Here is a 63,243-nt window from a genome sequence, read left to right on the forward strand (position 1 = left end):
TCCACTTACTTTTTTGAATAAATTTCTAACAGTTAACAAATTTTGGATAGCAAAATAGGCCATCACTTCTCCCATCCGAATTTCACTTATTTTTTCGAATTGCCTGAAATCGATTTTTCCGCAAAATCCCAGACCAGACGGAATTTTCCCGAAAGATAAGACGATGTCCTAAAAATGAATCGTGACATGCTCAAATGTTCGACTCTCGAAACCGAATTCAATTTCATGGTTAAAATCGACCAGATGCAATTTTAGTCCAATCCAACCTACCAGGTAACTTTTAGGAATTTTACTGTGGTTATACCCCTTAACGGTTTCGCCCAATAGATTGGTTAACTCGTGAGTGATTAGCTCAGAGAAAAAGGACCAAAGGCGCGCTGATGAAAAGCCCATTTAGTTTTATCAGGATGGGTCGAAAATTCAGGATGTCACAATTTAGGGGGGTGACCTCACTGAGATTTATATCTCACCCTGTCATGGGCTCAATTCTTTTGAAGGCCGTAGAGTGGAGGATCTGGAGCCAAGCTAAGGTGATATGAGATGTAGGTCAGATAGGACAGGTTCTTTTTGAGTCGGTCTTTTGAAATCTTTTGGTTATAGACTTTTGTAATTGACTCGGTATGTTTATAAAAGCATGTTTTGTTTGTGAATCGTTGTCTTGCTTTTCTATCCCGAGATGGTTACTGTCAGGGGATTTGTTATTCGCTTATGCATGTGCAATAAAATGAAAGGGTTGGCGACTCGTCCTGGGAAGTCCCAAGTTTTAATCGACCACCGAGAGATGGGCACGCGCTTGAGGATCAAGGCATGACATAGTCAATGCCACTTTAGGTGAGAATGCAGTTGACCCTCCTGATGATGTTGTGAAGGACCCAGCGCCCTCGGAGCTGTGGAGACTAAAGGATCGGTGAATGGGTCTGGCTAGCTGGTTGTAGGACAGCTTTGTTTTGAGGACCGATCTTTCGTAAACTCTTGTTTATAAACTAGTCTTATATATAAACCAAGGTGTTTATAAAAGTGTTTTGGTTGTGAATTTTATCCTGTGTTGGTTCTTGTCAGCGGTAATTGTTTCACTTCCACATGTGTCACGACCAAGAGGTTTCTGGAGCTAAAGGGCTGTGCCTTCTCGAGAAGGACCTCCTGCGCTCGCTTGGATTCCCAACAAGACTCCTTTGGGAACTTTTCAAGGGCGGGCGATACGGTCATTATGACAAGTTCTAGAAGTCTCTAGCCATTAATGTCGATAGTTGGTAGCTGTCATTAGTGTTGGTAGGTTTGGCAGTGCGATCTCGTCCGCCGGAGAGAAAGATGATCTACGAATGTAATTTGAGGGCCTCTAGTATAAGAAAGGGTGCCCTTCCCCTCATTTGTATCCATCCAATCCTTTCAGTAATATCAAAGCTCCTTTCTTTCCAAAGCTCCTCTCTCTGGAAACTTCCTCTCTCTACGATCCTGGTAAAGTGAGCGAGTGTGCAATCGATCGAGCAAGGCTTGGCTTAGGCAATCCAAAAGTGCTGAGTCACCACATGGTCACGATCCCAATCAATCGGCCCGTGACAAGTGGTATTGAAGCAAAGGAGAGATCTGTTTCAAGAGATTGAGGAGCACTAACTGTTCGAGAGAATGTCGAGCCAAGAAGCTGCTATGGATGGAGAGGCCGTCCAAGTCAAGGAGACTCGTAGCCGAAAAAAGAAACGAGAAGCCTCAATGGACGCCGTAGCTACATTGGATAAGAAGCTAGTGAAGGTCCGGAGTGCCATGGTTGAGTTCATGGAAGGACTTGACGATGTGAGAAACCGCATCATGGAGGTTGAGGTCTCGCTCAGTGAAGACTTCACGACCGGCATCAACCAAGCGACGGCCCCGTTGCATGACAAGGACGAAGCCCTTGAAGCATCGATCGATGTGTTGAAGGAGCGCGTCCAGGTGATTGAGGAAGAAAGCCATGAAGGTGGAGATCCAAGAGCTCAAGACTGAGCTCGCCCTATGCAAGCTGAGCATCGCCCATGGATCGATGCCTACACAAGCGGTGCCCAAGCCTGAGGTGCCAAAACCCAAAGAGTTCAAAGGCGACCTATCCGCCAAGGAGGTGGACAACTTCATGTGGAGCATGGAGTAATACTTTGGCGCCATCAACATCCAAGACGAGTCGATCAAGTTAAGAACCGCTTTGATGTTCCTTTCCAATACCGCAATGCTTTGGTGGCGCAATGGGTGCGACAAGACAAAGCGCGACACCGATCCCATGGACACATGGGATGACTTCATGAGGGAGTTTCGAGATTATTTCTTCCCCGAGTTTGCTCAACAAGAAGCTCGTAGCAAGCTCCATCGCCTCGAACAAATGGGGCATGATCTGAGAGTACATGAAGGAGTTCACGAAACTCAAACTCCAAATCCGCAACCTTGGCGAGGAGGAGGCTCTCGGAGCGTTCATGGATGGATTGAAGCCGTGGGCACAACTTGAGCTAAAACAATGGAACATGAGTAGTCTTGCGAGAGCGCTAAGCGTGGCTAAGTCCCTCGTTGACCTCACCAAAGCCGAACCAAAGAATCGAGCAAGAGATTAGAGGTCGGATCGATCCGAGGACGAAGGAAGAAGCACTCCCCGAGGCACGCATGAACAAGGCGGCCGAGTCAAGACAAGGGGGGAAGGAACTTCCAAGCCGTCCTTCCAAAGGGGTCGACCACAAACGGACTACACGACGAGTAAGTTCGATCAACCCCCACCTTCTCCTTGCTTCATTTGCAAAGGTCCACATTGGACTCAAAAGTGCCCAAAGAAGGGCAAGATCAATGCCCTCCTTGCCATCGAAGAAGTGGAGGAGGAGCCCAAAGAAAGAAGCGGCAAATCCAGCTTGGAGGTGTGAAGGTTGTCAACACCATCCAAGCTCGATCACCGTCCAAAGAAGAGGAAGCGACACCGAACACGGACATGTTCTTTGTGGAGGTCGAGGTGTGTTACCGAACGCTATACGCCTTAGTCGAAACAGGTGCATCAAACATGTTTATATCAACCGAAGTGGCAAAGGCTTTGGGACTTCGCGTGGAGCCAACCTGGAAGTCATACAAGCCCATCAACTCGGATGACTTCCATGGCGTAGGATCAACTCCCGATGTGGACGTCCGAATCGGCGGATGGAAGAGCAATTTGACATTCGGGGTAATTCCTCTCAACGATTATGATCTCATTCTGGGAATGCAGTTTTTCCATAGCATGAGGTCCATGATCGACATAAGGACCAAGTGCATCATGATCCTCGATCTGAAATGCCCAACGATGATCCCCATGATGAAAGGGGTGGTCGACACCAAGACCATCGCAACAATCCAACGCCTCAACAAGAGCTTGAGGGCCGAGAAGCACATGAGCAAGCTGCCAACCAATGAGAAGCTGAAGGAAGAGTTGGATCCTACTCCAACATACGCCATGCCGATCCAAGCTCTCTTCCTCGAGATTGAGTACTCACCACGTGCCATGCCCGAGCCAAAGTTGGAGCTGAAGATGGAAGGGTGTGGTCCATCATTTGTGAGCGTCCGAGCCAAGCAAAATCAAAGGAGGAAAGCCCGTCTTGTGCCAAGAAGGTCGCCCGTCGAGCGGTGAGCGACGAGGGCATCGCTCGAATGAGTGGGGGAGAATGTCACTGCCAAGAGGTTTCTGGAGCTAAAGGGCCGTGCCTTCTCGAGGAGGACCTCCTGCGCTCACTTGGATTCCCAACAAGACTCCTTCCGCAACTTTTCAAGAGCGGGTGATACAGTCATTACGACAATAATATCAAAGCTCCTTTTTTTCAGAGCCCCTCTCTAGAAACTTTCTCTCTCTACAATCCGGGTAAAGTGAGCGAGTGTGCGATCGATCGAGCAAGGCTTGGCTTAGGCGATCCAAAAGTGCCTGAGTCGCTGTACGGTCACGATCCCAATCCATCGGCCCGTGACACATGCGTATTAAAAATGAATGGGTCAACAATGCGTCCTAGGACGTCGCAAATTTCTCAACCACCGAGGGATGGGCACGCTCTCGAGGATCGAGGCGTGACAAGAATCATGAAGATTGCTTGTCATATGTTATCTTTGTTGTCAAAAAGTTTCAAAAAATAAAGTCCATTTGTCATATTTCACGAGTGTCACAAAGTTGCATGGCATTCCAAAACTCTGTTTTCCAGAGCTTACCATTGGTCATTTTTCAACTTTTATAAATTCATGCGATGCAAAGTTTGAAATGTGTTCCTCGTGAAAGTTACAAAAGCATATTGTAGTTCGATTTGACACTAATTTCATTAAATTTGAAACACCTTAGGATGTTCAAAAGAGCCTAATCAGAGTGTTGCTAATTCCGCACCTAGATTCTTCTTAAACATCTGAAAGTGTTTCATAATTTTGATGAATTTTCTAAAAACTTTCAAAACCTGAAAGTTGTATACAACGATCTCAGTTTTCTTTTGACATTAGTTTTGGTGGCTTCATTGTTCAAAGAACCGATCAGTGTGCCGACTTATCCGCACCCAAATTCCAGAATTTATTTTCCAAGAACATCAAATTTGTTTGAAAACTCCAATAAAGTTAATGTCTTTGTTTGTTACAATTCAAAACTTGAAAATCTCCCATTGAGGACTTGTTTGTAATTATTCAAAACTTTTGTCCTTATTTGCAAATTCTAGAAAAATTCAACTTTTTGAGTTACTTTATTTGTGTTTCATTTCACTGGCTATGTTTTCTACATACCTGGATGATTGTAATTGCTTTGAATGAATAAGTGACCCACTTTGGTTCACTTTCTTTAGATGATTGTTTGAGAACCAAGGTCTCATGGCCTAAGTGCATAAATTTCTACTCTCTTTGCATGTGATTTCTAGATGAATAATTTAGGATCGATGCATGTACATGGGGTAAGCCAAAGGAGTACACCTAGATCCAAAATTAGGAATCCTTCTATCTTGACCACTACTTATGAATGTAAGGGATGGCTAAAATTAATCAATTACTGAACATAGGATGGCTCGACATGTATAAACCTCAAGGCCGACATCAAGACCATGTTTTGTGTGATGAATTGTTTCGAGTCGTTTGAACTTGTCTAGATTAAAGTGATTGCATTTTATTGCATTTTTTAATGCTAATTTATCATTAGCTTAGGATTAGAATAATTGAAAGGCAATTACTAGAGAAGGTGGCCAAAAAGACTTGAAGATGGTGGAATGGTCGATGTCCAATCCAACCCCTTTATTGTACTTAAGCAAGCTGCACTTTTTCATTATAATTAGTAAAAAGTAAAAGATGTCTTAAGAATGCTGGTTTTAAGAATGAGTGATTAACCCTTCTCCGACTCTTACTGCTCAGCCTAATTTCTATGGTTAAAGATGGAAAACTGAACCAAGAATTCTCTATTTGTATCATCTTGCAAACAGATCTGTTTATCATGAAGAAATTCATTTTCCCAACATATGTCTTGAGTTTTCCATTCGATTGTATAAATACTCAAGGAGTTGCAAGTTTACTTTCTTTCTTCTTCTTTTTTTGTGCCTAGAATAATTGCCTCCATTCTTTTTTGGGTCTCTATTTCTTGTATTATAATTTAGATTACTTGATTGCTTTCCTTTTCATTATGATGGTTAGTGTAAAATGGCACGAATGAACCATCCATATGTGACCATTTAGCATTAAGACTCAAATTTGCACAAAAATGTAAAAGGACTACATAACCACCTTAGGTAACAATACAACTCATAAGTACTGAAAGAGCATTAATAGACATCAATTAGCGTAACCCAAGTGCCCGAATCCATGAAATCTCTAGGTTTCGTGGAAATCAAGGGAAGTCTCATGACCCTTGATTGGGTTTCTAGTCGACTCCCAACAAATAGGTTAGTGGCGACTTTTAGATAATGTTTTTTAAGTTATCTAAGAACTTAAAATGAACCACTGTCATGCGAGGTACAGGTTTGAGAGAACTCGTGTTCTTGATTGGTAGACCTCCTGGATGAACATTAAAGATAATGTTTGTGAGCCCTCTTTATGTGATGCACCTTGAGGACTGTCACTTGAACAAGTACCTTTAAATCTATCCCTAGGAATCAAAAGCCCGGAGGAATAGGTCGCAACAGACAAGTATGGGACTTAAAGTTGATGTGCATGTCACCACATTACATGCCCGGTTTGAACTTTTGCTGTCAGCAGGTATTGAACCATGCTTTTACCATGCACATGTATTCCATTGTAGAAAACATAATATAATCAAAGTCAACGACTTGAAAAATCAAGATTATATGAACATGAGAGCAAACTTATAATAAACCAAAGATAGTTTATTCAATATAGTAGCAGTCTGCATATTGCAGAACACCTCACTGTTGCTAGATAGAGATGAATATGTGTTCATCAATTATCTTACATAGGATGCATTAATTAAACACTATATCGTAAACCGGTGTTCCGTCGGGATTAAATAGTCCGAAATTTTGCTCGATGCCGGCAGGTTTCTGATTCTCATTGAACATGCCGAAGATGTAGCCTCCCAAGCTACGGTCCGGATGCTTAGGCGTCCCGGTATTGGCCAGAAACCTCTTCACAAGGTTCTGATTATAAGTTCGTGCAAGCTCAAGAGTGGTGAAGTCCCCATTTCCAGCCGAAGGCCAGCCGCTCTCTGAAATTACCAAATTCACATTGGTCACGCCTTCCTTCTCAATCGCCCAATAAAAGCTGTCGGCCATCGCATCGAGCAAGTTTGAGTAACCCAAGGAGCCATCCTGAACCACTGTGCCCGTCGCAGTGAATTGAGCGTAATCCAATCTCACTGTTGCCGGATCGGAGATGTATGCGTAGTATGGATAAATATTAATCAGCAACGGCGAGCCACTGCTCGACAAAAATTTTAAAATCCCGACCATGTCGTCACGAGCCTTATCGGAGATTGTGGAGCTCGACGGCGGATAAGAATTCCCTAAGGAAGAACCATGGGCCACGGCGGTTACGCGTATCCCACTGTGTCCATAGTCATTAATAACCCTTTGTAGATTCTGCATCGCAGGTAGTACATACTTACCAAGATCTCCAGGGACCACTTCGTTACCAGCCGCAAGATACGTAATATTGACACTACCGATGAACGGTTGCACGTAGGTGTCGAACCATGTCTTAGCCGCATCAACGCTTGATGCTATGCTTTGTAAATCCTGATCTTTGGTGCCCAACGTGACCTCTATCCCGCTACCTCTTAGCGCAGCAAGTGCGTCAGGGTTCGGATCGAAGAGCCGCAACTTGCCGATCTTGTAGCGCTGGTAGAGTTGGACCACAGCTGCTGGAGAAGGGAGGTTGTCCCCTAGCATTCCATAGCACACGCCGACATCGAGCCGCGCCTCCATGATTGCGACTTGGTGATGAACAAGTACGAATGTCAATAGCATGGGAATGATACTGACCAATGCCATCTTTGGGATCGCTGTTACCCTACTCCAAGCACATGAAATTAATCATCAATCAGTAATCCAAAACCCTTCAAAACACAGTAACATTAGTCCGATGCTGAATGACATAAAAAACAATAAAATACGAGAATTAGTTCCTTTGATCTAATAACATCGCCATTTGAGAGAACAAATATGCAAAAACTCAGAAGTTTTGGTCAAAGCGAAACTAATGATATCATGAGCCCGAATTTACCCACTATCCACCTAGCTTCTGTTGCCCGCCGCAAATCTTAGGACCTTGTCCTTGTTAAATGTATGGATGTATCCTAAGAGAAGAAAAGGACACCTTGGTAGCCATATATACTAAAGTTAAGGCCATAATATATGGATTATCACTTGGAGGAAATTAGAGCCCATCCTTATCAATGATTAATTTGACATTTAAGGACAATTAAAAATGCATCTCAAACTTCGTTTTAGGCAAGAAAATCTTGAATTTCCATAGATACCTGATATTTGCAGACACTTCAACATCATTATCCAAGAATATCAATGAAGAGATAATAATTTGCAAATCAAAAGGCCACATTAATTAGAATGCTACAACAGTCTGATGCGATTTGCGAAGTGGCCTTACCTCTTTTACCATGTTTCACATTTCCATCAAGCGCAATAACATGAATTAAGTACATAACAATACTTAAATCCTTTTTTTCGTTGGAAAAATACATTATATGTTTTTGAAAACGAAAAGGCTATTTCTTATTTGAACATAGCGGTGAGGTGGAATCTGTCAATTGATTTTCAATGATTGGATTATACGAAAAGGGTGATTATATATTGTGACATCATGAAATTTCCAATGCTGTTTTCAATTAAATGAATCGGGCATTTCATCGACACGTTTGTAGTGCTATTCTCTGAGCTAATCACTCATGAGATAACTAGTTTATTTGAGGAAGCCATTAAGGGATTTTAATGCAATAGACTTGGGAATTTGACAAGGAATCGATTACTCGACCGTGCTCATCTGCAGAGATCATTACAGCACAGTTGAAAATCGATTAGAGATTAGGGATAGTTCGGTTCAACTGAAATGTGTGGCTAAATGTGACGTCCAGAAATTTCAATTCTATTTTCAATTGAATAAATTGGGCCTTTCATCGACATGCCTATAGTGCTATTCTCTGAACTGATCACTCATGAGATAACCAGACTATTTGGGGAAGTCATTAAGGGATTTTAACACAATAAACTTGAGAATTTGACTAGGAATCGACTGCTCGATCGTGCTAGTCTACAAGAGTCATTACGACACAGTCGAAAATCTATCAAAGACTGGAGATAGGTCGATTCGATTGAGGTGCGTGATTAAGTGTGGGTGATTCCACCTAATTGCAACATTTTCGTCGATTGGCACTAAACCGATTTTTCTATCGTTTTGGTACCCTATACCTATAGTTAAAACCTCAAGATTTTCATAACAACCGAGAGTTGCCAATGGGTCGAAGATGTACGTTGTGACTCAAGATAAATCAATCACGTGTCAATTACACCAAAAATTCCTGAAATCTACCTAATATGTTAGGTCACGCTAAAATCACATCAAATTGAAATTAATCGCGAATTTGAACCCGATTTCAGAAATTGAAAGTTCTGTCATGTCACAATTTATTTTAAGAACGTCGACTCATCCTTCGAAGAATTTTCGGAGAGTTCGGGATTTTTTATAGAAAATCGATACGACGTTTCGGAAAAGAACGGAAATTTGGATTGGCCGAATTGATGGGAGTTTTGACTTCCATGCCGAGCTATTTGCAAAAATTATGTGGGCTTCTTCCTTGTTGAATTTGGACATTAAATTGGGAGATTTGATGAAGAATGGAAGCTCAATATTGAAGAAATATGTATGCTATTATGAGGGCTGCAATTTTGGCATTATATTGGTTTTGTGAGATTAAAATGTTGAGAAAGTAATTGGAGACATTAGAGATATGTGTGTGGGCTTTGTGGGGGACCATGCATTCAATGGAATGGATTGATTTCATTAGACTTTGGGCCCCCCTCTCAACTTCTTAAGCACGATTCTCCCCCCACCCTGCTTCTGCCAACTTCCTCTTTTGCCCATCTTCTTCTGCACGTTCGAACACCTCGGACATTCCTTCCTTTCCAGCGAATTCTTCCCCACATCTTCTGCATCACCACCAAGACTTACCCACGCGTCCGCTTCTTCCATTTACTTAGTCAACCTAGCAAAACCTCTCTACCGAATTACCCCCCTCACTACCGCGCGTCCTTCACCCTGCCAGCACATCCCTTAGTCAGCGTCTCACCGAAGTTCCTCTAGGTGCTCGTTTCATTGACCCGCAGCTCATTCGCACGCTTGCAACCCAACCCCACGTCCACATTTCTTGTTCTCCTCAAACCGAAGCTGCTCCCTCGCCATTGCTCTTCACGGAGTAGCCTCGCCCACTCGCATCCAGCAAATTCCACGATCTCAGCTAGCCCGTGTCTTCGTCCGCAATGCCTCCACCAAAGCTGAGCCATCAGCCCGCAAGAAATCCAGCCACCTTCATGGCCGTTTTCAGCCCAATCCGATCTCCGTTTGGCACCACCGCTTTAGAGCTTATCAATCGCCGTCGATGTGGGCTCACCGGCCCGTAAATCTAGTGAGTTTACCAACTAAACTCTGCTTAGGGAGTTAATTATGCTTAGGGTGTATTTATATTATGCAAAGTATTATATTAGTTTAATTAAATGTTGATTAGATTATGTGCATGATTAGATTAGTGGATGGATTAATTATTCTAATTATGTAATTAGATTAGTGTAATCTTAATTAGACTTTTAATTATTTATTTATTTAAATTATATATTATTTAATTATATTATTTTATATGTAAATTAAATTAATTTTCGGAATTTATTTAATTATAAATTAATTGATATTTTCCGGAAATTATACCGAGAGAGCCGTTTGTTATAATTTCGCACTGATCGCAGTAGTATGGTTAGTTTGTTCAATTGATTGTTATGTTTGTGAAATTGAATGATGGTTGTAAAATATAAATATTTTACTTAGAAAATACTGAGTGTTGGGTGTGGACACCGAAAGTGCTTTTTTTTAAGTACCATTTCAGCTTAGGTAAGCAATATAGATATATAACAGTTTCAGGGAGCATTAACACCAATATAGGTCTATAGCAGCTTCGGTGAGCAATAATACATTATTAGCTTCGGTGATCACTATAGATAGCAACTTTGGTGAGCAATAATTTATCTAGCAGCTCCAGTGAGCAAATTTATACATCAGCTTTGGTGAGCTAGACCATCTATTTCAGCTTAGCAGAGCAGTGTTTGAATCGATTGAGTTATGGATGGTATCGATGTTGTGGAGTCGAATGAGTTGACTAATTGATGGTTGAATTGAATTGAAATGATTTGATGATATTATATGAATTATACTAACTTGCATGAAGGATCTGAGGCAAAGGTAAGTCCTCTGACTTGTGCTTATACTTAGGTAGCCCTTAAGGCATATTTCCTTCCTAGTCGTAGTTTAAGGGGTGAACTTGCTGAGACATTATCTCACTAGTTATTGTATAACCATATTCATGTCCTTAGATGACGATCATGGAGAACCCAAAGCCCAGAGTCTAGGGAAGTGGAGATTGAAGGCTCGGCGAACATGTCCAGCTAGTTAGTCTTAGGACAGTTCCCCATTTTGTTGAGCCGGTCTTTTGTAGACAACCTTGTTTTATATATAAACCTTGTGTGTTTATAAAAAGGCTTGTTCTTTATGTGAGTGATTTCCTGCTTTCCTATCACATGCTTTTGGTTGTCAGAGGATTTGTTTCGCTTCCGCATGCGTATTAAAAATGAATGGGTCAGTGACACATCTTGGGACGTCGCATATTTATCGACCACTGAGGAATGGGCACAAGCTCGAGGAAGAAAAGGTCACCCATGCAGTATATCAGCTGCAGGGGATTGCAAATACTTGGTGGAGGGCCACCAGAGAAGAGGTATTCCCAGAAGGCATGGTTCCAGGGTGGAATGTCTTCGTTAGAGCATTCAATGGCAAGTATTTCTCCAGCTGTACCAAGGATCAAAACATAGCAGAATTTTATTGCCTTCGTCAAGGTCAAATGATTGTGGACCAGTACGAGGCGAAATTCACCGAGTTATCGCAGTATGTTCCAAGATTGATCAAGGATCCCAAGGAAAAAGCGAGGAAGTTTAGGGATGGCCTTCGATCGGAGCTGAAAAAATCCGTTGGTACCGTTTGATATAAAGAACTATAATTAGTTGTACGAACGAGCCCATCTGATTGAGAGGAATCTGAACGAACAAGCTGCCGCATCTGGGTCGTGGTTTGGTTCTAATATAGATAGTAACCAATTTGGGAAGAGGCCCATGACTAGAGGAAGATATCCTATTCCGCCCAACAGGAAGGGTGGAATTGAAAAGTCAACGCCGAGTCAATATGGCGTGTGTCACTTTTGTGGAAGGCAACATGGATCAGCCCCATGCCCCTTAAGGATGGGTGCTTGTTTTGAATGTGGCCAGCAGGTCACATGGCCAGAGATTATCCTAGAAGGCCGAGCGAACCACCACAGTTACTACCACCACCACCGTTGGGTCAGAATCGAGGATTTGCGCCGCAGATTGCACAACAAGATGGACTGAACAGACCTCTAGCTCAGAGAAGGACATATGCTATAATGAGAGAACAGGCTGAGGATGCACCTAATGTGATTACAAGTACGATCTCGTTGGATGACCATGTTGTATATGCTTTGTTTGACCCTGGCGCCACTCATTCGTTTATAACTGAGCAATTTGTTAAGCTAGTAGGACTAAGTCCTGAATTGTTGGAGTCGGTGGTTAGCTAATCTACACCGTTAAAGGATAAGGTGTTACCTGAATTAGGTTGTCATGGTTGCACGTTAGCGATTGTTGAGCGAGAGGGGAATATAGACTTGATAGTCCTAGCCATGTATGACTTTGACCTGATAATTGGCATGGACTGGCTCATCAAGCAACGAGCTAAGCTGGACTGTTATCACAAGGCGATTTAGTTTAACCCGTTAGGGGGTGAGAGCTTCGAGTTTGTTAGGAGTCAAGGAGGACCCTTGATTACCTTAATCTCGTTGCTAGAAGCAACCCGTTTGTTAGGCGAGGGTTGTCAAGGTTACTTGGCAATTGTCGTTAATACGACAGTTGAGGAGCTAAAGATAGAAGATATTGCAGTAGTCCAAGAATTTCCAAACATGTTTACAAATGAATTGCCAAGCTTGCCGCCAGAGAGAAAAATTGAATTCGTGATTTAGTTAGCTCCCAGGGCAAAGCCAATTTCTAAGGCTCCTTACCGGATGGCGTTGTTTGAGTTGAAAGAACTGAATGTGCATATGGAGAAATTGTTGGATAAAATATTCAGACCTCCCAGTGCATCACCTTGGGGAGCACCAATTCTATTCGTAAAAAAATAAAAAAAGATGGTTTGTTACGTTTGAAAATAGAATATTGCCAACTCAATCAAGTGACGATCAAGAACAAGTATCCACTGCCGAAAATCAACGACTTGTTTGATCAGTTGCAAGGAGCTTCCATATTTTCAAAGATCGACTTGAGGATAGGATATCATCAGCTAAGGATCAAAAAGGAGGACATATCGAAGTCAACGTTTCATACTCAATACGGCCATTATGAGTTTACTATAATGCCGTTTGGTTTGACGAACGCGCCAGCTGCTTTCATGGATCTAATGAACCATGTGTTCAAGGAATATTTGGATCGGTTTGTGATCGTGTTCATCAATGATATTCTAGTATATTCGAAGAGTGACGAGGAGCATGAGAGTCATCTAAGAATGGTACTCCAGACCCTGAGGATTCATGGATTGTACGCCAAGTTCAGCAAGTGCGAGTTTTGGTTAACTCATGTGGCATTTCTAGGTCACATGATTTCAAGAGAAGGAATCTCCGTGGACCCGTCCAAGATAGAAATAGTGATCAACTAGCCAAGACCAATGACAGTGACAGATCATAAGTTTTCTGGATTTAGCAAGGTATTATAGAAGGTCCGTAGAGGGGTTTTCAGCATTAGCATCGCCTTTGACTCGACTACTGAAGAAAGAAGAAAAATTTGTGTGAATAGACAAGTGCAAACGTAGTTTCCAAGAGTTTAAGCAGAAGCTAACTACTACACCTATGCTGACTATTCCATCTGGTCCTGGAGGATACAAGATCTACAGTGATGCATCATTTAGAGGACTGGGTTGTGTGATGATGCAACATGGTAGAGTTGTTACATACACGTCCCGTCACTTGAGATCTCATGAGCTGAATTACCCGACGCATGACTTAGAACTTACAGCGATCATTTTCATTCTGAAGATTTGGAGACATTACTTGTGTGGAAAAAGATTCCAAATCTTCACTGACTATCAAAGTCTCAAGTATTTATTCTCTCAAAATGAGTTGAATATGAGACAGCGTTGCTGAATGGAACTCCTAAAGGATTACGATTGTGATATTCTATATCACCCTAGAAAGGCGAATAAGGTCGCAGATGCACTCAATCAAAAGTCCTCAATTGCACATATGATACTCAAGGAATGGACTTTACTTGAGAAGGCTCGAGATTCAGTTTTCAAATTTGAGGTGGGCCACATTGCAAATCTTATGGCTACTCTCAGAATTGAACCGAAAGTGCAAATCAAAATCAAGACGCTTCAAGACAGACCCAGAGATTCAGAAGATTCTGCTAAAGAATACCAAAAAGAAGAATGCTGACTTTCAGGTTTCTGAGGATGGAACACTGAGGTTCCGAGGATAATTGTGTGTACCTAACAATGCAGTGCTTAAAGAAGAGATTTTATTAGAAGCACATCGTAACAATTACAGCATTCATCCTGGTAATACGAAAATGTATTAAAAACGGTGTCAACGCTATTGGTGGTCTGGTATAAAGGTGGACATTGCCAAGCATGTCGCCAAGTGTCTAACGTGTCAACAAGCGAAGGCACAACATTGCAAACCGGGAGGACTTTTGCAACCTCTCGGGATCCCAGAGTGGAAATGGGAACACATCACCATGGATTTTGTAATAGGCTTACCAATAAGTTAGAGAGGAAATGATTCCATTTGGGTAGTAGTTGACAAACTGACAAAGTCGGCTCACTTCATCGCAGTATGAAAGGACCTTGATTTGGATAGGCACATAGAGTTGTACATGCGTCAGATAATTCGACCGCATGGAGTGCCAGTGACGATTACTTCAGACCGAGACCCGAGGTTTACAACTGCATTTTGGAAAAGCTTGCGGAGTGCTTTAGGAGAGAAGCTGCATTATAGTATGGCATATCATCCTCATATGGATGGCCAGTTTGAGAGGACGATTCAAACCCTCAAAGACATGTTGCGAGCTTGCATATTGGATTTCAAATGAAGCTAGGAGGCATAGCTTCATCTTGTTGAGTTTGCCTACAACAACAGCTACCAGCAGAGCATTCAAATGGCTCCGTTTGAAGCGTTGTATGGCATAGCGTGCAGAACACCAGTGTGTTGGGATGAAGTCGAGGAAAGAAATATCACAAGCCTAGAGTTAGTTCAACAGTTAGTGGATGCAGTTGCCATTATCAGAGATAGATTGAAGACTGCTCAAAGCCATCAGAAAAGATATGCAGATAAGCGTCGAAGGCCTTTGGAATTCCAAGTTGGTGATCATATTTTTCTGAATGTGTCAACAATGAGGGGTACTTCGCGCTTTGGCAAGAAAGGAAAGCTGAATCCAAATATGTAGGTCCATTTGAGATTCTTGAAAGAATCGGGAACTTAGTGTATCATCTTGCATTACCGCCGAGACTGGCACAAGTGCGTGACGTCTTTCACGTATCGATGTTGAGGAAGTATAAGCTTGACCCAACTCATGTGCTGAATTTTGAGGATTTAGACATGGACGACAGAATGTCATATGTGGAAAGCCTGGTTCAAATTGTGAATCGAAAAGAACAAGTTCTGTGTACCAAGACCATCCCATTGGTCAAAGTGGTCTCTCAACACCACGACACTGAAGGAGCAACCTGGGAAAGTGAATAATCGATGAGACGACTGTACCCCCACCTTTTTGTTTAAAGAATTGTAATAGTTTAAATTTCGAAAACGAAATTTTTATAAGATGAGAAGAGTTGTGACATCCTGAAATTTCAATTTTGTTTTCAATTGAATAAATTGGGTCTTTCATCGACACGCCTATAATGCTATTCTCTCTGCTAATCACTCATGAGATAACTAAACTATCTGGGGAAGTCATTAAGGGATTTTAACGCAACAGACTTGAGAATTCGACCGGGAATTGACTACTCGACCGTGCTAGTCTGCAAGGTCATTACGGCATAATCAAAAATCTATCAAAGACCGGAGATAGATTGATTCGACTAAGATGTGTGATTGAGTGTGGGTGATTCCACCTAATTGCAAAATTCTCATTGATCAGCACCAAACCAATGTTTTGTCATTTTGATACCATGTGCCCGTATTTGAAATCTCGAGATTTTCACGACAACCGAGAGTTGCCAATGGGTCGAAGATGTACGTTGTGACTCAAGATAAATCGATCATGGGCCAATTGCACCGAAAATTCCTAAAACCTACCCGATATGTTAGGTCACACTAAAATCGCATCAGATTGAAATTAACCTTGAATTTGAACCCGATTTTAGAAATTGAAAGTGCTATCATGTCACAATTTATTTTAGGAACGTTGACTCATGCTTCGAAGAATTTTCTGAGAGTTCGGGATTTTTTACGAAAAATCAATATAAACGTTATGGAAAAGAACGGAAATTTGATTGGCGAAATGAAAGCAGTTTTGACTTCCAAGACAAGCTATTTTGTGAAGGGGACTTGCAGAAATTATGTGGGCTTCTTCCTTGTTGAATTTGGACATCAAATTGGGAGATTTGATGAAGAATGGAAGCTCAAAATTGAAGAAACTCGTATGCTATTATGAGGGCTGAAATTTTGGCATTATATTGGTTTCTGTGGGATTAAAATGTTGAGAAAGTAATTGGAGACATTAGAAATATGTGTGTGGGCTTTAGGGGGGACCATGCAATTCAATGGAATGGATTGATTTTGTTAGACTTTGGGCCCCCCTCTCAACTTCTCAAGCACGATTCTTCCCCCCTTATTTCTGCCGACTTCCTGTGGCACCCGAGAATTTCAACAACCCTCGGATATGCAATGACCGTGACTAATTATGGAAGTACAGTCGAATGTGTCGTTGGCATCATGTGTGAACACCGTTTTATTTCATTAATGGACCAATACCTCACGTTTAGAAAATTGTCCGATTGTGGGATAGACTAGAGTATTGTCAAAAGCCTCTTTACATAAGGTTATTAATGAGACGAATCTCACCCATATTTTGCCGATCTTAGAAGGAAAAAAAATGAATGATGATGAAACATCATGGATTGAAAAAGCTACTATTGGAATTCGTCATCGTTAGTACCACATTCAACCTTATTGGGTTGTGCAAATTGCTTTGATGACGCTACACAATTGTACCACCAAAATGTATATGAAATGAGAGGGAAATTTTGGACTTCTATTAATTAAAATTCTGAGCCGAACAAATAGAATTCAGCCGTCCATGAGGGACATGCACACCCATGCGGAAAAGGAGGAATCGTCCGTGCCCAAAAGCTGCCCCAACCTCTCTCTCCATTTGGTTGACACCCTAGTCAACTATGAGAGGAAAATTTCTGACCATTGATGCCACGTTGCTTTCTCGTGGTTGGCCAGCAAATTGGGATTAAGAAAAGAATTAATTAAATGAATGAAGACACGTTGCAATAGAGGAGCAAGGTGTCGAAGGAAGAGAAGCAGCATACACGTACGGATCCAGCTGCCCTTCATGCAGCCAAACCATGGAAAAATGTTCTCTTAGTTGACTGGTTTTGGTGAAAAACCAGCGACTAATCAGCTTACTTGTACTAACCAGAGAGAAAAGAATTCAGACAGAGAGAGAAGGAGGAACCGAGTGAGAAAAACTGTGAGTGAGCCGCAAGGGAGAGAGAGGAGGTTAGCCCCGCCGTGAGCACGCCTGCTGCCGCCGTTGATGCCGCCGATCCCTGTTGCCAATTGAGCTGCATTCGAAGTCTTAAGTCTCTATTTTTGGTTGCCAAGCAAGCTAGGTGTTGAGGGGAGTGAAAGTTCATCAATCTATGTTTTACTTGCTGTAATTATCTAGTGAAGTGCTGGTAGATGAGAGAAAATGCAGAATTTGGAGCTGCATGTCAATTTTAGATGAATGAGATGAAGCTGAACTAAGAAACTGAGCAAAAACAGAGTATGTTCTATGGATTTCGGTTTTTGAATTGAAATAAGAACTCAAGGATCTAGCTATGGTGGATTTTTGGAAGTGAAGAGGCTGTAAGATGGTGTAATACATTTGTAAATGCTTGGCCGTGGATGTTGGATGCCGAGATTCAAGGATAGGAATATTTCTCTTTAGGTTAGTAAACTGTTTTAGCAAGAACAGTATGACCTCCAGTGATTTCGCGATTTTCTGGAATTTTCTAGCCACAATTTGACTTCGATTCCTTAATTAAAGTTGGAGAGTACATCTGTAGGTACAACATATCAAAAATTTAGGGCAAATGGACGATATTTATTTGATGAAATGATTTTTATACGGAAATGTTAAATCTGGAAATTTTACAGAACGTCAATAAGGAATACCGAAATTTTTACTCTTGATATGTAAGGAATTTGACTTGGCGTTCTTCATGAAAATTTTTCCTTAAAGTCTCATTGATAACATGTTAAAATTTCACAATTTTCTGAGCTCCTTTAGTATTTATTTCGAAATATTTACTAGAACTGTGCATGGTAAAATCGAGTTGCTCTGTTTTCGAATTTTCACAAAATGTCCCAAAAGTGAATATGTTTTGTAATGGTTATGTGAAATGATGATACTGGAATTGGCATATCATGCAATATTGAGATGTGATGAGACTCAAGAGACATTTGGTCGTTGCATTGAAAAGTGTTTCTGGAAATTAAGATGTTAAATTTTACCGTTGGACCCTCGGGTCAAAGATGCCCCGGGAGTCGGAATGCCCAAAGGTTTGAACGAGTCGATGCCCTTTGGATGCCTGGTTGTATAATGAATACATGCCCGGAGATTTTCCCTGGGAGTGTCGGGATGCCCGGTTGTATTATGATACATGCTCGGAGGGTGAGGGGTTGTATTATAATGCATGCCCGGAGGTTAGGGGTAACCATGTCTATGGTCCTCAGTGATTCCTCGTGATGCCAAGTGGGGTGCGAGATACCCAGAGGTTCGAATGAGTCGATGCCCTTTGGATGCCCGGTTGTATTTTGAATACATGCCTTGAAGCTTCCGCAATGCCAAGTTGGGTGCGGAATCCCAGAAGGATGCAAACATTGGTCCTCTGGGGGATGAAACCTTTTGAATGATAAAACGGACGATTATATTGAGTGTGAGTGTGGTCTGGTTATGGGACTAAATTGTATGACATGGAATGGGACGTGTCATTACAGTTTGGCCTCATGATCGAGACTTGTGTAGCTGGACACGATGCATCTTATTGGTTGGAAATGCACTAGTCATTGCATTGAAGAGTTATATGGTTTGGATGCATACTCATTCATGGATTGCCTATTTTGTCTACCATACTTGAATCCAGATATTAATAGTAATGCTTGATATAGCCTGATGAATCTTTTACTGCTAAGTGGTTGTACTCACCCTGTTTGGGGACTAACATTTCAGACTAGACAAGATACCTCTGCCGCCGCCGCCACCAGCAGATGGACCCAGTGGTTGGATATGGCCGCGAAGAGGAGGACAATAGAGGAAGGAACTTTTGGACGCCGACACTGATCGATGGATTTCAAGTATATGGCTGTTGGAAGAGATGTTGGTCATCTTTTGAAATATAGCCGAGTATAGAAAGCCTTGGCATTTTGATGTACTGACTAATGATGTCCATCAAGTTATGTAAATAAAAGTGTACGGCTTTAACTTATATAAAATGTTTAGTTGGTATGCATCGTTTTATGAATATAGGGAAGGGAGTTGTTGGATATGCTTCCGCCATATTTCTACGCAGGAACCAATCTAAAAAATATAAACCCCCAGGAGTTATGGCCTATTATGATTCTATGTTATCAGAGTGATATATTGTTAGGACAAGAGAAAGGTAAGAGCACGTGACGACCCCAACGGATCGGGGGCCGTTCGAGGGGTGCCACACTTCCTCTTCTACCCGTCTTCTTCCGCACGTTCGAACACCTCGGCCATTCCTTAATTTCCAACGAATTCTTCCCCACATCTTCTGCATCACCACCAAGACTTACCCACGCGTCCACTTCTTTCATTTACTTAGTCAACCCAACAAAACCTCTCCACCGAATTACCCCCTTACTGATGCGCGTCCTTCACCCTGCCAGCACATCCCTCGATCAGCATCCCACAAAGTTCCTCCAGGTGCACTGGTTTTGTTGACCCGCAGCTCCTTCACACGCCTACAACCCAACCCCACGTCCACGTTTCTTGTTCCCCTAAAACCGAAGTTGCTCCCTCGTCGTTGCTCTTCACGGAGCAACCCCGTCGACTCACATCCAGCAAATTCCATGAGTTCAGCTAGCCCGTGTCTTCATCCACAGCGCCTCCACCAAAGCCGAGCCATCAACTCGCAAGAAATCTAGCCAGCTTCGTGGTTGTTTTCAGCCCGATCCAGTCTTCATTTGGCGCCACGACTTTGTAGCTTACCGGCCACCATCGTACCGCCATCACTGTGGACTCATCAGCCCGCAAATCCGGTGAGTTTACCGAGGTGTTTAGATTATGCTAAGTATGTTTAGGTGGCTAAATTAGTTTAATTAAATGTTGATTAGATTATGTGCATGATTAGATTAGTGGATGGAGTTATTAGTCTAATTATGTAATTAGATTAGTGTAATCTTAATTAGACTTTTAATTGATTACTTATTTAAATTAAATATTATTTAATTATATTATTTTATAATTAAATTAAATTAATTTTCGAAATTTATTTAATTATTAATTAATTAATATTTTCAGGAAATTATACTGGGAGAGCCTTTGTTAGAATTTCGCACTGATCGTAGCAGTGTGGTTAGTTTGTTCAATTGATTGTTATGTTTATGAAATTGAGTGATGGTTGTGAAATATGGGTATTTTAATCAGAAAATACCAGGTGTCAGGTGTGGTCATCAAAAGTAGTTTATTTTAAGTACCATTTCAGCTTAGGTAAGCAATATAGATTTATAACAGCTTCGGGGAGCATTAACACTAATATAGGTCGATAGCAGCTTCGGTGAGCACTATAGATATCAGTTTCGGCGAGCATCATAGTTTTCTAGCCGCTTCGATGAGTAAATATTATCTAGCAACTTCGGTGAGCAATAATTTATCTAGCAACTTCTGTGAGCAAATTTAGACATTATCTTCGGTGAGCTAGACCATCTATTTCAGCTTAGAAGAGCAGTGTTCGAATCAATAGAGTTATGGATGGTATTGATGTTGTGGAATCAAATGAGTTGATTGATTGATGGCTGAATTGAATTGAAATGATTGGATGATATTATATGAATTATACTGACTAGCAGGAAGGATCTAAGGCAAAGGTAAGTCATTTGACATGTGCTTGTGCTTAGGTAGCCCTTAGGGCGTATTTCCTTCCTTGTCGGAATTTAGGAGGTGAACTTGCTGAGACATTATCTCATTGGTTATTGTATAACTATTTTCAAGTCCTTAGATGATGGTCGTGGAGAACCTGAAGCCTAGAGTCTGGGGAAGTGGAGATTGAAGGCTCGGCGAACGTGTCTAGCTAGTTGGTCTTATGACACTTCCCCTTTTTATTGAGCCGGTCTTTTATAGAGCCTTATTTTGTATATAAATCTTGTGTGTTTATAAAAAGGCTTGTTTTTTATGTGAGTGATTTCTTGCTTTCCTATCCCAAGCTTTTGGTTGTCAGGGGATTTGTTTTGCTTCCGCATACAAATTAAAAATGAATAGGTTGGTGACACATCTTGGGACATCGCATATTTATTGCCACCGAGGGATGGGCACCGCTAAAGAGTCGAGGCGTGACACTAAACATGGGTGATTCCACCAAATTGCAAAATTCTCATCGATCGGTACTAGACTGATTTTTCTATCGTTTTGGTACCATGTATCTGTAATTGAAATCTCGAAATTTTCATGACCACCAAGAATCGCCAATGTGTCAAAGAGGTTAATTATGGCTCGAAGAAAATCGACCATGGATCATTTGTACTAAAAAATTATGAATGCTAATTGGCAGGTTAGGTCACATTAAAATCGCGTCAAATTGAAATTAATTACAAATATGAATCTGATTTCAGAAATTGAAAGTTCTGTCATATCACAAGTCATTTTAGGAATGTAGACTTATCCTCCAAAGATTTTTCTACAACCCAAGATTTTCGACGAAATTTCAATGTAAGGTCATTTTTGTCTGGAAAATTCAAGGGACCATTTTTTAATCGCATATTTGGGATGCGAGTAAGTTCTATTGATGAGAAAAAAAATGTCAATTTGATTGAGGAATCAATGGTGGAATTTATGGCCGTCAAATTGGCTTGATTTGAAGAGGATTTGGTTCAAATTTGGAGGAAGACACTCCAAAATTCGTAGCCCCCCATGCCTTCAACCTTTGGACCTCTTCAATAGCTTCCTAAAGAAGCTTTGGCTACTACAAGTTGCTGAGGAAGACAGCCGACAATGATGGGGTCAAGCCAAGGGGACGAAAGGATAGAATTGAGCCAAGGTGGCCCCCTCTAAGTGCTATTGTCCCCTTCCCCCTCCATTTCCGTTGGCTCCTCCATTTTCAAGACTAGAGAAGCCTTGAAATTTACAGAGAAACTGGCCATCTTCCTCCCCCAAGCCGTCAGACGCCTGTTGGAGTTCCCCGCCACCCGTCGCTATCGTCCAGCACCACCCACCAACCACGCATCCCCCACGCACACTGCCCGTTCGCCCTGCTCATTTCGAGCCCAGCAGCCGTGCCCTATGCCCGTCAAGCCCAGCTGAAGCTCCTGACCACCCGTCCCACCGCCGTTGAGCTCCGCCAAGCCCCACCAAGCCCCGCTGCAACCTACTCGCCTCCTCCTTGGCTGTTTCCAACCCAACCAACCACTCAACCTCCTCTTCGACCCACCGTCCAGAACCGAAACCTCTGGGTCTGCTATGCACTGTTTTGCCCACTTTGGACCACTTCTGGGCCTCAAAGATGCCCCCACTTCGGAGTTTATCGACCATCTCCGCCTCGCCGTCCTAGTGAACTCATCCGATGCGAAACCGGTGAGTTTACTCACTAAGCTCCACTTAGGGAGTTAATTATGCTTAAGAGTTTATTGATTTAGGTTAAGTATGGATTAGGTGATTAGTTAGAACGATTAGCAATTTAATCGTTCAATATTCCATGTTAGGTGGTTAAAGTAGTGCAATTAGCAAATAAATAAGTCATAGTTTTTATTTAAGTAGGTTCAAAAAAATTTTCAGGCCCGTTTTAGTATCTAATTAGGCTTTTCTAGCCTAAGTTGCATTTAATGGTATTTATTAATTAATTTTGGGAATTATTTAATTAATTATTATTTTTCGGAAATTAGATCAGGATAGCTGGTGACCGAAATTTTGTGCTAATCACAGTGGTATGATTGGTTTATTTAATTGAGTGCTGGTTTGTGAAAATTGAGTGTGAATTGTAATTTTTTTTTTTGGTATTTATCCCAAAATTTATTAATTTTTGTATTTAATTAGAAAATTACTGAGCGTTAGTTTATAGCGCCAATGAATGTTTTTATCAACCATATAATTAGTAGGATTTTATGAATTAAAGATATTATACTTTTGGCCGAAGCCTACCGTGTACCCACATATGATTATTTTCAGGTATATTTTAACATGATGAAATTGGGCCAAGTTCGTTATTTAATTGAAGGATTGGTGTGCAAGGCACAAAGTTCTTAGTCAGGGTGAGTTTATCATAGTTTAGCTTGTGTGAGCTGTGGATGTCCAGCTTGTGAGAGCAGTATGCTATATCAGCCTATAAGTGCTTGATATGTCAGCTTATAAGAGCAGCATACTATATCAACTTGTGTGAGCAATGATCGTTTATCAGCTTGTGAGAGCAACGATCCATATATCAGCTTATGGAAGCTACTATCTATCTATATTAGTTTGTGCGATCTACTATCTGTCCTTTTCAGCTTGTGTGAGCATAGTCGGTGTTGATAATACCAGATAGATAGTATCAAATTGATAGATAGTATTGATTGGTTGAGTGTGTGAACTGTATTGACTTGCAGGAAAGAACGAAGGCCAAGGTAAGTCATTTAACTTGTACTTATGCTTAGGCAGCCCTTAAGGTATATTTTCTTCCTAGTCATGACTTAGGGGGTGAACTTGTTAAGACATCGTCTCACCCCGTTGTGGGATAACATTTTCAGGTCCTTAGTGATAGGGCTAGTAAGGAAACCTAGAGGGAGGTGAATAGGTGTTCTAAGAAGTTTTGCAAGATTTAATTAATTAGCTTCAACTTTTGAGGATAACAGACTGAATATGTAAAAGACTATAAACAGTTATGCAAAACTAAAAATCAAAGTAAATAATTTAGGGAAAGAAAATTGAAACACAAGGTGATGCAAGCCAAGGGTAGGCTTTCTCAAACAGTAGGATCGGGAGAGTAACTCACACACAGGAAAACAGGACGAACAGAAATTTCAGCACTGCGTAAGCTCAGGAGAACAGTCGTATCTTTGTCGATACAGATCAGATCAACCTGATTCCAAAGCCAAATGAACAAAGACTTCTTGATCTACAATTTCTGTGTTTTGGGTTTTTTGTAATAAGCACCGTAGGATGGTCGAATCTAGGTTGGAAAGTAACGAACAGAACAGAAAAAGATAGAAACTCTGTTGGTTGCTCTTCTAGGCCTCCAAGGAAGTTGAAAGGACACCGATTCTTCTAGATTGATGATTGTAACTCTTCAAGGATGCAGGTTTCAAAAAGCTCCAACTCTTCAAGGATGGAGTGAACTCTTCTAGGTTTTCAAGGATATGAACTCTTCAAGGTTCACGATACTTGCTTCAAAGCAAAGTTTTTCATTTATCAAAAGTCGTTCGTCTTCTACAAGGAATTGGATGGCCTATATTGTTAACGAAATAAAAACATAGTGTTGAAACTAGGAAAATAGTAAATAGCAATAAAAGTGTCTTCATGGCTCCTAAGATGTCTTTCAAACTTCCGGGGGAAAATAGTAAATAGCATAGTAACTAGAAACTAATAAAAGCGTCTTCATGGCTCCCAAGGTGTCTTTTCAGCTTCCGGGATGGACTCAAGATGTTGATACGGTTTCTCGTTTTCGTCGAGCTTGAATGCGAGCCAATCTTCTTGGTCGAGAGAGCTAGTCTTCAATGTGGGCTGCATCATCCTCCCCATCTTTAAAAGAATTCATCCTCGAATTCTCGCCATCATCAGAAGAATCTCCCACCCTACTAGGTGCCAACATAATCTTCTCGCCTCCAAATTCAAAAGAATATGTATTTCAATAACCATCATGCATAGTCCGCCTATTGAATTGCCATGGTCGACCAAGAATAATGTGACTAGCATCCATCGGCAGAACATCACACCATATCTTGTCACTATAAACAGAACCAATGGACAGATTAACAAGACATCATTTTGAAACAGTTACCTCAGCGCCTATCTTCAACCACAACATTTTATAAGGCGTAGGGTGCGTTTTTAATTCCAACTTCAGCTTGTTTACCGCTACTTTAGAAATTATATTCTCACAACAACTAGAGTCAATAATTAATTGACACACCTTTCCCATGATTGTGCAAGCAGAATGAAAAATATTGGTACGCAACCACCTATCTCCAGTGTCATTTCGAGGAGTAAGAAAAATTTTCCTCACAATAAGAAGTTTGCCAGTGTCGACATGCATGATTTTTTCATCATCCGCAGCTTCTTCATCATTGTTCAACTTCTCTTCAAGTGGATCCTTAGTATTCTCATCAGAATCATTATCCACCAAAAAGGCTTTACCGGCTGGTCGATTCTTATTGATTCGACAATTGCTAGCACGATAACCCAACTCCCCACAAGAATAGCAATGAATTTCGGACGTAGTAGGTTGCTTCAAAACATGGGGTTGAGTAGAAGGCTTACTAGCAAATTGCTGTCTCCAAGAACGAGAGCGCTCTATTTTGAGTGCCCGTTGGTGTGCATCTCCTAAGTCCCAAATGTCGAGGACTTCCAAGGCGTCTTGAATGTAAAATTGAAGACCGTTCAAGTATTTGTTCACAAGCACATCCTCTGGGTCTTGGATATTGTTACGAATCACCAACTCATTGAATTCATTGGTGTATTAGTTCACCATTCGCATACCTTGTTATTGATTTTGGTACCATTGGTAGAGCTCTCTATTATATCCCTTGGAAAGAAAATATTTTTGAATCTTGCTCTCCATCTTTATCCACAAAGTGATTGGTGCTTTGCCAACGGCTTGGCGAGTTTGTTTTTCACGTCTCCACCAAGCAATCACCTTGTCTCAGAATCACATAGCAATGATCCCAACTCGACGATTCTCCGAAACATTTCGATGCTCAAACACCTCATTCACAAGTGTTTGCCAATCAACAATTTCATCAGGAGATTCAGTACCTGTAAATTCCGGAACATCTTTCTTGACTTCCTTTTCCCAATCTAGCTCACAAATATGTTGTAAACAATGTCAAACATGCCTCCCATCATGAATAGATTGAACACTCTTCGAAGAGCAAGAGTCACCATGGGAATCTTCAATCCTGGAACGGGGTGGAGAACTATTTGCTTCAGCCCTCAAACGCTGAACTTCTTGCATTAATTCGTCAATTTGTTGTTGCATATAGCAAGTGTGTGCAATTCATCAAGGGGAATGGTGTTGCCGCCACGATGTCTAGCTTGTCTTGGAGGCATTGTCCTCTCCTCCAAAGCTCTGATACCAAAAGATGCAAGCCAAGGGTAGGCTTTCTCAAATAGTAGGATCGGAAGAGTGACTCGCACACAAGAAAGCAGGACGAACAGAAATTTCAGCACTACGCAAACTCAAGAGAACAGTCGTATCTTTGTTGATACAGATCAGATCGACCCGATTCTAAAGCCAAATGAACAAAGACTTCTAGATCTACAATTTCTATATTTTGGGTTTTCTGAAATAAGCATCGTAGGATGGTCGAATCTGGGTTGGAAGTAACGAACAGAACAGGAAAAGATAGAAACTCCGTTGGTTGCTCTTCTAGGCCTCCAAGGAAGTTGAAAGGACACCGATTCTTCTAGATCGATGACTACAACTCTTCAAGGATGCAGGTTTCGAAAAGCTCCGACTCTTCAAGGACAGAGTGAAAACTCTTCTAGGTTTTCAAGGATATGAACTCTACAAGGTTCATGATACTTGCTTCAAAGCAAAGTTTTTCATTTATCAAAAGTGATTCGTCTTCTACAAGAAATTTGATGGCTTATATTGTTGATGAAATAAAAACAGAGCGTTGAAACTAGGAAAATAGTAAATAGCAATAAAAGCGTCTTCATGGCTCCCAAGATGTCTTTCAAACTTCTGGGGGAAAATAGTAAATAGCATAGTAACTAGAAACTAATAAAAGTGTCTTCATGGCTCCCAAGGTATCTTTTCAGCTTCTGAGATGGACTCAAGATGTCAATACAACTTCTCGGTTTCATCGAGCTTGAATGCGGGCCGATCTTCTTGGTCGAGAAAGCTGGTCTTCAATGCGGGCTGCATCACAAGGTTTATAATAGTCCGGCTTAGACCAAGCCTACGTCCACTCTCTCACGCTGAGAGCCCACTGACTGGATTTCACTAAGAATCAAAAGAGTTTTTACAGTCTCACATCCTTGATTACACAGTGTAGAAACTCTACTACACTACATTAAGGTCTCACAAGTGTTTGATCTATCTTTTGAGTATTGCTTAAGCTCACTGATTGAAATAGCAAAGAATTAAAAGTTTCAGACTTTGGAATTTTTCTTTTACGCACACACTCGAATAACTTGAGCTTCTTCCTTATATACTCCTCATTGCCTTTATAACTATTGGCACTTTCCAAATGAGTTCTTTTAATCTACTCGTTGGACAGAATCAATCAAGGAGATCTCGAGTTATTTGAGGAATGTGATGATAGTCCACCAATCATGCTCGCCCATACAATCAGGATCTAGGTTTCCATAAGTAGAACCTTCCAAATATACTACACTTTTCAACAAATCTTTATTATCCGAATAAATAAGAATAATTGATCTCGATGTGCTATCTCTAACCGTATGATCTTCTATAAACCGTACGAACCGAATCCTTTTAGATAAACTCCAATCTTGTTGGTCTAGAAGCTATCAATTTGGGTTAACTTTGAGTCTTGAGTCTTACGGTCTTCAGACTTTGACGATAGAGTATGGAGTTCATCAAACTTTAACAGTTGAGTCTTGAAGTCTTCAAGACTAGACTAATGGAAACATTTTGTCAACTTCAAAATAATAAGAGAGTTTTCTCCAACAATCTCCCCATTTTTTATGGTGACGAAACTTTCCTGCGAAGTTGAATACTTTTATCCTGCAAAACAACACTTAAGCAAAACAAAATATCTCATAAAAGATAAGTAGATTAGGACATGGATAGTAACGATTCTACAACCATAGAAAACATGTTAGTCCTGCAAAATAACTATCCTTCCATAATCAATGTCATGACCTAAGTTACTGGAAGTATCAAAAGATCCAATCAAACAGTCTAAAGTCAAAAGGTCCAATCCATAACCAAAAATAAGTCCAAAGATAAAATAATCCAAACCAAAATCAAATATGCATCAAACTTATCCCCCTTTTGTCAACAACAAAAAGTGGAGAATAATAAAAATGTGGAGTGAAAAAAGAGATGTCAAAATCATGACTATTTTGGCAAGTGAACAAGCTGGAATTCTCCCATAAAGCTCACTGTCTGCTCAAGCTTCCCAAAAGTCTCCTTCAATTGCTGGAAATCTTCACTCTTCACATCATCTTGCACTTGAGTCTTCAGGGTAAGTAACTGATCTTGCAATGAAACTAAAGTAGCCAAGAAAGCCTTTTTGAGATCTTTTATCTCATAGTTCAAACCATATTGACCATTTTTTAAATCCAACAGAACATCCATTATGCATGAAAAGTCCGTTGAATGAGTTAATGAAGCATTAGGTCCTGCTGATTCTGTTCCTGGAGTTCTAAGATTGGAGGGATCTTCAGCAGTTTGTCTACTATGAGTTGGAGTGAATTATGCAAATTCTAGTTCTGGATGGAGAGAAGCATAGACATCTTCTAGATCTGCTACAGACTGACTAACATCACTAGTAAGAATAGGCGAAGAAATACCTAGTTCTTTCGCAACTCCCCCTGTTTGTGTGCCTTTAGGAGGAGAAGTAGATTCTTCTTCATGTTCTACTTCAGCAAGAGAGTGATGTTTTTCTTTTGCTTTCTCACTATCAGTTCCACTCCCTGTCTTTTCAGAGTCGCTTGACAAGGATACAGTCAATGTAGGCTCAAAAGAGTCATCTTGAGCCTCTTCTTCATCTCCTTCTCTTCTTCCTTCCTTTTCCTATTCTTCTTCTTCTCTTCTTCCTTCCTCTTCTTCTTCTTCTCTTTCTTCATCTCTTCTCTCAGTCTCTTCTCTAGTCTTGCAAAAGCTGACAAAACTCTTCAAGTTCCCTAAGGCTGAAAGAGTCATCTCGTCCTTATCTTCTTCATCCTGCAAGATGAGAGTTCTCTTCTTCTTTGTTGGAGCAACCATGGGCTCCTTGCATTTTCTTTTGGTCACTAAAGAGTCCTGTTTCATCTTGACGAGAGACTTTTCCTTCATGCACTCCAACACCCTGTTAAGCTCTTTCAAACACATCTTGGTGACCATTTTAAAGGTGAAGGAATGTGGATTTTAAAATGTCTAGAAAGGCACGTGATAAGAGCAGAATAAGGAAGTTGTCCCTGTTGGAGAAATCCTCTTGAAATGTTTTGAAGTTGACAAAACGGTTCCATCAGTCTAGTCTGAAGGCTTGCAGACTCTGCCATTTAAAGTCTGAAGACCTCCTGACAGCCAGACTCAAGACCCAAAGTCTATCCTCATTGTGATTTCTAATCCGTTGAAGAAATGCTATCCGGCGGATGTTTCATTAAGGATGTGGCCTTATCGACCGGAGAAGATCTCGTGGCTGGATATGACATAACGGAATCCTTTGTTTGATCATAATTGATTCGAAGATTAAGGATCCGATGATTGGCAAAGTATACTTGGAAGGTTCTACTTATGGAAACCGAGATCCTGATTGTATGGGCGAACAGGATTGATGGGCTATCGACATGTTCCTTTAATAGCTCGAATGATCTTCCTAATTGATTCTGTCCAACGGGTAGATTGGAGGAATTCCTTTGGTAAGTGCCAACGTGTGGCATCCCAAAATTCATAATGATCTCTAGTTACATTAAAGTCTATGAATAGGTGATGGAAGTACCATCAAGTTATTTTATGGCCATTTAATCCATAATTTGTAATAAGATTTATGGCCAAGCTTTTAATGGATAATTATTTGGTAGGAAAGAAAATTCTATCATTGGCCATGTGTTTTATAAATTGGGATTTATGGAATTATGATTTCAAGATTTTGGCCATGTGGAATTTAGTAATTAAATTCTTAAAAGAAAGAATTAAAGATGAATAATTGAAAGGGAAATTGTGGGTTTAATTAGGTTGGGCCTTAGGCCCAGAGTATGGATTTTGGAGGGCCAAATGGTCGGCCCATTGGAGCCAAGGAGGGCTGTCGACCAGCCCATTTGCTGGCCCAAGGTTGGCCCAAGAAGAAGGCCCATTAACCTTGCATGTCCTCCAACACTTGTCCTCTCCTTTTTACCACTTGTTCTCCTCATGAGAATACTTGTCCCCCATGCAAAAAGAGAATACATGCAATATAAATACAACCAAAAAGGAAGAGAGAGAGAGAGTGGCTTGTTCGGCCAAGAGAGTGAGCCGAGAGAGAGGAGAGAAGGAGAGAAAGAGAGGAAGAGAGGAAGAGAGAAAGGAAGTAGCTCGCCCGTCGCCGCCGCATGCCGTTCATCCGTCGCCGGTGTGCCGTCCGTGTGGTCGTGTTTGCTCAGTCTTAGAGGCAAGTGGAGTCCTCTACCTTCTCTTGCATGCTTATATGTTGTTTTCATGTTGAAATCTTGAGTGATAGATGTCAAAAACCGAAGCTTGGATGTGTGGTGTGTGAGTAGTGTGACTGTTTTCGTTCGGATCATGTGAGTCAGAAACTTGTTTGAGCTTGCATGTGTGTTTGGAGTCCGATTTTGGCTTCGATATCTTCATGGAAGTTGTAGCTAACATCTTTTACTATAACATACTGAAATTTCGTGGAAAATAATGGAGATATGTGGGGTTAAAGTTCTATTTTACGGAGACCCCAGATCTGTGAAGTTTTCACTGATCTCTTGTTGGATTCTTGGTTGCATGTTGGTTTGTGTTGAAAATCTCACTTCGTTTTCTTCATGAAAGTTGTAGGAGACATCTTAAAATACAACATACTCAAATTTTAAGTGAAATGAACAAGTATAGCCTAGTAAATCAACTAGATCTTGAAGAAGACGATTCTGGTGATGTATTTTGAGATACCCGAGACTTCAAGGACCTAAATGATGACTCTACTCTGGTTATTTGACTTGGATCTCTTCATGAAACTTGTATAGGATACCTTGATGTATAACATATCCAAATTTCAGAGGAAACGAAAGAGAATAGGTAGGTTAAATCTCAATATTTCGGAGATGTGTTCACTGAACGATGCGGTAATGGATCCAGAAGCTTCGTGAGGTTGTATAAAATAATCTAAAAAGAATATGGCTTGGAGTTCTTCATGAAAGTTGTGCGAAAAATGTCTTGGCTATCACTCTGTAAAATTTCGTAATTTTTGGAGACCGTATGAATATTTTAATCGAATTTCTTCGGAAACTGTGCATTCTGGATTTATCCGAATATTATGTGCTGTTTTGTGAAAATTGGGAAATTGTGTGAAATGCTATTTGGCCATGTATTTTGTATGAAATTATCATCCTATTGGCTTGTTTAATATTTGCTGTAATTTTTATAATTTTGGGAATTTATGGATATTGAATTTAATATTTATTTATTATAAATAAATAAATAAATAAAATGGATTATTTTATTGGCCATAAATTCCATTGAATTTATTAATAAATAATTATGCACTGTTGCGTGTATGATGAGATATTGGTGTATGTATGACATTGAATTGTGATGCATGTGTGCCAAGTATGACTTGTTTGATGTCACGCCATATGCCATGTTAAATTGAGATCAAAATAATGGTAAATGTGGATAATGATAAGTGAGGAAGTGGTTGTGGTGGATGATGATGCTCGGTGGCCTAGTGGCGTAATTCCGGAGATTCCCCGGAGTGTCGAGATGCCCGGTGGTATATAGTACGTAATTCCGGGGAGGCACAGTGGTATGTCGGTACATAATTTCGGAAGCCTTGTCGGAGGTCTTTGCCCGAAAGGAATGCCTCGCGATGCCGGGATTGGGGTGCGAGATGCCCGGCTAGAAGGGTAAAGGCCGGAAGCCTGTCGGAGGTTTACGCCGAAGGGAATGCCTCGTGATGCTAGTTGGGATGCGAGATGCCGGAATGTGGGGGGCGGAAGCCGGTGGCCATGGGATGGCTGGAATCTTTGGGAACCCCGTCGGAGGTCTTTGCCCGAAGGGATAATGAAATTGATGATATGAGAAATGGGTGATGTGGTAATCAAATTTAAAGATAAAAGATGAAAATTAACCCATGATATGATATGCATGATGATATGCATGATGATGATGATGATGATGATGATGATTATGTGATGTGATATGATGATCACCCATGATATGATATGCATGATGATGATGATGATGATGATGATGATATGTGATGTGATATGATGATCACCCATGATATGATATGCATGATGATGATGATGATGATGATATGTGATGTGATATGATGATCACCCATGATATGATATGCATGATGATATGCATGATGATATGCATGATGATGATATGTGATGTGATATGATGATCACCCATGATATGATATGCATGATGATATGCATGATGATATGCATGATGATGATGATGATGATATGTGATATGATGATCACCCATGATATGATATGCATGATGATATGCATGATGATGATGATGATGATGATGATGATGATGATGATGATGATATGTGATATGATGATCACCCATGATATGATATGTATGATGATATGCATGGTGATGATAATGATGATGATATATGATATGGCATGTGTATTGTGATGATGCCATGATGATGATGACACGTATGATGTAATGAGGCCATGATGATGATGACACGTATGATGTAATGATGTCATGACGATGATGACATGTATGATACGACATGTATGTGTTATAAATTGATATGATGATGCATGATAGTATGCGCATGGTTTCAAGGTAAGTAACGCCTGCAATGCATGTATGACCGCTTTTTGATGCGTTGAGTTGTTATTGGATTTCCTATCTATTTGAAGTGGTTGTCTTCACCCCTTTTGGGAATAACATTTCAGATTTGTAGATGGTTTGAGCGGTTGGATATGACCGCGAGGAGAACGATAGCAAAGGAGGGAACCTTTGAACGCCGACACCTTTGGTTGATGGACCTTAAGCATACGATTGTGGGAGGAGATGTCGGTCATCTTTTGAAGTGTAGCGAGTATAGAAAACTACGGCATTTTGATGTACCGACTAAAGATGTCCATCTGCTCTATGTAAATAAACGTGTTCGGTTTTAACTTATATAAGATATTTAGTAGGTGTGCATCGTTTTCTAAATATAGGAAAGGGAGTTTGCTAGATGTGCTTCCGTATATGAATTGCGTAAGGGACCTATCAAAAAGAAAAAAATGTGTAAACCCCCATGGTTGTATGGACCCGCTGCAAACTGTGGCGACCCAAATCGGATCGGGGGCCGTCGAGGGGTGTCACACAACGGGTATGATGGCATGAAGGAGTATATAAGGAAGACGTTCTAGTTGTTCAAGAGTGCACGATAGAAGAATTCCAAAGTCTGAAGCTCCTTGTTCTTAGTCAATTCATTTGTTGAGCAAAATCGTGTAAACAAAAGAGAGTCTATATTCGTGAGAAACCTTGAGGAAGTGTGGTAGATCATATACACTGTTGAATCAAGGAAAAGCTGTGCTGTAACCTCTCTTTTGTTCATAGTGAAATCCAGCCGGTGGGCTGTCAGTGCGGAAGAGTGGACGTAAGCTTGGAATAAGCCGAACCACTATAAATCTTGTGTTAAATCTTCTCTTCCCTAACCTTTACTTTACTTTGATCGTATTTTCCTTTCTATCGTTTGCCTAGAATCGCTTCCGCATCTCGAGAATTTGTTTGTGCACCTATTCACCCCCCCTCTAGGTGCTTATACTAGCTATCTCAATCCCTTGTCTTTTACCACTGTCCTGTATATATAAAACAGGATGGTATGAGGCAGAGAGAATTTGCAGCCAGCATTGATGGCATACATCAGCTTTGCTTCGGAACGGGAGACATCAATCTTTGATGTAGATTTTGGACAGATGTAGTTGATCACAATTTTGTGCAACAAGATGTCTGAGGCATTTAACCTCGAATAGGAGATCTTGCGATCAACATCCAAAGTAGCATGAGCAAAGGACACACTAATTGGTTGGAAACACCCCCTTTCCACCCCCAATTAGGTCAGCCAAAGTGTCCATTTCCACCCCCAATTAGTTTTGGTACAGGGTGCACTCAACGAATGGCACAGTTGACTATATTCACTTCAATTTGTGTTAACTAACACAGGTAACATTTTAAGGTAGTGTAGTTTATCTTCTAACATTTATTAATGATTTTTCTAGGAAAGTCTGGATTTATTTCTCGAAGCGTAGAAGTAACATTTTTTATATGTTCAAGAAGTGAAAAAATATTAATAGAAAATCAAACTAGGGAGAAAATAAAGCATCTCGGAATGGACAATGGTCTTGAATTTTGCAAAGGTGATTTCAACAAATACAATGAAGATTTGGGGATTATTCGACATCGAACAATCAGGTACATATCTCAACAAAATGGGGTGGCAAATCACACGAACCAAACACTTTCAAAGAGAGCTTGGTATATGTTCTTTAATGGTGGACTTGGGAAAGATTTTTGGGGTAATGTTGTGAACACAGCATGTTATTTAGTGAATCATTATCTTTCAACTGCAATCGAATGTAAGACTCCTAATAAAGTATAGTTAGGTAAACCTTTTGATAATTCTAATTTAAACATATTTGGATGCCCTAATTATTAATATGTAAAAGAGGATAAGCTTGAACCTAGGATTAAGAAGTGTATTTTCGTTGGTTATGCAAACAAGATTAAATGATATAGGCTGTGGTGTTTTAACCCTCAGTCATCAAAGTTTATAATTAATAGGAATATTACTTTTGATGAATATTCTATACTTGAACAAAAAAAAAGGTTATTACTAAGTCTACAGGTATTTATGAGGAGAATGTTCGGAAAGAAATGGAGCTTCATGTAGTCATCCATAGAAAATATTTGAAGATATTCCTATTTAGACAAAAAGTGACAATAAGCAACAAGATTTGGATTTTATCAAAAAAGAAATAAAAGAAATTGAACAATCTCAAAATTTGGCTGCAAGGGCAAAACAACAAATAAGCCTCCCTAAAGGTATGGTTTCGCTGATTTGGTAGCATATGCTCTTACAATTGCTCAAGAGCTTAGTATTAAAGAACCTTTTATATTCCATGAATCTACTATTTGTTCTAAATCTAAGAGGTGGCTTATTGCAATGAATGAAGAGATGGAGCCTCTTCATAAGAACCAAGCTTGGGATCTTGTTGTCACGTCCCGATCCTCAAGCACACACCCATCCCGGCATGGTTGATTAAATAGCGACGTCCCAGGATGCATCGCTAACCCTTTCATTTTAATACGCATACAAAAGCAGATATAAAATCCCCAGACAATAAAATAATGAGATAGAAAAGTAATGCCATATTTTTCAAACTTGAAAAACCACAACAACACTTTTATACATTGCAAACCATATAGTATATATTACAATACTATTAACAAAAGTTAGGTCCTTCACAACATAGGGTTTGCAAGACAGGGGTGGGGTTTTCAATCCTCCCATGGATCCTCCTCTAGGTCCTCCTCCGGGTCTTCCTCGACAATCTCACATTCTTCCATGCTCCAGCTGAAGTCCACTGCTGAGTTCACCGAAAAGTCAAAATCACCCTCAAGCTTGGGATTCTTCGCATCAACCACCGATCCACCCTTGGGATCTGTTATCCCCTTCTCGAACGCTACCTCTAAAACATACAGAGATACATCAGATTCCGGTTTAGGCCCACCCTTCGTCCATCATTGTAATGGCGATACCACAATTAGTATTTGTGGGGCACATTTTGGGGTTCACCCACATCAACCCAAACGGTAGATTTCACCAGTACATATTCCAAGCCTTCAGGGTGATAGTGTATCGGAATGTGATAACATATCTCAGTGATTTCCTCCGGTATACCAAAATGCTCAGGAGGTGGAGGTGCTGCCATCTAGGGACCTGAAATGTTATCCCACAATGGGGTGAGACTACGTCTCAGCGAGTTCTACCCTCCTAAAACTTGATTAGGAAGCAAATACATCCTAAGGGCTACCTAAGCACAACACAGGTCAGAGGAATTACCTTGGCCTCAGTCTCCTTCCTACAAGTCAATACCATTTAACATTTCATTGAATCATATCAACAATCAAGTCACTCAATTAGATCGAATCATCGATCAATCAACTCGGTCGATTCCATGTTATCGAACCATCACCTGGTCAAAACAATACTCTTTATGAGTCTGATCAAAATCCAAGACTGCTCACCCTAGGTAATATATAGATAGTAGCTTGCCTCAGAGGCTAATAAATAGCATATTGGTCATTCTCTAAGATGACATATCAAGTCACCAAGCCAGTATTGCATACCATTCATTCTCTATGATAACATATAGAGTCATCGAACCAGTATAATATATCGTCATTTCTTTAAGATGACATATAGAGTCACCGAGCCAATATGATATATCATCCTATCTCCAAGATGACGTATAGAGTCACCGAACCGATATTGTATAATGTTCTTTCTCCAAGATGACATATAGAGTTACCAAGCCGTTATAGTATACTATTCCGATCATACAATCAATTTACCATTTTTATCAAACCCGATAAAAATACACATGTGTGGGTACATGATCGGCCTTAGCCAAAATACAAGGTTTTCACTTTTGAACCTCCCACTATACAAAATAGATTTTTGGTATTGTAGACCGACACTCGGTAATTTTCTAATTAATTACCAAAATTAAGCCAATTTAGGAATAAAATCGAAAATCACAATCAGACAAAATTAGCACAAATTAAAACTCAATAAATAAACAGATTGCACTACAATAACAAGCACAAAATTTCGATTGCCGGCTATCCTAGCCTAATTTCCAAAAAATAATTAATTAATTAAATAATTACCAAAAATAATAAATAAATGCCAATAAATCCAACTTAGGCCCGTAATGCCTAATTGGACACCAAAACGAACCCGAAAAATTTTCAAGAATCGTTAGATAAATACTAGAGTCTATTTTCTCACTAATTGCATTAACTAACCACCTAACATGCATTGACAATTAATTAAATTCACTACTCTAATATAATCTAACCATCTAATTAATCTTAACCTAAACTAAACAATCCCTAAGCATGATTAATCTACTAAGCGAGGATTAATAAGTTAAACTCACTTGTTCGGCGATCCGATTGGCTCAAATTGTCGGAGATGCGACGAGGCTCACTTCTCTCCAAAGCGGGCCAAACTTTCGGGGTTGGGAAGCAGGCCAAAATGGGCCTACACAATGCTGGAAACCCACTGCACTTTGCTTATGTTCTTGGCTGCAAAAGAGAGGAAACAAGGCTAGATGGGGCGGCAAGGACCGGCGGAGAATTCGGCGGCTCGAATGGCTATTCACGGCGGTCGGAGGCAACTCACAGCAGCCTGAGCTACTCGGGACAACCCTAGGACTCAGCTGAGACGTGGGAGAAGGCTGCTAGACATCAGGGTAGCGCAACTGAGTGCGAAGCGGTAGCAGCGCGCGAGAACGGCGGATGGCGTTCCGGCATGTCGTGCGACGGCGTAGTGGCCTCAGTTGGCGTCCAATGGCTTCTCCTTGGCTGCTGGTTCTGAAAATGGCATAATAAGGAAGGGAGAGGAGGTTGTCGACTGGATGAGAGGAAGAGGGAGAGGATGAGGGAACAAAAGGGGTCCGCTTAGCTTAATTTCTCCTCAAATGTTCTCTTGACCTTATCCGACTTGTCCACCAAGCTTGGTTATCTTTCATGGCCTCAAATCAGCCACCAAGGCTCCAATTACAACCCTTGAAATTGTCCAAAAAGCCTAGGTAAGGGGGAGCTACGAATTTGCTTGATTTCTCCCTCAATTGGACTTAATTGCTTCTTGATTCAATCCAATTTGACCCTCATAAATTTAATTAGCCCCTCAAAGATCAAATTGGTATTTTTCATCACCAATTGATCCCACTTGGTTTCCCAATTGTGCGATCAAAAATAATCCCCGACTTTTTTTGGACAAAATGGGCCTTAAGATGATTTTTTCCCAAAAAGTCTCGGTTTGCAAAAAAAATCTTCTGAGACTGAGTCAACGTTCTTATAATTAATTGTGACATGACAGAACTTTCAATTTTGAAATCGGACTCAAATTCGTGGTAATTTCACTCTAGCACGTTTTTAGCATAACTTAAGCTACCGGGTAGGTTTCAAAAAAATTTAGTGCAAATGACTCGTGGTTGATTTTCTTCAAGACACAATGAACCCACTCGACGCATTGGTGACTTTCGATTGTCGTGAAAATTTCAAGAATTCAAATACGAACATGGGGTACCAAAACGATAGAAAAATCAATCTAGTGCCGGTCAACGAAAATTTTCCAATTTAGTGGAGCCATCCACATTTAGCCACACATCTCAGTCAAATCGACCTATCTCTAATCTCAAATTTATTTTTAACTATGCCGTAATGGCCTCTAAAGATGAGCACGATCGAATAACCGATTTCTGGTCGAATTCTCAAGTCTACTACATTAGAATCCTTAATGGCTTCCCCAAATAATCTAGTTATCTCGAGAGTGATTAGCTTTGAGAACAATCCTATAACGCGTCAATAAAATGCCTAATTAATTTAATTGAAAGCATAAGTGAAAATTTGGAATGTCACACTTGTGAAATTGCCTGAGGGCAAAAGAGTTGTTGGGTGTAAATTCCAAGAGTTGAAGATGCAAGATTTAAGACATGTTTGGTAGCGAAAGGTTTTGTCAAAAGGAGGGGATCGACTTCAATGAAGTATTCTCTCCAATTATGAAACATATTTCCATTCGTGCATTGCTCATATTAGTAGTCTTTTATGATCTAGAACTTGAGTAACTTGATGTCAAGATCACTTTTTCTGCATGACGAACTTGGGGACACAACCTATATGTCTCAATCCCTGGGATTCACTGTTGAGGGTAAAAAATATCATGTTTGTAGGTTAAAATGTTCTTTGTATGGTCTCAAGCAATCTCCACTACAATGGTACAAGAGGTTTGACAGCTTTATATTAAGTCATAGCTACTCGCGAAATGCGCATGAAAGTTGTGTGTATTATAAGAGATTGCATGATGGTTCTTTTAATTATTTACCATTATATGTGGAATAAATGTTTATTGCAATGAAGATCATATTATAGATACAAAATATAAAGAAGCAACTTAACAAGGAATTTGAGATTAAAGATCTTGGAGTTGCCAAAAGTATTTTAGGTATGGAAATTCATGGAGACTGATAAGTTAGGAAGTTATACCTCTCGCAAAAGAAGTATATTAAGAAAGTGTTTAAGCACTTTAGCACAAAGAATGTTAAATCGGTAAGTAATCCTTTAGCATCCCATTTTAGGCATTCGGCTTCTTTGTCACCTAAAATTAAAAAGGAGAAAGATGGGATGTCTCGAATTCCATATTCTAGTATTATGCGTAGTCTCATGTATGCCATAATTTGCACTCTTCAAGATATTTCACAAGCTGTTAGTATTGTGAGTAGGTATATGGCACGCTTAGGTAAAACTTACTAGCAAGACATGAAATGAATTTTTCAATACATTCAGGGTACCTCAGATGTGAGGTTTTGCTTTAACAAAGGTTATCTATAGGACATTCAATTGTTGTTCATTGATTCTAACTATGCAGGATCTCTTTAACAAATGTTATGTATAGGACATTCGGTTGTTGGCTTCATTGATTCTAACTATGCAGCGACTTTGACAAAAAGATATCTTCGACAAGTTATGTTTTTGCCCTCAGTGGTTCTATCATTAGTCGAAGAGCAACTTTAGAGGACACAATTATTGTGTCTACTACCAAAGCAAAATACATGATAGTAGCAAAAGCAATAAAAGTAGCTCTTGGTTGGAACGTTTTAGTTATAGAATTTAGTGTTAAGCAGGATAAAGCCTACGTTATTTTTTGCGATAACCAAAATGCTATCCAATTGACCAAGAACACGATATATCATGAGAGGATGTTGGCATTTGATTTTTAATCAACATGTTGAAAAGTTTAAAAAAAAAAATTGCATTTCAGCATTCTAATCGCAACAGAGTCCGTAATTGATCAAAAAGTATCGTTTTTCATTTCTTCTTTTCGCATTATTGTTTTTAAACAATTTTTAAGCTTTATTTAGAAAAACCTGAAAAGTTAAACGGTTGACTTTTTAGTAGATTCCTTGACCAAAAGTCAACTCTAGATAAAAAAAAATTGGCTTGTCACCCAAAAAAATGTCATGTAGCTTTAATTTCACTTTTCTTAAATAAACTAAATTGTTGACTTTTTGTTAAACCTTTGACCAAAAAAATTAGAAAAAAAAAATCAAAAATCAACAAAAACATTTCTTTTAGCATCAATTTGACCGGTATGTCGAAAATTTCATAAATTTCGATTAAGAACCTTGTTTTCCGAATTTTTTTTGTTTTAGATTCTAAATTGACCAAAAATAAAATTACTTTCTTTCTAGTCATAATTAAGTATTGTTCCTTCTTCAAGATTTGGTCTAGCAACTACTCTAAGTCCACTAGCATGCTCAATTTCGCAAATTGCCATGTTGAAAGAAAAATCGTCACTTTAAGCCCTAATTAGGAGTCAAAATCGATCCTTGATGACTTGCGAAGGCCAATCGCTCTCAGAAACCACCAAATCCCACACCAGTCACGCCTTCCTTCTCCATCGCCCAATAGAAGGGGTCCACAACCGCTTCAAGCAAGTTTGAGTAACTCAAGGAGCCATCCCAAACCACCAAGCCGGCTGTGGTGAATTGGGCATAATCCAAACTCATGTTGGCCGGATCGGAGGGGCATACAAAGTAGGGAAAGACATTAATCATCAACGGCAAGCCATTACTAGACAAAACTTTATGATCTCAACCATGTTGGCACAAGCCGCATCGGAGAATTTGGAGCTGGACGGCGGGTAAGAAGTCCCTAAGGTAGAAGTCGCAACCACAGTGGTGATCCCCACTCCAGTGCATCCATAGCTGTTGACGACGCTTTGTAGATTCCACATCGCAAGCAATACGTACTGAGCTAAATCTCCAGGGACCACTTCATTACCGGCCGTAAGATACGTAATCTTGACATCACTCTTGAATGGTCGCACGTAGGTGTCGAATCATGTCTTAGCTGCACCGACGCTCGACGCTATGCTTTGTAAATCCTGATTTTTGGTGCCCAACGTGACCCCAATCCCGCTGCCTCTCAGCGCAGCCAGTGCGGCGGCATTTGGGTCAAAGAGCCGCATCTTGCCGATCTTGTAGCGCCGGTAGAGTTGGACCACAGCTGCTGGAGAAGGGAGATTGTCCCCGATCATTCCGCAGCACACGCGGACGTCGAGCCGTGCCTCCGTGATTGTGACACGGTGGTGAACAAATAGCATGAGAATCACGTTGACCAATGCCATCTTTGGGACTCTTGTTACCCTACTCCAGACACATGAAATTTATCATCAATTAGAAATCCAACACCCTAGAAAACATAGTAACATTAATCCGATGCTAATGTTTTTCCAACAATGACATAAAAAAATAATAAAATACTAGAATTAGTTCCTTTGATCTAATAACATCGCCATGCAAGAGAAGAAATACGCAAGAAACTACCCACCACGAATCTTAGGACCTTTGCTCTTGTATAAATGTATGTATGTATCCTAAGAGAAGAAAGGGACATCTTGGTAACTATATATACTAATGTTAAGGCCATAATATTTGGAAATTTATTGGTGGAAATCCAAGCCCGTTATTATCCATGATTTACATGGACATTTAAGGTCAATTAAAAATACATCTCTAACTTCGTTTAAGGTAAGAAGATCTTATGACAAAATCACAAATTTCCGTGGATGCCGTAGAAGATCTAGAAAGAGATAATAATTTGCAAATTTTTTAGAACCCTTGTTAATTAGAATGTTATAACTGTATGATACGATGGGAATATGTGTACTTGCCGACATAGTGGCCTTATTACCTCTATTTATCATGATTCACGTTTGCATTGTCTGCAATAGCGTGATTCACATGTCCAAAGTCGCTTTTGTGTTTTTGAAAATAAAAAGACTATTTCTTATGTGAATCTCTCGATCAATTCTCAAAAATAATTGGATTATACGAAAAGGGTAATTATTTATCGCACAAAATAATTGATAAGGCAGCCGGTTATTTATTTTTTGTTTTGGTCCAATGATCTTGCTTGAGGAAAAAATTTGAATTTGAATGATTTATGCATAGATGCAAAGTCATCTCCCGGAGCACTCCCAAGCGAAGTAGACCCTTTTTTAAGCATAGATAATAGACTTACGATGGATTAGATTGAGGGAGGTGATCTGTGATTTTTTTTTCTTTTTTTTTTCTTTTTTCTGGTTATTATGCTCCGTGTGGTGCACCGGTCACTCATAATAGGACATTCCGTGTCATTTGAAGCTTGCTCACTTTCATAATTAGCCCAAAATTAGATGAAATTAAGAATAGCCACCAAATGTCCTGCCATCATTCAATTAAATGAACTATAAAAAGGTTGTGTCTCTGTCTCTCTCACACACGCGCAAGCGCAAACGGTACAAAGGAGGACGTCAGCCAGCCAGCCAACCGAGGGCTTCGAGGGATTTCTCCCCCTAACCCTCGGACCGGGTCATTTCCTTGTACCACGCCCCGGGGTAGTACCGGGGGAAGGCATCGCGAGGATCACCGGCGGGCCTCCCACAACCCCGAAGGGTTGTGTGGCCGGGGGCTCCTTGGGGAGCCCATTTTTATCGAGGGGCTTCCTCCCTCTACCCCGACAAGCGCAAGCGCAAACAGTACAAAGGAGGACGTCATGGGCCAGGACTTTGTGCTGTCTTTTCGGCCCAGGAAATCTTATGTCTTCAAAGGATATGTCATTTGAGTCTTTTCAAAATCTTATGCTTCAAAGGATATGTGAGTTTTTCATCTCTATTTTTTTTTATCTGTAATCTAGAATTACGAGTGTGAAAATCTGGATACCTAAAAAAATTTCTAGTTCAACACAATACAAACATCATGAACCGGCGGACCCTTAATCTATGAAATTTGCCTTGACTCAAAAGTAAACCGCATAATCCTCTATTGTCCTAGTCAAGTTTTGAGTAATGACCATTTCCCAAAGTGGAAACTTTTCATTACACAAATTCAATTGGCTGTTTTGGCCAACTGAGACCGCATTAATTGTGTCTAAAAAGGTGCTATTTAAGTGAGAAAGATGGAACGAGAACCTTGCCAAGCACCATAAATAGGCCTTTGAGTTGCAAAACAAAAGTACATGATCTCCCCTTAATTATATGCCTTTCAAGTATAGTTTTGTTAATGCCAATTACATCAAAAGTACACAAAAGCAATCACTAATAAGCAAATTTAGAAAAATCATTATTGGTATTCTCAAAATCTCAATTAAGATTGTACCCAATTTTATCATATATAGTCATCGAATTCATCATTGGAGCCAAAATAATTAGGGTCAATATCATTAAAAATCATGAACCAGGTACCTCATGACACTCCAATATAATTTCGACCTCATAAAAAAATCAGCCCTAAGATTTCAATCAGGCAGGCTTAAGGCAGGCCTAATTCATACATGACATCTAACTTTACCATCCAAATCAGAAGCCACCCCTCACTCTCTCTCAAGCAAAGCATAGTTCCAAAATGCAGTTATTTGAGAAAAATTCTTCGCCGCATTCTGACGCTTTCGAAATTCCAAAAAGGAAGGGAAAAAAAGCTTGATGTATTTTCATATTGAATAGAAAGCACATTTACAAACTGAAGACCCAACCGAATTGGACATAACCAACCCGGCCCGTTTCCATAGCAGATCCAATTGCCCATTGTTGGGCCTGTTCTTTAGGCCCATTACTACCCCCAACGAACATTCTCAACTCGAATCGATTGCCAGCAACCGCAAGATCCAGAGGTCGTCGTCGTCGTCGTCGTCGTCGTCGTCGGAGATTACGCCTGATCAGGCCATTCACCAAGGTAAAGCTCCTCCCATGATTCTTCCTTCGCCTTCGATTACGAAGATCGGATTCAATCGGGTCATCTCCCTTAGGTAGTTGCTTCGCCTCCTGATAGATTCGCGTTTTCACTTGAAGCAAGAAGAACCTAGGTGGTTTGATCTCGATCTTGTAGATGTCACCGACCCGGGAATTTTCTGGGATGTTCGATTTTCATCTGGAGAAGTTTTGGGTTCTTCCCATGTTTGTATAGCGTGGTGTTCGATGGACTTGTTCGTGTCTCAAACCCTGTCTTCTTGATTCTTGATTCTTGATTCTTCGTTTTCTGCATGCTTTGTCAAGACATTTTGCTTGATTTCTCTGTGGATTGACTGGGTTGAGTTCGTGTAAGATGCAATGTTAGTCTGGATCGGGTTTATGCGTTGATCAATGGGTGTGACTGATCAGTGAATTCTGTCTTTCGCTTGGTGAGTAACTTTCATGTGGCGTGATCGATGACTGTTGCTTGGGCGATAGGGTTGGTTCTTCATCATCGTTTTGAATCAGTACATTTTTGTTTTTTCTCTTTGCTAATTGGCGCTCCATGTTATGCTCATCTCGATACTGATACTGGAAAAATGCTTGCTTGTCAGAGAAACGTGAGGTTACTGTGGAGTCAGGAACGAAAAGAAAAGTCGGAGTACTTTATTCGGGCAATGGCTCAGTTTGACGAATCCATCAGGGTTCAGATCCAAAAGCTTCTAAATGTGAGAAAGAGTCTAACCGAATGGACTGATAAAGACAAGGATCCGTGCAAAATCGAAGAGGTATGCTACTGACAGTGGTTTTTTCTAGCATTTCCTCAAATCCATTTTACGCGCATTAGGTTGGTTGTCATGTTCATTCTATGTTCCTTGGCCACTTTTGTTTGATGGATACTGCTGCTGATGTTATTCTATATGATTGACGTAAAGGGTCTGTTCTTGGGATCTGTTGGCGCTGCAAAAAACAAAGATGCCCTTAAACACCTTAATGTGATGCACGTGTTAATCGTGGCTAGTGCGTTGGAACCTGCATATCCAGATGATTTCGTGTATAAAGTCATTAAAGGTATTGATTTTCTTGTATTGGCTGTTTTCTCTTGATAGTTGCAACAAGCACACGACGTTTGTCCACTATATTTTGGCTTCTTTCCATATGAAATTCCACAAGTTACTCAGTGCAATCTGATATGTTTGAAAAGGTAAATAATAATTAGACTCAAATTACAAGTTGTGAGATAGTGCAGTCCAAGGCACAATGCAATTTTTTTTTTTTTTTGGGGTTAGTGGCATAAAGTACTGCAGTTATATCTTAGATACAAATATTCCGTTTTAATCTTCATAAACTGCAGTTATACTTATTTGGAAAGATTGCCTTTGTCATTGGCCATTGGAACTAAAATATATGACCTGGTTATGCTGTTGAAATTTTTTTGATCGAGGTAGTCACGGATAGAGAAGACACAAACATAAGAGAATGCTTTGACGAGTGCTTTGAATTTATTGATGAAGCCAAGAGATTGGGTGGAGGTGTGCTGGTTCATTGCTTCGTTGGGAAATCTAGAAGGTGATTCTCCCATTACATTTAAGATAATATCTTCCATTTACATTGCTGGGGCATAGTTCATGTCTACTCAGACAATCTTCTTTACAACATCATTTATAGTATGTATTTTTCTTGGTCAGACATATTTCAGTATGTATGAACAGCATTTCAAATGTCACTTTAATGTGGTTTACATGGGGATTGAGTCTATATGAAAATGTCTAATAATTGTGTTGATGCTGTCTCATACTATGGTTGTTGTGATTGTAGGAGATATAGCTTTCCTGCAGGTAATCTTTCAAATTAAAATGTCTCCTTAGCAAACTTCTTATTTTTTCATGATGTGTGAATAACTTTACAATGATCTTTCTGATAAAAATGACATTGGGATTTGGCCCATGTGAAGGTGGCTATGAAATCATGATCATCCCAACGCATATTTCAATATTGTAGGAGATAAATCTTTTGACTTTTCAATGTTTTGCTCTCAAATCATCTCCCACCATCAAATGAAATGCGAATGCTATGTCTGCCTATCTTTGAAAGGATAAGGTTTCTCAGATTCTCGAAACATTTTGATCTTGTCAGCATTACTATATCTATAGTGCCAATAGTTTCATATGAGGAACTACTGCTACTCTGGATTTTTATATTTCTATCTTGTAGAGGTAGTCAAAAATGCAATCATTCATTGCCCTCTAGGTTTCCTCATAAACTTAATTGGCTAATTTATGTACATAAATCAGAAGTACAATTTCAAACCACATCTAAAGGCTCCCTGTATCATTTTTATGGATACAAAATCATCATATATATTCATCCTTTCTATTAAATACCCAAATGGATTAGAAGAATAAACATACTGGATACCATTTACATATCAACATTTATGTCTGAAAGGTCAAGGGCCATAAATGATAGTCCGGACTAAAGATAAACATGGAATGCCAGTCGCTATTTAATCTTAATGGATTTCTCGGAACTTACTTTTCTGGTATACATTGGACTCTGACTTTAATTGCCTGCTAAAGCTATGAATACCTTTTTTCAATGTTAATCATTCTTTAGATTTGTGATCTATTGAACTGAAGATGTTTATTCTGCAGTGTTACAATCGTTGTCGCTTATCTCATGAAAAAGCATGGCATGAGCCTTTCTCAAGCTTTGGAACATGTGAAGAGCAGACGGCCACAAGCATCCCCTAATTCTGGTTTCATGTCACAACTGCAGGACTATGAGAAATTTCTGCAAGGTACCTAATCATTGTCAATACTAGTTGCATTTATTTATGTGCATAGTTAAGTGTCTATCCGACATGAACAAAAAGGGAAAACAGTAGTTTGCTTCTGGTAACACATAGAACCTGTTGTATATTCTTACTCCATCCATATATCGGTGGTATCGTTGACATCAAAGGTGCAAAATCTAGGGTTGGCAGAAACAGCGTTTGCTGTGCATTGGATTAAGATGGCGCAAACTCTGGTTTTTGTCAACAGATTGCTTTAAGCTTGCAACCCTTTTTTCTGTTCCCCTTCATTTGTCTATCCTAGATTTAAAAATGTTAAACATCTTCTTTGTCTTCGTTGTTTTTAGCCCACTGTGCTTGTTATGCATATCCAAAATGTTTGCCAAGTGGATTGACAATGATAATCTTCGATTGGCAGTTTGTAATTTGTCGGGGCAGCGTGTCTTTATTTATTTGCTGTTCTTTACTTGTCTGATCAGGGATTAGTGACAAAAGTTTCACTTTTGTTTTGGTGTTAAGCTTTTGAGATGACCAGTTGTTTGGTTTCACGCCTTGTATTTTCAATGCACGGGATGCGGTTGATGCAAAATGATGAGTTTCTTATATCTAAAAGTGGTTTGGATTGTCTATCATATAGGTTGTAGAACCAAAAAGGAGGAACCTGAAAAAAAACAAGTTATCGAGTAGACGATAAAACCGGATCAGAAAAGTAAACCAGGAAGATTCCAGCTTCCAAAACAAAGCAAGCTCTGGAACCAGTTCGACGGCGATGCTGGCACTGATGACACCTTAATAAAACAGCAGACATATGTTAGACAATTTGATGGCAATATCTAGTGAGACGCATTTGGAACTTGTGGTTGGTGTGCCCGGTTTGAACTTTTGCTTTTAGCAGGTATTGAACCCATGCGTTTACCATGTATTTGCATTCTACTGTAGAAAACATAATATAATCAACTAAATGACTTGAAAACCAAGATTAATTAGATATGAATATAAAATCAAACTTTTAATGAGTCAAAGATTATTGATTGAATATAGTAGGACACTACCTACATCTACATGTTGCACACCATCTCAGTGGTGCTAGATAAAGAGAAATATGCGTCTGTCACCTATCTTATAAGGGATGCATTAATCAAAATACAGTGTAAACCGGTGTGCCGGCGGGATAGAACAGCCCGAAGTTTTGTTCAGTGCCGGCGGGTTTCTGATTCTCATTGAACATCGCAAAGATGAAGCCTCCCAAGCTACGGTCCGGATGCTTTGGCGTCCCAGCATTGGCCCGAAATCTCTTCACAAGGTTCCGGTTATAAGTTTGTGCAAGCCCTGGAGTGGTGAAGTCCCCATTTCCAGCCGAAGGCCAGCCACTCTCGGAAACCACCAAATTCACACCGGTCACACCTTCCTTCTCCATCGCCCAGTAGAAGGCGTCCACGACTGCGTCGAGCAGGTTTGAGTAACTCAAGGAGCCATCCCGAACCACCGGGCCAGTCGCGCTGAATTGGGCATAATCCAATCTCACGTTGGCCGGATCGGAGGCATATGCAAAGTAGGGATAGGCATTAATCATCAACGGCGAGCCATTGCTCGACAAAAACTTTATGATCCCGACCATGTCGGCACGAGCCGCGTCGGAGAATTTGGAGCTCGACGGCGGGTAAGAAGTCCCTAAGTTAGAAGTCGCAACCACAGTGGTGATCCCCACTCCAGTGTATCCATAGCTGTTGACGACACTTTGTAGATTCCGCATCGCGGGCAACACGTACTGAGCTAAATCTCCAGGGACCACTTCATCACCGGCCGTAAGATACGTAATCTTGACATCACTCATGAACGGTCGCACGTTGGTGTCGAACCATGTCTTAGCTGCACCGACGCTCGACGCTATGGTTTGTAAATCCTGATTTTTGGTGCCCAACGTGACCTCAATCCCGCTGCCTCTCAGCGCAGCCAGTGTGGCGGGGTTTGGATCGAAGAGCCGCATCTTGCCGATCTTGTAGCGCCGGTAGAGTTGGACCACAGCCGCTGGAGAAGGGAGGTTGTCCCCGATCATTCCGTAGCACACGCCGACGTCGAGCCGCGCCTCCGTGATTGTGACTTGGTGGTGAACGAATGTGAATGCTAATAGCATGAGAATCACGTTGACCAATGCCATCTTTGGGACTCTTGTTACCCTACTCAAGACACATGAAATTTATCATCAATCAGAAATCCAACACCCTAGAAAACATAGTAACATTAATCCGATGCTAATGTTTTTCCAACAATGACATAAAAAATAATAAAATACGAGAATTAGTTCCTTTGATCTAATAACATCGCCATGCAAGAGAAAAAATACGCAATAACCTACCCGCCGCGAATCTTAGGGCCTTTGCTCTTGTATAAATGTATGTATCCTAAGAGAAGAAAGGGACATCCCGGTAACTATATATACTAATGTTAAGGCTATAATTTTGGAAATTAATTGGAGGAAATCCAAGCCCGTTATTATCTATGATTTACATCGACATTTAAGGTAATTAAAACAATTGAAAATACATCTCTAACTTCGTTTGAGGTAAGAAGATATTATGCAAAATCACATATTTCCATGGATGCCGTAGAAGATCTAGGAAGAGATAATAATTTGCAAATTTTTTAGAACCCACGTTAATTAGAATCTTAGAATTTTATGATACAACGGGAATATGTATCCTTGCCGATATGTAAAGGTATATTGCAAAGCGGCCTTATTACCTCTTTTTTATCATGATTCACATTTACATGGTGGGCGATAGCGTGATTCACATGTCCAAAGTCGCTTTTGTGTTTTTGAATATGAAAAGGCTATTTCTTATGTGAATCTCTCGATTGATTCTCAAAAAAAAAAAAGATTATACGAATTATATATCGTATGAATTAATTAATAATTCAGACGATTATTTATTTTTTGTTTTGGTCCGACGATCTCCCAAGCATACCATCTCCTTCGATTAGGAAGAACTATAGTTTGTGGCACCAACTAAAAAGCGAAGCAGACCTTTTTCTAAGCATAGATAATAGACTAAAGATGAATTAGATTGAGGGAGATGGTCTGTGATTTATTTTGTTATTTCCCTTTTGTCTAGTTATTATGCTTTTATGTATGATGGACCGATCACTGATATTAAGAAATTCCATACCAATTAGCCCAAAATCAGATGAAATTGAGAATAGCCACCAAATGTCTTGCCATCGTTCAATTAAATGAACTAAAAGAAGGTTGTGTTTGTGTCTCTCGAAAGCGCGTACAAGTGCAGACACTGCAAAGAAGGACGTCATTTGTGCCGTCTTTCCAAAATCTTATGCTTCTAAGGATATGTGACAATTTCTTTTTCCTTTTTCCCCTTTCTTTGTAATCTAGATTACAAGTGTGGAATTCTAATTACCTAAAAGTTCTTTTAGTAGAACACCATACAAACATCATGAGAGACTTTTGATCTATGCAATTCGTCTTGACTCGAAGTAGTGATGGGTTTCAAGCACATGACCTTTAGTTCCTATACTGCATAATCCTCTATTGTCCTAGTCAACTGCGCCAGCTCTGAAAGGGTTACAAGAAGGATATTTTAGGTTTGATAATAGCTTGAGCAATGACCATTTCCCAAAGTTGAAACTTTTGATCACCCAAAATCAATTGGCTGTTTTGACCAATTGAAAACGCTTCTATTCTGTCTAAAGACGTGCTTCTTATTTTAATGATAAATAGATGGAACAAGAACCATGCTAGGTAGACAGACACTATAAATAAGCCTATGAGTTGAAAAACAACGATATAAGCTCACCCCTTTCAAGCATAGTTTTCGTCAATTCCAATGACATCAAAAGTACACAAAAGCAATCACTAATAAGCAAATTTATTTAAAAAAATCATTAGCGACATTCTCAAACATCTCAATTAACACCATACTCAATTTTATCATATATAGTTTTCCAATTCATCATTGGAACCAAAATAATTAGGGTCAATACCCCACTTCAAATCCCAAACCGGGTACCTCATGACACTTCAATCTAATTTTGACCTCATAAAAAATCAGTCCCAACATTTTAATTAGACAGGCTTAAGTCGAGCCCATTTCATACATGATATCTAACTTTACCGTCCCAAAATCAGACGAATCACCCCTCGCACTCTCTCAAGTAAGGCATAATTCCAAAATAAAATTATAAATTTCGAAAGAAAATTCTCCACCGTACTCTGACGTTTTTCGAAATCCCAAAATGAGAAGAAAAGCTTGATGAATTTTCATATTGAATCGAAAACACATTTACAAATCGAAGAGTCGACCGAATTGGACCGAACCGACTCGGCCCATTTCCATCGCAGATCCGATTCCCTGTTGTTGGGCCTGCTCTTTGGGCCCATAACGCCACCAAAGAACAATCTCAACTCGAATCGATTGCCACCAACCCCAAGAACCAGAGGTCGTCGTCGTCGTCGTCGTCGTGGATTGCGCCTGATCAGGCCATTCGCCAAGGTAAGCTCCTCTCTTGATTCTTCCTTCGTCTTCGATTATGTCGATCCCATTCAATCGGGTCATCTTCCTCTGTTGCTTGCTTTGCCTTATCGATTCGCGTCTTCACTTGAAGCAAGAAGAACCCAGGTGGTTTGATCACAATCCTGTAGATGTCACCGACCCCGGAATTTTCTGGGATGTTCGATTTTCATCTTGAGAAGTTTTGGGCTCTTCCATGTTTGTGTTGGGTGGTTTTCGATGGACTTGTTCGTGCCTCAAACCCTGTCTTCTTGATTCTTGATTCTTGATTCTTGATTCTTGTTTTTCTGCATGCTTTTGTCAAGACATTTTTTCTTGATATCTCTGTGGAATTGGCTTGCGTTCGTGTAAGATGTAGTGTTAGTCTCGGTCAGGTTTATGCGTTGATCAATGGGTGTGAGTGATCAGTGGTTTCTGTGTTTCGCTTGGCGAGTGACTTTCATGTGGTGTGATCGATGGTTGTTGTTCAGGCGATGGGCTTGGTTCTTCATCAGCATTTTTAATCAGTACATTTTTGTTCGTTCTCTTTGCTAATTGGTGCTCCATGTTATGCTCATCTAGATCCTGATACTGAAAACAAAGATTTGCTCGTGAGAGAATCCTGTGGAAGTCAGGAACGAAAAGAAAAGTTAGAGTACTTCATTCAGGCAATGGCTCATTTTGACAAATCCATCGAGGTTCAGATCCAAGCGCTTCAAAATTTGAAAAAGAGCCTTACTGAGTGCGTTGATAAAGACAAGGACCCGTGCAAAATCGAAGAGGTATGCTACTGACAGCAGTTTTTTTGTGCATTCTCTCAAATCCATTTTTCGTGCATCAGGTTGGTTGTCATGTTAGTTCTGTGTTCCTTTGCCCCTTTTGTTTGATGGATGCTGCTGCTGATATTGTTTCATGTGGTTGACTTTAGGGTCTATTTTTGGGATCCGTCGGCGCTGCAAATAACAAGGATGCCCTTAAAACCTTAATGTGACGCACATATTAATCGTGGCTAGTATTTTGAAACCTGCATATCCAGATGATTTCATGTATAAAGTAATTACAGGTAATGATTTTCTTGTATCGGCTGTTTTGCCTTAATAGTTGTAACAATCACACAACGTTTGTCCGCCATATTTTGGCTTCTTTCCATATGAAATTCCACAAATTACTCGGTGCAATCCGATATGTTTGAAAAGGCAAATAATAATTAGATTTGAGTTACGAGTTGTGAGATATTGCAATCCATGGGACAATGCTTTTGTTTTTGTTAGTGGCATAAAGGACTATAACTTAGATGCAAATATTCTGTTTTAATCTTTATAAACCAAAGTTATTCTTATTTGGATAGATTGTCTTTTTCATTGACCATTGCAACTGAATATATGACCTGGTTATTTTGTTGCAATTTTTTTTTTATTGAGGTAGTCCCGGATAAAGTCGACACAAACATAAGAGAATACTTTGATGAGTGCTTTGAATTTATTGATGAAGCCAAGAGATTGGGTGGAGGTGTGCTGGTCCATTGCTTCATTGGAAAATCTAGAAGGTGATTCTCCTATTACATTTGGGACAATACTTCCATTAACATTGTCAGGGCACGGTTCATGTCTACTCAGACAATCTTCTTTACTACATCATTTCCAGTATTTATTTTTCTTAGTTAGACATTTTTCAGTGTGTGCAAACAGCAGTTAAAATGTCATTTTAATGTGGTTGACATCGGCATTGAGTCCATGTGAAAATGACTAATAATTACGTTGATACTGTCTCATACTATCGCTATTGTGGTTGTAGGGGATATATCTTTCGAATTAAAATTTCTCCAAAGGCAAACTTTTTATTTTTTTTTCATGATGTGTGAACCGCATTACAAGGATCTTTTTTATAAAGTTGACATTGGGAACTGGTCTGTGTGAAGATAAATATGAAATCATGATCATCCCGACAAATATTTGAACAATGTAGGAGATAAATCTTTTGACCTTTCAATGTTTTGCTCTCAAATCATCTCCCACCATCAAATGAAATGGGAATGCTATGTTTGCCTCTCTTTGAAAGGACATGTTTTGAGGTTTTTCAGTTTCTTGAAACAATTTGACCTAGTCAGCATTACTTTATCCATAGAGCCAACAGTCTCATATGAGGAACTACTGCCACTCTGAATTATTCTATTTCTATCTTGTAGAAGTACTCAAAAATGCAATAATTCATTGCCTTCTAGGTTTCCTCATAAACCTGATTGGCTACTTTATGTACATAAAAATTCAACAATTCATTGCCTTCTAGGTTTCCTCATAAACCTAATTGGCTACTTTATGTACATAAATCAGAAGTTCAACTTCTAAACACATCTAAACGTGCCCAAGATCATTTTTGTGGATACAAATTCATTATATATATTCATCCTTTCTATTAAATACCTGAATGGATTAGAAGAATAAACATACTGGATACCATTTACATATCAGCATTTATGTCTGAACAGTCAAAGGCCATGAATGATACTCTGGACTAAGATAAACATGGAATGCTAGTCGCTATTTAATCTTACCGGAGTACTTGGAACTTCCTATTCTGGCATATCCTGGACTTTGAGTTTAATTGCCTGCTAAAGTGATGATTACTTTTTTACAACATTAATCATTAATTAGGTTTGTAATTTATTGAACTAAAGATGTGTATTTTGCAGTGTTACAATCGTTGTTGCTTATCTCATGAAAAAGCATGGCATGAGCCTTTCTCAAGCTTTGGAACATGTGAAGAGCCAACGGCCACAAGCATCTCCTAATTCTGGTTTCATTTCACAACTGGAGGACTATGAGAAATTTCTGCAAGGTGCCTAATCATTGTCAACACTAGTTGCATTTGTTGCATTGATAACTGTCTATCCGACATGATCGAAAAGGAGAAATGGTAGTTGGCTCTTGGGTAACACATAGAAGTTGGCTGTGCATTCTTACTCCATCCATATATTATCAACAATTAATATTCTGAAGTGTCACAGCATAATTTGTCCACAGTTTTTGGCAATTTCTTGAAACTAATATGCAGGTTCATGAGAACAGGAATCATGTCATTTCAATTAGCAAACTTTTTATTGCGATATTGCTGCGTCATGTCAAATTATAGTTTCTTTTCTGTTTCTGTAAATTTTATAGAATGAACCCTGCATTTTCTCATTCTGGAAGGCAAAAGAGTGGAAAAGAAAGCAGACTTGAGAATGTATGCCAATGTAAGAAAAAAGAAAAATTTCCAGAAGGCTTTGTCAAAATATGTTGATTGCTATTTGAATAAAAATATACCTGTCTCATGTCACATAGGCCAGTTGTTCCCTGCACATAAGTTCCTACTGGTATACCATTAGTTCTTTTAATCACAATACATTTTCAGTCATTTAGCTTTATTATTTTTATTACACATAAGATCTTAATCGCAGCTTACGTATATAGGCCTCCATGGATGTTGCCATGATTCAATTGTTTTATTGTTCCAGGTGGAGGAGTGAGCCAATAGAGGCAAGAAGAGAATCAGATGAATATAGAGATTTCTCCGCAGTCTTGCTGCTCCTTTCCTGGCATTCGTGTTGGCATTGAAATGGTGAATTTAGTGTGAATATCAAAGATATTGACCGAGTATTTAAATCAGTTTCGTGAAAATAAAGAAGAAAAGGAGGCTAGAAAGATCGAACTTTTTTGTTTTTGTTTTTAGGTGTAATGCAGGTGAACTCTTGAAAGATCATCGAAACGAGACGGATGCATCCGTGCCTATAGTCAATTTTTGCATGATCCAACTTTTAGGTTAATTTCTTTATTCTTCCAATTTGCGAATTCGCGAAATACTTAAGTTATACCCTTGATAGTCTCAAGCCTGAAATTGAGCCTGCAAATTTCAAGCCTTAATTGATAATCTATGCATGTTGTTACAATTTGCTCTAATGTTGAAGTGTTGAGAAATTTGCCAGTGAAGAAGTTGCGGTTCCTGTGGTCTTTAAATGATGTTTTCGCCGGAGAATTCGAGATTTCTCGTTCTTTCACTGTGAGCAGTTATAGCATTAATGTAGCTTATTGTCTCACCCTAAAGCAGCTTCAATCTTGCTGGGTGTAGACTCTTGTAAAACCAAATCGATCTGCAAATTTGATGCATATTGCATTGTTGTGGCTCAATAGTCTCTACATTTTGCCTTGAAAACCTTGAAGGTACAAAAGGATGTACCATATGATATTGTCATCCAACATAGAAATGTTCAACTTTTGTCCAATGCTGAATATCTAAGCAACAAGTAAATAGGCATTCGTTTTTCATGCTTTTCGACATGTCAGGTCATATATTCTAAGATTGCCTGCGATAAGTTAATGTGCCAATAATAGCATTTTTAACAATGCATAGTGCCGTCCATCTTGCGTATTGAGATTGTGTATTCACATGGACGATCGCCACCGCCAACATCCGACATATTTTCTAAGTTATACTCAGAACTTTGTTTGTTCTTGACTTTCTTGGAACAATTGTTAATTTTACGAAGGGTCACCGCTGAGATCTTCCTCTACTTCCAATGCATGATCGAATCTTTGACTTTAGAGTGCGGACACTCAACATGGCAACTGGGTTCTGTCTGGTTTGTGTTTCTCTTTTTGGATGTAGTTTCTTCAAGAGTTGGCAAAATAGCATTTTGGGAAAAAAAGGGAGAATAAAGAGAGAACCTTCGCGGCAAACCATGTAAAGTTTTCGTCTTCTCATGAAGAAAAAAGGAAGAAGAAACGAATTGTTTTAGAGACAAATTAAAAACGCATCAGGTTTCGCATTGCTTCTAAGAACTAAAGTAGGGTTTCAAAAGAGACATTTAAAAAAACAAAAGAAATGTCGTCTAATTCAGATGCAAATTTATTAAAGCATGACGAGCATTATATGTGTAAGATCATCCTTTCACTATCTTTATCGGTTTTTGCATTTCCCCTGAAAACCAGAGTTGGGTTTCAAAAGAGACATTTAAAAATAACAAAAGAAATGATGTCCGATTGAGATATAAATTTGTTAAAGTATGACGAGTATTATATGTATAAAATCATCCTTTCACTATCTTTATCGGTTTTTGCATTTCTCCTGAAAACCAGAGTTGGGTTTCAAAAGAGACATCTAACAAAAACAGAAGAAATGCTGTCCAATTTAGGTATAAATTTGTTGAAGTAAGACAAGCATATATGTATGAGGTCATCCTTTCACTATCTATACCTCTTCGTAAATTTTTCACGTGTGCTTTGTAATGTAAAATCAGAGTATGAATCTTATTTCACGAGTAATCTTGTTCATTTCCTTTCAATCTCTTAGATTCTACATGTTTTTCTGTACAATTGAATTGAGTATCTCTAGAGATTTAACCGATTGCTTGGGCAAGGATCAAAACCCGAAGCATTAAATAGGCTCAAGGATATGCTTGACATGGCATCTAAAGCCAGTTGAGAGCATAATAATATGTTAGTTTCTCTATTTCTTGCTTATTTCTCCATTCATTTGTGATTTGTGATCAATTGTACGGTCCTCTTTACACAACAAATCTCATTTTGGTTTAAACGTAAAAACATAAGTAAAATCATGCCTACTATCTTTAATAATAGGCATTAGAGGTGGTATTTCTTGGCATGCAACAAGAAAACAATTTAAATTTATTGAGATAAATTGAAATCAACACGGCTTAACACGAAACTAACACAAGTGACGCATTTTCATCTTTAATGTAAATATTTCATAATCACATAGAAACATTTTTAATGAAACAACTATCATACGAAAATCAGAGTCTTCAGTCAAAACCGGACCGCCCACTTTTCTTTGATGACTGATGTGGTCCAGAGCCGATTAAACCTAAAGTTGACCAGTTTAGGCCAGCGGCGATGGCGGTAAGAGTGTTGAACTCCTAACTATGAGCACGTTCGTCTAGCTCTAAGCCAACCGAGTTGGGAGAATGTTCACTCCACGCCGATGGAACCGGAAGCTCTTTGACATGTCCGGTCTGAAAAACATGGAGGGAAACACAAATGGCTTGCCCAATTCCCGAATTGTTTTCTGAAGAAACGATTTCAATCTGGGAAGAGGGGGAGCTTGTCTTTTCTGTGCCTGACAGCCCGAGGGTCATGCCGTGCATCGTCGAGCGTGGGAAACCAGTGAAACGAAGCGCCTTTCCGCCGATCGATGGGCTACGGATTAGCATTTGTTTTAATCGCCCGACGGTACGGAAATTCCGCTTTCGAGGTTTTTGTGTTTCCAAATTGTCATCATTATGTTCAGCAGACCCTTTCAATTTCGCAATAATTGTTCCTCTATGCCGACGGCTGCTTTATCGCTAAAGTCGATGAGCCGCGCCAACTTTTCATGCCCAATAATTTCTTAGGTGTAAATTCTTGTTTATTGCCCCCGCTGCCCATTTCTTAGGTGTGATATCTTACTTCGCCTCACGGATGAATAGTTCTACAAATTCTTGATCGCATTTTTTAAAGGCGGCAGTCGTTTGGTCGCGAGAGAACAAATCCCGATCGTTAGTTTAAAATCTTTGAAGAGTTTATGAGGTGGAACTTTTTGTCCAAAAAATAGATAAAATGCACTTAGATATAATATTTTTAGAACGGCGGATCAATCTCTCCAAGGATCATAGAATTCTCATTTATTCATAAGACTATTTATTTAGCAATTTTAAGGTTTTTAGTAACACAAAAAAAATTAATATTTAGGGTTTTTAGGATACTAACCCGAATCTGAAATATATACCAAAATTCTAAAGATTATGAATTTTAAATCATATGTAAACCTAAATATAAAGATTCATATGTTGTGGAATTTTATGCTCTTCCAAGTCACAAAAAAAATCCCAAAATGTGTTTATCCTGAGATTTAGGGTTTGTTTGTGAGATTTCTCAAAAGTCAAAAAAGTGACTTCTATACTTTTTGGAGTAAATTTAAAATGTTGTCCAAACTTCAAAAATCATGAATTGTATATTGTCCAAGTTTCAAGTTTTTAAGTTAACAAAAAGACCAAAGTGTATTCTTACCTTTTACCAAAAAAAAAAAAAAAGACCAAAGTGTATGCATTGCAAAATTTAAAAAATAAAATGTGAAAAGGTAAAATCAAAAAGCACTACAAACAAAGTGGTGTAAAAAAAAAAAGTAAAAGTCAATCTAAACACTCCTTAAATAAATAAATAAAACAAATGTTGGTGGCCAGAATTGATTTTCAGCAATCCAAAAATGATACTTTTAAGGTTAAAAGAAAATTTTCTTCTTCAAGTCTTGCCTTCATTGATTTTATTCTTTGCATTCATGTATTGTCCTAAATTACTATTCACCATCTCTCTCCTTCTCATAGGTATTGTTCTTCATCTCGCTCCGAATTTAATCGTCACTATGTGAATGTCAATGCTCATTAAAGGTCAATGATCAAGGGTCACGAGGCTCATCAAGGCTCTAAGTCTAAGAGTCAAGAGTCGTGAGGCTTGCTAAGGCTTTAGACCTGTTCGTCAAGGGTTACAAGTTGCGATGAAACGTGGACATGGTGTTGTAAATTATGTGAAGGTCAGTGAATTGGGGGCAAGGAAGGGTAATTTTAGTTGTAATGATTGAGTTTTGTTTTTTTTTAAATCTTTATCGGTTCAATAAGGGCATTTTGCTTGTGATGGTGGAGGTTTTGATTTTGAGTGCTGGAATATGTTTGTGTGGAGATTAGAGATTTTTGGATCAGAAGTTGTTATCAAGAGGTTTCTTGATCTTGGCATCGATTCGTCTCAACTTTTTCGACAATTCAATCCCATCCGACGATTGATTTGTTTCCCTAGATTTGTTACCACGATGGAGATGATGAATAGTAGCCACACCATCTAATTATTCTTTTTTTTTCTTATTGAACACCAAAGTAACTTTGCAAAAGAGACACTACAAGTCATCTAGCCAAATTGTTTTTTTTTTTTTTGGTCTAGAAATTGTATTTACTTTGTCTCATTAATTGGTTAATCCACAATGGGGTGTAATTAAGACGCACTGGTTTGTCCTAATGTGATATAATGGAGAGACACATTTTGAAAGGGTGTAAAATAAGTTATAACTTCTAAAGATAACCGTCATAATAATTGGCAGAAAGAACGTTTTGAAAGAAGTTGTTCTCTCTTTGTTTCCTCTGTCCATCAACAAACAAAGGTAATTCCGTTATTGCTTTGAAAAGACAATTGGCATTAATGTTGCGAAATGTGAAAACTTTTCTTTTGATTGTATTTGGACGATCGTGAAGTCGTATCATCCATCATTTGCTCGTAATTCAACATATATCCCTGAGTAATTCGTTTATTACGCATCAAAGAGGTTAGTCCTTTCTTCCGCCAATTTTCTTCCAACGTTGATATTAGAGACAATGTCATGATCTCTCCCTTGTTTCTCCATCCAATTTTCTCGCTTTTTGTTTGATATGGGGATCAAGAGGATGAACTTTAGATCGTCTAGATGTTCATTGTTCGGAAATTGCAACACGAATTGTCAAAAATGAACCGAAGCAAAGAATGAGTTTGGAGGTCGTGGATGCCCATACGGTTTTGGCCATTTTTGGAATATTTTTTCAATCAAAATCAATTTTTGAATATACATGATGAAAGTACTTGTCAAGACGAGTAAAACAACATATCAAACGCCGCTAGTAGACATCAGACATGTCCACACCCATGGACATCATGCGCCCAATGACTAGGACTGCCTAGTACGTGAGTACCACGTGCACATCAATGAATTGACACATGCCAACGTCATCAATGACGTCAATGTCAGCAAATGGTCAGTAATCGCCGGGGTGACATCTTGCCGGCCAACAACCCAACCTGACCACCAACCCGATTTGACCAGTTGACTAATTGGTCATTGGATTGGTTGGACTAGCTAGGAGTGTTATTGGCTCGCTACGCGTGCGCCACACACGCCACTCACTCAGGCAACACATGTGGACACATGGAGGGTCCGATCAACACATAGTCAATGGCGTTTGGTTCGTATGGATGTGTTTTATATTGTGATATAATTATGATATATGTTTGAGACCTTAAAGATATAAAAATGCATACATAACCCTAAATACACGTACTTTGGACAAATTTGAACTGACCTGTATTTCACTATGGTTTTCGAACTATATGAGCTGACCTACATGTAAATGACCACATATGTGTTGTGTAGAACTTGTTTCGATGATAGCATGTACATGGTTTAACGTGCTTGTAATTTCCTGACTTTGGACAAATTTGAACAATGGTTGGAGATCTTGTTTTTGACTTTATATTATGAATTCCACTTTTGATTATAGTTGCTGCATGATTAATTTATATGTTAGTTCACATCGTGCTATGACTTTTGATATTTAATAGAAAAAATTGGAAATTATATGAGGTCATGTAATTACTTTTTTCTAGTCGAAGTTTGTAGCTTGGTAAAATTTGAAGGAGTTTTCACCTAAAACTTGAAAATTTGTACAAATTAAATTAGTTAATGATAGTAAAACAATATTACACTAAAGCTAATTGGAAATATAGTGAACTTTCGAAATTTCATGTCTTTTGTTGAATTATTATTAATTTAATTTATCTTTGTTGCAAACAAAATATGTGTGTTAATGTGAAAAATGTGTCTATATTGATTTTGCATTTATTATATCAATGTGGTTATAGCAATTGATTATGGTTTTGGCATCCAAGACTATTATGACTAATTTCAATAAGAGTGAAAAGCCGAATGATAACAATTATAATATTTGGCACCAAAATGTTCAATATATCCTTAAATAGTAAGAGATTTTTGAAACATTTAACCATACCATGAATAAACCTAGGCATAGATTCTCAGTTCTGCACAAAAGATATCTAGAAATCAAGCTTAGAAAATGCCAAATAGCATAGAAAATGCCAAATAGCATTATTCGCATCACATTGCTGAGTTATATGCAAGATAATCTCATGTGTGAGTTTAAAGGTTATGATCAAACTCAAGTAATATGAATTACCTTAAAAGATAAGTTTGGAGGTACGTCTGTCACTATGTTGAAGAGATTCACCATCAAGTTTGACACATACCGAAATCGCCTAAATCTAATAATGAGATAGCATCTTCAGAAGATATTAAATATAATTCGTGAGCTGAAGTTGGCAAGTCACACCCTTACTAATAAACATTAAGTTCATGCTATTATAAGATATTTCCTAACAATTTGAAGTATATGAAAATCAATATGACGCACAATGAGAATATTGTCACTTTTGACAATATAGTGCATCATTTGAAATTAAAGGATGAGTGTTTAGAGGCTGCAAGATCCTCTACTTATGCTTATGTTGTTAAATCGAGTTTACGCAAAGTTTCGTGCTTCAAATGCAAAAGAAACTATAAATTCAATAACAAAGGGAATGAGACTGATCAGGTACCAAAGAAAATTAAGACATTCTGACGCAAGAAGCATGGTAGGAAGAAAGACAAAGCCAAGATGGGTCATTTCGCTCGTGAGTGCACTGAATTTAAAGAGGTACATTATTACTCTATTAGTTTAAGTAATGCTTTTGTTTACAATACTACAATACTTGCTGAATCTCATCCAATATGAACTGTCAACTCAAGAATAACAATATAGCTAGACATCATAGAGTATTTGTGGAGTATTGTAGATACAATATGAAGAAAATAGATATATGTTGAGAATAACTCAACAGTTGAAATAAATAGTATCGACACATATAAATTGATCATATGTGGTGGTCAAAACATATTCCTACATTATGTCCTCTATACTCCAGTTATTCAACGGAACTTGATATCCATAATTGTTCTTCTAAACTTAGGTTATGTATTGAATTTTTATGATGATTATGTTGATATTTTGTTTAGAATAGTTTATTATGATTTCGGTTATGTATTTAATGGTTTTATTATGTTAGACATTGACTATCATGTGTACAATGTTTATGATGATTACTATTTTTCTTTAATTGCATCTTCTAGTAATGTTGAGATTGATGCAAGTACTTGGCATACTAGACCAAATCACATTGGATTACAAATAATGCAAAAGTTAACTAGAAAATGCCTTTTAGGGTTACTCACTAATGTTGATCTACCCGTATGCAAATATTGTCTAGCAAAAAAAGCAATTAAAAAACCATTCAATAAAGGAATCAGAGCCAAACTTCCATTACAACTCATACATTCTAACATTTGTGGTCCATTGAACATGAGGGCAATGGATGAAATCTTATATTTCATCATTTTTATAGATAAGTTCACGTGTTTCGATTATTTCTTTATAATCTCACATAAGTCAAAAGCATTAAACTATTTTAGACAATATATAGCATTGGTAGAGAATTAATTAAACAAAATAATAAAGATATTGATAACCAATCACAAACGTGAGTATCCATCTAAGCAATTCAAGATTCTTTGTGATGAAAATGGAATTGTAAGACAATTGATTATTGTTAATATCCACAACAAAATAGGGTTATTAAAAGAAGAAATAGAACCCTATTTGAAATGGTTAGCTCTATGATGGCTTAAGCAAATCTACTTATCTCATATTAAATAGATGCGTTATTGATTAATGCATATATACTTAACCCTGTGTCCTCTAAGTTAGTCATTTTCACCCATTTATGAACTGTGGATTGTTAGAAAACCGGACTTTAAATAATCTA

At 39.2% G+C, this 63,243-nt stretch overlaps 4 protein-coding genes across 6 annotated transcripts; 2 read left to right on the forward strand and 2 right to left on the reverse strand.

Annotated features, from left to right (window-relative positions):
* Positions 1-6,398: 6,398 nt before the first annotated feature.
* LOC104434675 (probable glucan endo-1,3-beta-glucosidase BG4) lies at positions 6,399-7,358 on the reverse strand. The gene has a single exon (XM_010047559.2). It carries the CDS (start codon positions 7,356-7,358, stop codon positions 6,399-6,401), a length of 960 nt encoding a protein of 319 aa, XP_010045861.2.
* Positions 7,359-44,116: 36,758 nt separating this feature from the next.
* On the forward strand, positions 44,117-47,999 carry LOC104424827 (dual specificity protein phosphatase 1). Of its 3 annotated transcripts, none has more exons than XM_018868003.2 (6): positions 44,117-44,252; positions 44,863-45,036; positions 45,184-45,319; positions 45,697-45,817; positions 46,903-47,048; positions 47,680-47,999. In XM_018868003.2, exons 2-6 carry the CDS (start codon positions 44,926-44,928, stop codon positions 47,727-47,729), a joined length of 564 nt encoding a protein of 187 aa, XP_018723548.2. In that variant the 5' UTR covers positions 44,117-44,252; positions 44,863-44,925; the 3' UTR covers positions 47,730-47,999. The 3 variants fall into 3 exon arrangements, with proteins under 3 accessions (XP_018723548.2, XP_010035639.2, XP_039163726.1); XM_010037337.3 differs by having other exon boundaries at positions 44,208-44,325; XM_039307792.1 differs by lacking the exon at positions 44,117-44,252 and adding an exon at positions 44,478-44,502.
* Positions 48,000-48,180: 181 nt separating this feature from the next.
* LOC104434676 (probable glucan endo-1,3-beta-glucosidase BG4) lies at positions 48,181-49,200 on the reverse strand. Its single transcript, XM_010047560.3, has one exon. It carries the CDS (start codon positions 49,198-49,200, stop codon positions 48,181-48,183), a length of 1,020 nt encoding a protein of 339 aa, XP_010045862.2.
* Positions 49,201-51,477: 2,277 nt separating this feature from the next.
* Positions 51,478-54,387, forward strand: LOC104424810 (dual specificity protein phosphatase 1). The gene is given in 6 exon segments (XM_018868005.2): positions 51,478-51,547; positions 52,127-52,326; positions 52,473-52,524; positions 52,527-52,607; positions 52,970-53,090; positions 54,234-54,387. Coding segments are annotated over 5 exon segments (519 nt in total). The 5' UTR covers positions 51,478-51,547; positions 52,127-52,215.
* Positions 54,388-63,243: the final 8,856 nt, after the last annotated feature.

This window comes from Eucalyptus grandis, chromosome 2 (genome assembly GCF_016545825.1).
Source record: "Eucalyptus grandis isolate ANBG69807.140 chromosome 2, ASM1654582v1, whole genome shotgun sequence".
NCBI lineage: Eukaryota > Viridiplantae > Streptophyta > Magnoliopsida > Myrtales > Myrtaceae > Eucalyptus > Eucalyptus grandis.

Coding starts and splice junctions, on each gene's coding strand:
- LOC104434675 (XM_010047559.2), bottom strand. CDS start 7,358: ATGGAGGCGCGGCTCGATGTCGGCGTGTGCTATGGAATGCTAGGGGAC.
- LOC104424827 (XM_018868003.2), top strand. CDS start 44,926: ATGGCTCAGTTTGACGAATCCATCAGGGTTCAGATCCAAAAGCTTCTA. Junction 45,037..45,183: donor ATCCGTGCAAAATCGAAGAG/GTATGCTACTGA, acceptor ATTGACGTAAAG/GGTCTGTTCTTGGGATCTGT. Junction 47,049..47,679: donor CTATGAGAAATTTCTGCAAG/GTACCTAATCAT, acceptor TCTATCATATAG/GTTGTAGAACCAAAAAGGAG.
- LOC104434676 (XM_010047560.3), bottom strand. CDS start 49,200: ATGGCATTGGTCAACGTGATTCTCATGCTATTAGCATTCACATTCGTT.